The sequence below is a fragment of the Pinus tabuliformis genome, chromosome X, assembly GCF_031772625.1.
Source record: "Pinus tabuliformis cultivar Carrire ecotype Pingquan chromosome X, CPIR1, whole genome shotgun sequence".
In the NCBI taxonomy this organism is placed as follows: domain Eukaryota; kingdom Viridiplantae; phylum Streptophyta; class Pinopsida; order Pinales; family Pinaceae; genus Pinus; species Pinus tabuliformis.
This window is the reverse complement of record NC_142308.1, coordinates 262,792,646-262,864,734: the sequence shown is the minus strand read 5'-3', so window position 1 is coordinate 262,864,734 and position 72,089 is coordinate 262,792,646.

The window sequence follows — 72,089 nt, the reverse complement described above, 5'->3', positions numbered from 1 at the left end:
ATGTCATCTCTACCACCATTCTGTGTGGTGGGATCCATACCTCCTTGTACACCTCTCACATATTCTTGGGGAATTCCATCAGTTATGTTTGTGATCCAATACCATTTTCCACCTTTTTCTACATTTATGTCTTCTTATAGCTTTGTGTTTGGAGTGGGGAAAAACCCTGGTCAATCTACAAGGGATGGGACATTCATTCGTAGCTCATCTCAACCTACTATTCCTACACTTAACATGACCATTTTTACTTTTGGGAACATGATGGGAAGATCATATGTTGCTTCTAGCCAGGATGCAGGAAACTTTATTTTCTGTAGTAATTAATGACCTTGGTTTAGTTCTATGTTTGGAGGGATGCCTTATTCTAGAGGTTCATTTTCCTTTGGGGGGATAATATACCTAGGGACAATTTCCCCATTAGTACATATATGCCTATGATCTCTCATTCTTACAATGGTGCTTCTACACATGGAAGCTTTTCCTCTAGTGTTGGGTATAATATTGTTGGAAATCAAGCCTTTAGAATTCCTTTGTTCTCCAGGGGCACTTACCCTTTGGGGCATAATCCTTACACCTCGTATGTTGGACCGAGATATCATTATGTAGGGATGAATTATAAACTTGGTTCACATTATTCTACCTTTAAATATGGTATGGGGGGACCATACAGTTCGTCAAGGGGTTATGTCCCTTAGGATTCATCTAGTCGACAAAAAATTCATTTTCTAACACCTCTCGATCTACCAGATTTGAAAAAGCTAACAAATGCCCCCATTTTTCATGATTCTACATGGCCACCTATACTAGTCAGGTTACCTTTTGATATTCCTAATTTTGAAGGGAAACCAGGGGAGATTCCTTCCATGTGCATTAAAACCTATCATTTTTGGTATTCATCTAATTATTTGGTGTATGATTCTATGAAGTTGAGACTCTTTTAGCGAACCCTAATGGGGGGTTGTTTCAAAATGGTATACTGAACTCGATCAAGCATCCTATAGTGACATTTATTCCTTGGTTCATAGTTTCTTGAACCACTTTCAATTACCCACTAGGTAGAAACTTGGGACTGACCTTTTGTTGAACTTCAAAGAAGATAATGCTACTCATATCTTTGACCATATTCATGAGTGGCACACTCATAAGAATTTAGTATGAACTAGGCTCCTTGATGATGTTCTTAGAGACTGGTTCACCTGATCCCTTTTGCCACAAATAGGAAATGATGTCACTATGATTGGGGTGGCTATTAAAGAGCATACCATCTTACATTCCCAACACCTTAATCTAATTTACTCTAAGCCAGTAAATTTATAGGAGATCATTCTGAATGCTCCTTGACCTTCCACAAATCCACAACAACCCATGTTGATACCACACTCTAATCATGTTATTGGTTCCATGTCTGCTGATACTATGAGCCAACTAGCTGCTTAGCTAGGGAAAACAATTCTCACTTCTCAATCCCCAAAAAGTTCATCTAGTTCTCAACAAGGACCCTCTTCTTCTGAGTATTCCTCTAAGGTTCTTATGGTGAATTCCACATCACCTACGAATTCCTTCGCAACCTAGTGGTAAAAATAATAGACCTAATCAGGAGAATAACCACAACCATCCTAATTAGGGTGGGGGTACAAGTGAGCATCATCAAAAGATTAATTTTACTTGTGATATTTGTGAAGGAGAACACTTAACTCATGAATTCCCTCATACAGTGAATTCCATCACATCCTTGCACCATTGGCAACCAACCAACAACCAATTGTTTTAACTCATCCATTCCCCACCTAACAACAACAAGAAATGGTCTCACAAGATCCTCAAACTCCTCCTAGAGGTAATAGGGGGAAACAATATTATGCGACTAGTAACAGTGTGCTTGTTCACATGTTACATTCACATGTTTATTTGACTATAGGAGAAAAATCCTATGAACCGCCTGAGTTGAGTTTTTCTTCTAATGACTCAACCACCCTTATTGCTTCCACTAGACCTTCCATGCTACATAAGCCTATGGAACTTGTATATCACCACCTAAGGGTGTTGTCTGAAATTCAACATGCAATCCCAATGCACATGCTGCCCAATATTATAGTATTGTTGAGGACTTAACCCAAGCACCATGTGCTATGTCTACCTTGGAGTTTTTACTCATTTGGACCATGCAACAGAAAGCCTTGTTGACTGTTATTGGAGGGGTCCAACCCTCAAAGTCTATTTTGAGAATGTTTGACATTGATTCCCCTCATTTTAGAGTCTCTTGTCAGGTCACTTTCAGATCTCTCTATTTATTTTTAATCATTACATATATTGCACTTTAGTGGATGAAGGGTATTCTACGTATTTTTTTTCAATTTCATGCTAGAAAACTATTAGTTCTCTAGCACTCACTAAGTCAAGTAATACCGTATAAGCCTGTGATTGAAATCATTTCTTTCCTCAAGGCATTCTTTCAAAATTTTCCATCAAGTTAGCGGGTAAGATTTCCTACGTTGATGTTGAAGTTGTAGATTCTCCCTTAGACTATAATATGCTCCTTAGTTGTAATTGGTTCTATGCCATGTATTCTATCATGTGTTTGGTGTTTCATGTTCTTCACTTCCCCATGAAGGTAATATTACCATGATATATTAGTTAGATTATTGCTTATCGTTGACTCAAACTACCAATACAAGCACTTCTGTGCCACTCATTGGAAATAACACAAACACTTATGAGAGTATTGGTACATGATTTTTAAAAATATCCTCTCTTATTGGTGTCTTTCCTTTACCCCTTCTTGGCATTCCTTCTTCTTTTATGGCCCCTATGAACATGGTCTCTTCTCGAACCTATGGACCCCATTTGTCTCCTAACCCTTTGGAGGTGCCTTCTTCTTTGGATATAGATAAGTATGCTGAGCATGTGTTTCCTTTAGCATAAGATATTTACTATTTGGTAGTCCCATTAGTACCTCTTGGCATTGGTTAGAAACTACATCCTAATATAGAATATGGTCAGACTCATTTTTTTCCCAGGGGTAGTCAATCCACCTCTTTTGTGTGACTCCCTCAATGACAAGTCTTCTTCTCAGAAGGTGATATTAGAGGTCATGGATTCACCTATTGATAATCCTAGGTAGATTATGCCTATTGATGCCTCTATTCTCCCTGACTTGGAAAAGGCAAGTATTGGAAAAGAAAATCTTGAATCAACCTAGGGGAATCTCCTCGACTATCCTTGGAAGCACACAATTGGACCATGTCAAGTCTTGGGTTTCGAATGTTGAACTTGCCAAATGAATTTTCCAACTCATATACACCTATCAACAAGTGTCTTGTATTCCCTTTATATCTTGATAGTCCTTATAAAGGATTTGCGCTAGCTCACGAGACCACTCACTATGCATGTCCTCAGGTCACTCATGATAACTCTATGGTTCTAGGTTTTCCTTGGTATAATCAACCTTTAGGAATCAGGCAATTCAAATTTATATGGCATGGCCCCATCATGGTGTTCCATATGGTACATACACTCCTACATGAGTTCATGTATGGGAATCATTAACATATTCTTGGTACTAGGCACACCATGATGTGACCTATTAGATTGAGTTGCGATTGGACATATTGTACATAAGAGAGTGTGTGATATTTTTTTATCTTTTTTTGGTTTGATATGTGATGCGAGAACTTTTCTTGTACCTCATATAGGCCAAAAAATCCAATTTTTTTTATAAAACCCCAATATGGGCTTGTTTGTTCCTAATCCATGTTTTATTTCTTTCATTGTGTTATTTAACCATGGGTCTATTATTTCTAGATGGTTTTTACATGATAAGGTGGTGGTTTTTTTGTGATATTTATTGGACTTAGGTGGAGTTCCCTTAAACCTAACATATAGGGGTAGGTAACATATTTCCATTCCTATTGCATTATTAACCATCATTTCCCTCTTCAATATACCTTAGGTTCAACCCTCTCAGGTTGCGACATTAGACTGTCTCTTTTCTAAACGTCATAACCTAGAGGTAGAGTTTACCTCTACATGGATGCCCTAGTTTAGAACCTCTATTCATTGTTGGTGTCCATGCAACATTTATTTATCTCCTTTTTGGAATCCCTCCTTTTGAACTTCCATGAATTAGAATTTGAGCCTCATTTTCTCTTCTTCATCATATTCTGGCCTTGCCTTGGGAGGATCCCACACTTTATACCTTGTAATTGCTGCAAATTTTACCTAACTTATGTATGCTAATAAGCCTTGGTTTCTTTGTACCATCGTTATCACCCACTGCTTGGCCTATTGCTTTCTTTCTCTTGGTGGTTTTACACTTTCCTAAAGGGGCCACTGCGATGAGTGGTCTTATTTTCTAATCGCTTTGCATATTTATGGTTATTATAGTTCTGTTAACTTGGAACTAGTTGCTACCCTTTTTACCACTCAACCCTCTAGGATGATCTTCCCTTTTGTCCTTATTATGCTCATTAAACCCTGAAAGGAATTGAGTACCCTTTATCTATTTTTTAGGCTTATTAAATATGGATGAAAAAGGATATATTGAACTTACTTGCCTTCTCTTTGTGCTCATTAAACTATGAAAATGACTAAAAAGAGGAAATGAAAGGGGAATCATTCAATTTTATTATTAGACAAAATGGAAGTGTCAATCCCATTGCCATTAAAAATGGAATCTATTTGAGTCATTATCTCACAGTTGGGTTTTAGCTTGCCTAAGAAATATACCATACATATGAGTCTATTTATTCCTCCCACTGGTTAATATTCCAATTACTATGGAGCATGCTTCAATCCCTCTGCTATTGTTTCATGATACCATGTGGTGCTCATTAGTCAATGTTTCCAAGTCACTTTTGTGTCATGCTTTTCTATTTTCAAGGGAAGTACTTGTTGAAATATGGCAACAAGAATATTCCAATTTAATTTTTCCTTGAATTAAATTGTGAATTAAAATCGAATTTAGTCTTAACAGCTACTTCGAAATAATTAATTAATTAATTTTAAATTAATTAGTTGGAGAAATTCAAGTGAGAAGTCTTTCTGAAGTCATGCAAGAGTTATCCCTTAAATTAAGGAGATAAGATTGAGTTATATTTAATTTGTAATTAGTTAACTCAGTTTAATGAGTTAAGTCCAGTTAAATTAGTTCCAAATTGTTTGAGGAACTAATAGTGAGTTAACAGTCAATTGATGCATTAATGCACTCAACTAGTGCTACTCCAGTTAACTGAATATTCCCTCATTAGAAACTTATGCATGTCTATTCTGAGAAAGACCCAATTGAGATTAAAGTTCAAGGACAATGTACTATCAGTTGCATGTGTTTTCTCATGGAGAAAACTCATGCATGCAGTCAAGGATTTAATCCTTGACGATTGCGCAGTTTTGGAGGAAGTTTTCCACTTGGTAATAGGTGAATCATCCACAAGGAACAGTACAAGGAAATAGGAGCTTGGAGGGAAAAAAGGAAGGCTGGAGAGAAGCCAAGATTGCCTGTGAGCATCTGTGAAGATTGTAATGAGAGCTGGCTAGCTGTGAGAGCTAAGGCTTTGTATAATTCCTATGTATTTCCACCATGTATGCTAATACAATAGTGTGAGGTTTTTAGCTGAGGCTTTCCCCAAAGTATTTTCATGTGTATTATGTCATTGATTCTTCTTCTTCTGGTTATATTATTCAGCTTGATCTTTAAGCTTCCATAAATTGATAGTAGAAGTAGGTTATAGTATTCTGCTTTGATTTATATTGCATTATCGAGTTAACCTACCATCAAATTTTCTACATGGTATCGAAGTTGTGAACAATATACTAAGAAGAGAATTCGAAGTTTGAAGTTCAGGGTTGCAGGTGCAAATCAAATTCATATCATACTTCAAGGTTGGCCAATGACATTCTATGGCTTGAGACTCGATTATGCCTTGGAAGGTAGCATGAATTACATAGCATGGAAAGATAGAATGGAGGCTGTATTAAAAGACAAAGGCTTGAAGGAATTCATTGATCAAGGAATCCCAAAGCCAGCTTCAACTAATGCGCAAGAGCTAGCTGAGTGGAAGAAGTGTGTGGCGAAGGCAAGATGGATCATCCTTGAGGGAGTTCAAGACCATATTGTCTCAAGTCTCCATGGGAAGGCTACTCCAGTTTCAATGTGGAAGACATTGAAGGACCTCTACCAGAACAGTAGCGACCAGAGGAAATTGGCGCTCAAGGATAAGCTTCGAAGAATCAAGATGGAGAAGGGCGATACTATTTCCATGTATCTGAACAAGCTAACGACCTGCATAGATGAGCTTGGAAATGTGGGAATAACTACTACTGATGATGATATGGTGAGCTTCACTCTCCTTGGCCTTCCAAAGAGTTGGAATAGCTACCAGGACTCTATGAATGGAACGGAGAAACTACCTAATTGGGAATGATTGTGATTGGATCTTATGCAGGAGGAGATCAAGAGGAGCACATGAGATGGTTCTTCATCCAAGAATGATGATGAAGAAAATTTGGCCTTAGCAAGTAAGGCAAGGAAAGGGAAGGGGAAGGCTTCCCATTTCAAATCGAATTCTTCTCATGGAGGGAAGAAGGGTGACATGGCTAAAGTAAGATACTTTAATTGTCACAATATGGGACATTATGCGACTAATTGCCCATCGAAGAAGTCCAAGAAGGGATCCTCAGAAGGATCAGAACGTGAGGCACTAGCCTCTCAGTTCGAAATGGACTTTACCCTCATCGCATGCATGGTATCATCGATGATGGGTTGTGTCTGGTATCTTGACAGTAGAGCCTCATTCCACATGACCGATGATAAAAATTTATTCAGTGCCTTGGAGGAGAAAGACCTCAAGATGCACATAGAGATGGGTGATGACGGAAGGTATAGTGTTTCAGGAGTGGGCACGATTTCTTTTCACAGGGAGCATGGAGCTCCTCTCACCTTGACAAATGTGATGTATGTGCCTGGACTGAAGAAGAACTTGGTATCAGTTGCGATGTTAGAGGAAAAAGGCTACAATGTTGTCTTCAGTAAAGGAAAGGGATTCCTAAGACACATAGCCATTGGTCAGACCAAAAGGATAGGGATTTAGGTGAAGAATATCTATAAACTAGAGGTAGATGATTGTGCAGCATTGAGTTCAAAAGCAGAATTGGTGCAAAGCCAAGACATTGGCAAGTTGTGGCATAGGCGGTTGGGCCATTTGCATCATGGGGCTTTGAAGATAATGTAGCAGATATCTACAAGAATTTCCAAAGGTAAACTTGAGAAAGTTGACACATGCAAAGGTTGTACCTTGGGAAAGTACACCAAGTCTTCCTTTCATGATCGAGACAGTCGAGCAGAAGCTATCTTAGAGTGAGTTCATACTAATTTGTGTGGACCATTCTTGATGGCATCCACTGTGAAGCAAAGGTATTATGTGATTTTCATTGATGACTATTCTCGTAAATGTTGGATTTGTTTCATGCAGAAGAAGGACCAAACTTTCACAAAGTTTTGTGATTTCAAAGATTTGGTCAAGAAAGAGTCAAGGAAGAAGATCAAGGCCTTGAGAAGTGACAACGGTGGAGAATATGTCTCTCAAGAGTTCAAGGACTTTTGTGCAGTGGAAGGAATTAAATGAGAGTTGATGGCACCTCATAACCCACAACAGAATGGGGTGGTCGAGAGGAAGAACAAAACTATTGTAGGGTCATCACGGGAAATACTGCATGACCAAGGCCTACCACTTCACTTGTGGGCTGAGGCATGCAACACAACGGTTTATTTGTAGAATAGAAGTCCACATCACATACTTGGGATGAAGACATCAGAGGAAGCTTTCTCCGGTAAGAGACCAGATGTGGGTCACTTCAGGATATTTGGCTCATCGGTATATTGCCATGTGACAAAGGATGCATGGAAGAAGCTTGAGATGACAACAAAGTTGGGGATATTTGTGGGGTACACTGATACACCTCAAAACTATCGGGTGTACTTTCCTACTAGTCGGAGGATAGTGGTTCACAGAGATCTCAAGTTTGATGAGCAGAATGACATGCAAGTTTCCCTTGAGAGGGAGCTCCAACTACAGGCTGTGGAGGAAATATTGGTTCCTAAGGAGGAGGAGCCTGAGATTGATTAGAGAAGCCGCATGTAGAGGTTCCAAGAGTGGAGACGTCCACTCAAGTAGAGTCTTCCAAATATGGATGGAATCACACAAGAGAAGCTAATAGATTGTTGGAGGATGCGAGAGAGAATGTGGGAGCACCATTTTCTCAGCGCAAGCATAGGAGATCACCTGAGAGGTACATTGGATACATGGCCCTTGCTGGGGAATGTGTTGACACAGAGCCATATTCCTTTGAGGAAGAAGTACAACAGTCGATTTGGGTTGATGCTACGGTGGAGGAGTATGACTCCATAGTTCATAACAGTGTTTGGAACGTGGTTCTAAGACCGAAGAACAAGTCAGTGGTGAGTTCCCATAGGCTTTACAAGGTAAAGCAAGCTGCTGATGGTAGTGTGGAGAAGCATAAGGCAAGATTTGTTTCCCGTGGCTTTTCACAGGTCGAGAGGATCATGTTGTTGTAGTATATTTCGACAGAGGAGAAAGATACTGACATTTTGACATAGGCATTGTCAAAGTGTAAATTCAAGTTCCATAGAGACAGGATCGAGGTGGCAGATAATCCCTTTCTTGTTGAGAGGGAGTGTTGAACTATGGCAACAAGAATATTCCAATTTAATTTGTCCTTGAATTAAATTTTGAATTAAAATCGAATTTAGTATTAACAACCACTTGGAAATAATTTATTTATTTATTTTAAATTAATTAATTGGAGAAATTCAAGTTAGAAGTCTTTCTAAAATCATGCAAGACTTATCCCTTAAATTAAGGAGACAAGATTGAGTTATATTTGAGTTGTTATTAGTTAACTCAGTTTACTAAGCTAAGTCTAGTTAAATTAGTTGCGGAGGGTTTTCTTCCTTGATTCTTCCCTCTCAAATAAGTCACTAAGGTCGGAATGAGTGAGCGACCGATGGCGGCCTTAACAGTCGAGCACCTAAAGGTCCTTATGGTCAAGTACCTAAAGGTCCTCTCCCTATGGTCGAGCCTGCTTACGCATCCTTAACAGTCGAGCCGATGGTGGCCTTAACAGTCGAGTGTTCTTACCTCACCTATTCGATCGAGAGAGCGTGAATGCATATATTATATATGTCATTATTCCATGAATGATAGATCGATTTCTTCCCCTCAATTCAAAAGGCTGGTCGATGAACCAAGGGCCTGTTCTCGCTTCCAAACTATTTGAGGAACTAATAGTGAGTTAACAGTCAGTTGATGCATTAATGCACTCAACTAGTGCTACTCCAGTTAACTGAAGATTCCCTCATCAGAAACTCATGCATGTCTATTCTGAGAAATACCCAGTTGGGATTAAAGTTCAAGGGAAGTCTACTATCAGTTGCATGTGTTTTCTCATGGAGAAAATTCATGCATGTAGTCAAGGATTTAATCCTTGAAGATTGCACAGTTTTGGAGGAGGTTTTCCACTTGGTAATAGGTGAATCATCCACAAGGAAGAGCGCAAGGAAATAGGAGCTTTGAGGGTAGAGAGGAAGGCTGGAGAGAAGCCAAGATTTCCTATGAGCATCTGTGAGGATTTTACTGAGATATGGCTAGCTGTGAGAGCTAAGGCTTTGTATAATTCCTATGTATTTCCACCATGTATGATAATACAATAGTGTGGGGTTTTAGCTGAGGCTTTCCCCAAAGTATTTTCACGTGTATTGTGCCATTGATTCTTATTCTTCTGGTTATATTGTTCATATCGATCTTTAAGCTTCCTTAAATTGATAGTAGAAGTAGGTTATAGTATTCTACTTTGATTTATAGTGCATTATCAGGTTAACCTACCATCAGATTTTCTATAGTACTAATCTATGTTATCCATGTGTAGTCCTTGTTGAACATTTTGTGTCAGCTATCCCTGTGTTAGTTGTAATTCATCATTTCATGACTTCATCCATTCATATAACCTCTCAGTCTATTTCGTGTCGATTCATGGGGGATACATGAAGGCCTTCAGTTAACGAATCTTCTCCTATCAACTTTAGCTCATTATCCAAGAGCTTGATCTAGGAAACAATAGTACCTTGGAGCTTGTAGACCATAGGGGAAGACTTCCTCATAATTGACAGTGGCTCTACATCATTGACTCCTGATTGGTCGAGTACACAAGTGTTCAAATTCAACTCATTTATTCACGCTTAGCTCACTGTGCTAGGTACCTTGGGGTCCATTTTCATCATTGGTGTTTCCCCTCATGTCTATTAATAGTACACCTCATTGACTAGTAATCATGAAGTTTCTACTATGCTCAACATCAACACATGCATTCACATGTTGTAGATTCATACCATTGGGGTTATGTGGAAGACCTTACGTTAGGGGAATTTCATTCTTACATGGAACCCTTCCAAAAGTATGTTGGAGTTATGTATCGCTTATATACTTTGAGGAATACTCTGAGGCACCTCTCTGTTATGTTTCCATAGTCCTATTGATGTATATTGTGACATAAATCCACACTATATTTGCTTGTGGCTATGATATTTTCATTTATCACATGGATACAATATGTATTATCCATGGCCATGTCCAAGCATTTCATGTCATGGATCACAGTGTATAGTTGGACTTCATGGTCAGTTTCTCTTTATGATCGAGCAAGGGTATACCCAACATGGGGATGATATTAACAAGGTTGAGACTTTAACATGTGACTTCCTCTTATTCAACTTTGTATTCTTGGTTCCTTCCTCCCATTTTGAGCTCTAAGTTTTATTGTAATGCATTTCAACCATCAGTTTCTCTTCTAACCTCATGCATTAGGGGGAATTTTTTATAACCCGATTTGTCATTCCAACATAATGAGAGAAACCCAAGTTCAACTTACCTCAGTCCTTGGCCAAAATGAATCCTCTTTTACCTTTACTTTTACCTATGTGGGACTTATTCCATGTTAAAAGGGTGAAATTACATAATTGAGTAAATTTTAATAATTATTTTGTCAAAAATTCATAATTATAAAATAATAATTATTATATAATTGAGAAAAAGCTCATAATTGAAAAAAAGGGTTCTAGAGTTCATCATCTCCAAGGAGATCAACTTGACCCACTTATGTATGAGCTGGCTAGGGGTCCATTATTGTAGAAGTTCCCTAACTTCTCAAGCCCCTAGGTGTCTAGATACATTCTCTTGGAGGATAGAATGAATCTATATAGTATCACCCTATCAAAATGAAATGGGATAGATCTAGTGTCCATAATATAATGTAGAAGCTATGATCTTGTGGGAAGTTATCCTTTTTAGGAGAAGGAGACTAGACTGCAAGGAGAAGAGGAGGTTAATATCTTGTTTGAGGTATACTTTCTATGTATATTCCATGTTTCTATAATGAAAGTGATTCCCTTCCATATTTCCATTCTGTAATTCTATAATATATTTCATGTTGGATCATTGTTGTCCTCTTTCTTGTGTGTAGGTTATAGGAAAAGCGTAGGAGATAAGATCTCTGTTAGATCTCCTTTCAAACTTGATACAACAACATAGACAAGGATATAGTGATAAATAAGGTAACTCCCATCACTCTTCTTTGGAAATTTTGTCTGCATAATTAAGAAATTGTTTGAATTACATCCTAACACACACTTTCTTGTCTAGTAATTCCTAGGAAAAAATCACAGAACAACATCTCATGTTTGTGAAATTTCAATCACAACATCCATACATCTTACCAGAAATGTGATTACTACAAGTCATGAATCTATATATCTTATGAATAATTTATTGTGAAATACATCTAGTTTGATACATACTAAAGATCCATAAGAGGTGTGCATCACTTTTCTCCATATCATGGTATGCTTTAATTAATGCACAATGAGTATATTTTATTATTTAAAATTTTGTGCCGTAAATTATTTTTTAACATTTCCAAAAAGACATTTAGGTATCCACTATCTAGATGTTAATGATCACAAACTCTTTATCAATTTACATGGATCCATATATAACATTAATGAGCTAGGGTAAAAGGCATACAAGATAGTTGCATTATGTGCACATAACTTTATTTTGTATATGGATATGTTTTGCACAATGCTCGATAAGAAATGACATAATAATGTTTATTTTCTTTATTTATTAAGAAGGATAACCCATATCTAGATGTTAACAATCTAAATCGTTTATCGAGAGGTCTAGATCCAAATGTGATATAAAATAGTGACGAAAATATATACAAGATCTAGGCATCTAGAAGATTCATATGAGGTGAACATCTTGAATCAAGACTTGAACTATTTTTCTCTTTATGTGAAAAGAACATCTAGGTATCCGGTAAAACAAAAATGAAGGAGATATGAATGTTCCAAATACCAAATGTAATAATGAAATTTAAATTCAAATGAAGTGGAGATCGAAATATCCAATATCTACATATTTTTGAGCTAGATAATTTATATAAACTCATTTGGGAAATTTCCAGATATATATGTAAACCAAAAATGTTTAAAGATTAAATCTATCTTAGCTAGATTCCAATATTAAATAATAATTTTTTGATGTAATTGCCTCTAATATTTATTTATTTTTAATATTTGAGGCATTTTCTTTATTTTCTATGAATTGATTTGACATCAATGATAAATTCTAGTCAAGAAAAAGTTTATTTTAATTTTATAATAATTATAAATCAACACATAAAACAAAGCCAAAAAAAAATAAGAAAGATAAGAAATTATTTAGTAGAGGACTTTTTATTTTACAAAAATTTCAAAAAGTAATGGGATTGTTGTTTAGCTAGAACAAGTTAGAGGAAGGATTGTTGCATGGTTGAATTTATTTTTTCTATCGTGACATGGAAAGCCCAAACCAATGAATGGAATAGACACAGGAAGGAAAACTTTTATGTTGTAATAGAAAATTTCCTTCCATGTGACATGTGACATGGTTTAGGTTTGGTCACATGGTTTAGGTTTTACCAATCGTGAGATAGGGTTCATGATTAAATATTGTTAACCAAGTGGCATGTTACAAGGTCAAATATTTTCAACTTTGAAACATTTCACATGATTGAAGATCTTCAACATTGTGATATAGATATGACATCACCTAAAATTTTGTAGGACACAATACCAAAGGCTAGAGAGAAGAACAAAGGTGGGAGAAAGGAATATGGGAGAAAGGAATATGGTATGTATCACATAGAAGGTGCAATGAGCCAAAAAGGGGGAATTTTTTCCTCAATAAGCATGAAATCGAAGAGAAGTATATACAAGTATGACATAGAATCCATACAACTATCATGTGGTAAAATTTGGCAGATTACTTGTGCAAATGATAGCATGGCTAAAAAAAGAAAGATCATAAGAAAACTTTACAAGGACATATCTTTTTGTTTCGAATTCAAAATTTAGGAAGAGTATAGTCATTGGAAAGTTGTTAATGGGAAGAATATGATAGTGAGCTCACAAGTAATATTGTAATTGTGCATTAGATCATAAATTTTACCTCCTTAAGGTTACCTATGGGGTTGGATATGCTCCACCTTGGGCCTCAAGATCCCCTCTCGTTCCTTTCTCATGGAATCATAGCCTCCCATGTTCTTGTCCTTCTCCATTTACAATAGTTGATTTCTTTTAATTACTAATATCAATATTTACATTTTAGATTGTTTGAATCCTATCCATTCATTGTATCCATGATTATACAATACATATTCAAGGACGAAAATTGGGGTGTTATACTAATATATTTAATGAAGGACTTAGCCCCAAGGGTTAGCTCAAGTGGTTTAGAGTTAGATATGAAGTTGTTTGACATTGTTTCTAGTTTTCATTGATCATAGGTTTGACACTCTTCAATTCCCTAGGGGCAAGGCCCCGTAATTAGGGCCAATGGTTTACCCAGTTTACCATCCACGAAATGTGGGGAAGTACTCTAAGGTTTCCCATGCTTTATATATATATATATATATATATATATATATATATATATATATATATATATATATATATCTATATATATATATATATATATATATATATATATATATATATATATATATATATATATATATAATGAAGGACCAAAATGCCAAAATGGCTAGATATTTGATGTAAAAATATACATGTAGTCTAACTAATAAATGAGAAGTTCCCTTTTTAGCACTTTTCTTTTCAATTTTGCTCAAAAATCAATAGATATTTTTAAAAATCATAAGTTTAAGTTGTTTTTTTCACTATAAAGGGTTACTTTTTTGTTATTCATTTTGAATAAAAAAGGTACACAATTTCAATGTTACAAAATTTTCCAAGCAACTACTAGACATGGCTCTATAAAATGTAGAGATGTGAGAAAGACTCAAACCCATTAGAGAGTCATATCTCTGGACTCCCTATGTGGCTATATTGACTATAATAAAAAGACAATATGACATTAACAATTATATTCCTAAAAACAGCTAGAGAATACATCAAGTTAAAAATTGGAGAATATAGCCATTTAATAGAGGTACTTGAAAAAAAATTGATTTCTGATGTCCAAGTTTGTCCTATATACTTTAGATCATATTTGCTTAAATTTTTTGGCCTCATGAGTGTTGTGCTTTATGGAAAGTGTTCAATTGAAATAGAATAAGAGCTCTAAATATTGTTGTCAATGAGCTCTTCAAAGATAATTAATCCTAGCTCCAATTCCAGTGCTCTCTTTGAGAGAATATATGTTGTGGAATTGAACTCTCTATATATGTGCTAAAAACTAATAGCTCGAAAATTCAATATAATATCTCTTATTCTGAGTTTCCATGCTTCTAAATGAAACACCTCCAAGCGAGCCTCTCCTTTCATCTAATAGACAACACACTTTGGGTCACCAAGTATATGAAAATGATTAATGTTTGTATGCTTTGCAAGCATAAAAAGAGTCGATGAAACAATCAATTCAACGTTGGTATTTGATCCGAAGAAAATTCCAATTTTATAATGAATGGATCTATGTTATATCAACTTAATCATCCCTCCTGCATAACACACATTTTCTTCAGCTACCCCATCAAAAAATTGTTGGGATTAACATACAAGTGTTGTCCTTGATGGCAACTCACATATATGATACCCAGAAATGATTCAGTGATGTATGATGGCAGTTCATAGTGCAACAGGTCAATTTAGAGGCAATAACAAAGGATTATAAGTCAAACTCTAAAAATTGAAGAAAGAGAATGGTTTAATTTGTATACGTTGGTTCACCTTGTCCAAGTAGTGTATACATGCAGGTTCACAGAACAAAAGGAGTGTATACATATGCACACACTTTCACAGAAGGAAAAGCGCGTATGGGATGGAAAATTAAGGATAATATATAACAGGGGTTCCTACCATGGTATTGACCCATGGTAATGAGCACGACAAAGAATATTGATAGCATCCAAGAATAGCAGCAACATAAATATGGTTTTTGTCCGAGGTATTGACAAAAAATCTAAGTATATAAGGAGGAGAAGATCAAAGGGTTATGTGTGCAAGTGAAAGGATTTTTCATGAATACTTCTATCTTAAGTATACTTTATGTTGTAAGGGATATGGTTATGATATGATATAAAATATCTTGTGCACCTTTGGATACAATGTTAGATCAGGATCATGAAACCTGAAATGACTTATCATTGTATGATCTAATAATGGATGGGCTAGATCTGAATGCTAACACATGTTTTATTCTTTAAATGGTATGATCTGGGTATGTCTGAAGTATGGATTAGCCATGAAGTTATAAATTATTAATTGCAGATCTATACGCTAGTTCAGCACTTCGAAGTAGCATATACACTATGAAATATGATGTTTGAAGTTGCAGTTGGTTCTAGTTGTTGATGCAGAGTTCTGGGTTCAGCTCTGTGTTCTCATGACAGTGATATGATTGTTCAGATTGATTGATTATGATTTGCTTCAGTGTTTATGGGTTTCAATGATTGGTTGTATTGAAGTGGTGATTGATTTTGAGCTTCAATGCTACTGATGGGTCCAGTATGAAAATTGGATGAAACGTGGCCTTTATATCGTGTTGTTGTGTACCAGGAGTATCCGGTCTAAAAATGTATGAAATGTGGCCCCTGGAGAACGAGTGAAGGTTGGAGCCTTCTGTAGGCCAGCACTTACGTATTGGTAAACATATCGGCTAGTACAAGAGCCAGGGGGGTTGGAGCTCCCTTTCAGTAGTAGTTGGAGAACGAGTGAAGGTTGAAGCCTTTTGTAGGTTGGCACCTACATATTGGTAAACATATTGTCTAGTACAAGAGCTAGGGGGTTGTAGCTCCCTTCTAGTAGAAGCTAGAAAATGAGGGAATGTTGTAGCCTTCTTCAGGCGGGTGCCTGCGTACTAGTATGAGTCTACACCAGTACAAGATTGTAAACAGGTTTTTCTCATATTAAAAGAAGACAGAGATGACAACAATAGGTGGTTTTTCTCCCGCATTGGTTTCCACCTTAAATCTTGGTGTTCATGTGTATTTCTTATGTGTGATGGTTAATTTTGTTATTACTACAAATGGTTACTATTTAATGGTTAATACAGTGATGCACTCATTAAAAATCAACATATGATGTTAACTGAATCATAAGTTCACTAGATATACACTGGTTACCTTAAGAACAGTGGCGTGCGCACACGATTTCCCTTCTCTGAAGTAGTGTATATAGATCTTATTATGAAATGAAAAAGTTATTGATTTGTTAATATTGATTCACCCCCCCTCTCAGTATTATTCCCAACAATTGGTACTAGAGGAGGTCCTTCAGAAGAAGCTTGATCGCTTGAAGGAAGATCTCTCAAGATGAGCAATCACAAAGGAATGGGATCTATCAGACCACCAATCTTCAACACAGATTACTTAGTATATTGGAAGACAAGAACCAGAGCCTATCTTTAGTCACTTCGAGCTGATGTTTGGGAAATTGCAGAAAGAGTATACCAATATCCAGCAGCAGTCCCCACGGATCCAGTAGAAAAGAAATCATATGAAATTAATGTCAAAGCCATCAATGCTTTATTTGGAAGTCTATCAGAATCAGAATTCGCCAAAGTTATGTAGTTCAACACAGCCAAGGAAATATGGGACATAATCATTCAGAGCTACGAAGGAGACTCCCAGGTAAAACATTCTAAACTCCAAACTCTCAGAATCCAGTATGAAACTCTCAATATGCATAGTCATGAAAGTATTGCTAGTTATTTCTTACGAGTAGATGAGATTGTAAATCACATGAGAAATCTAGGTGAAGAAATAAAGGAGGTTACTATAGTTGAGAAAATTTTGAGATCTCTATCTTCTAAATTTGAGTCAAAAGTATCTTCCATTGAAGAAAAGAAAGATCTACAGTCTGTTACTATTATTCAACTTCATGGAATTCTAACTGCCTTTGAAATGAGTAAAGGAGGTCCATCAAAAACCAGAGAAGCCACTTTCAAAGCTTCTACAAAAGGAAAAGAAAAGGAAGATCCCAAAGAATCAAGATATATATCATAAGAAGATGAGGTAAACTTTGTGAAGAAAATTCGGTGGGGTTCCGGAAGATTCAGAGGTAAGCCTCCCTTTAAATGTTTTGTTTATGGAAGAGTTGGTCATTATGCTGTTAAATGTCCTCATGATAAAGGAAAGATTTCTGCAGAAGGTAATAGAAGAAGTTATTATACTCATGAAGATAGTGATGGCCTATCTAACAGTGATGAAGATGATCAAGATTTTAAACTACTCATGGCATATGAAAATGATACCTTAGAAGAAGAAAATTTCCTTAAAGAAATCACTCAACTCAAAATTTGTTTGGTCGAAAAGGATACGGTAATAGACACGCTGACACATCAACTCACTGAAAAGGGAAAGCACAATGAAAAATTAGAGTGTCAAGTATTAAGTCTAAGAAAATAACTTGAGAAGACAAAAACTCTGAATCTTAGATTTGCTAAAGGATCAGAAACATTAGATGAAATCATCAAAGTTCAGCGTTCTCCTCTTATAAATACTGGTCTTGGTTTTCATGAAACTATTGAAGGTGAATCTAGCTCACAAGATGAGGCAAGGAACTCTAATGCAAAATCTGAAATGCTCAACAAGGAGATAAGAGGTCAACCCCATCAACAACCAAGGAAAGAAAGACTTCAAAGAAAATAATTTACTCCTAACTATGTAAGTGATAATCAGTTATTTCCTCTGATGAATAATGTTGAATGTTTTATATGTCATAATTTTGGACATGTTGTAGCCAAATGCAAAAGTAGAATGGTTCAAGCTAATAACCGTCACACAGAAAGATCATCAGTTTCTAGGTACTTTAAGGGATATTGTTTTTCTTGAAATATGTTTGGCCACAAAACTATTGATTTCTATAGAAGGAATATGAAACATATAATATGTTATGATTGTAACAAGTTTGGGCATATAGCAAAAGAATGCAAGAGTAAATTTCGGCCAACATACCAAAAGGAGCAAACATCATCACACTCCAAGGTATGGAAGAAGAAGGAATTGTTGTAAGAAATATGTGGAATATCTAAGTATACAGACATAACAGACTCATGGGGAGTTGAAAGTGTGAAACTTCAGTATTCCAATTCTCATACACAGTTATTATGAAGACAAGTAACGTATATATGTGAGTTAGAAGCTGCACAATCACGTATATGTTGGTTTGATGCAGAAGCAGTGGGACAGACTTAGGAAAAGGGGTATGATATGGTTCAGACAATTATCTATTATCTTTTATGTTCTGATTGATGATGATTACAATCCGTTGATGATATGTAGAAGTTATTTTGGCCCTCATAAGTTGTTAATGACTTGATGAATAACTGGTTGATGATGATGCCTTGATGATTCTTACTAACAAATGCAATGATCAGATTTGAGAGTGAATAGTTGGCATAGGTTTAGGGGGAGAATATGCTTCTAATAATGCATTGTTGGCATTATATTAGAAGACCTTGGTACATGATGATACTTATATTGCTTGATCCACATAGTTGTTTTGATTCATATGACTCTTTTGATGATGGACATATACAGGCTGTTGATCTTGATGTTGCTCACAGATGCTTATGGTGCAAATCATATATGGTGTATGATAATTGCTGATGACTATCATGGTTTTCTTTAGATTGTTGGTTCTTGTTATAAATGTCATGTATACCGTTTGATGTAAAGGTCATGTAATGACCTATGATGGAATTTGTAACCCCACTATGCATGGGAAGGATGATGTAATAATTGTAATTTTTCAGTCATGTATGAACATTTGGTATATCCCCACTTGGTTGGGTGATTGATGTATGTATGAGTCATTGGTGATAGGAAGGTCATACTCACATAGTTGAGTTATAGAGTCATGTTATTATTTTGAAAAATATCTCTGCTAACTTTGCATGTGCTCAGGGGGAGCATGGGCAACATAGTGCATCTCTAAGGGAGAGAATATCTTGGTCTGCCCTTTTCCCTTGATGTCAAAGGGGAGAGTATCTTGGTGTTGTTTGATATATCTAATAGGTTCTATAGGTTGGAGTGATAAACACCAATATGGTTGCCATCAAGTCCAAAGGGGGATATTGTTGGCATTATGATACAGGTGTTTTCCTTGATGACAACTCACATATATGATACCTAGAAATGATTTAGTGATGTATGATGGCAGTTCGCAGTGCAACAGGTCAATTCAAAGGAAACAACAAAGGATTACAGATCAGACTCTAGAAATTGAAGAAAGAGAATGGTTTAAGTTGTATACACTGGTTCAGATTGTCCAAGTAGCGTATACACGCGAGTTCATAGAACAAAAGGACCGTATACGTATGCACGCACTTTCATGGAAGGAAAAGCGCGTATGGGATGGAAAATTAAGGATAATGAATACTAGGGGTTCCTACCATGGTATTAACCCATGGTAATTAGTGCGACAAAGAATATTGATACCATCAAAGAATACCAACGGCATAACTATGGTTTTGGTTTGAGGTATTGACAAAGGATCTAAGTATATAAGGAGGAGAAGATCACAGGGTTATGTGTGCAAGTGAAAGGGTTTTTCATGAATACTTCTATCTGAAGTATACTTTATTTTGTAAGGGCTATGGTTATGATATGATCTAAAATATCTTGTGCACCTTTGGATACAATGTTGGATAAGGATAATGAGACCTTAAATGACTTATCATTGTCTGATATGATAATGGATGGGCTAGATATGAATGCTAACACATGTTTTATTCTTTAAATGGTATGATTTGGGTATGTCTAAAGTTTGGCTTAGTTGCGAAGTTATAAGTTATTAATTGTAGATCTATATGTTGGTTCACCTTGGTGAAGGCACTTATACACGTTGGTTTGACACTTTGAAGTAGCGTATAAATTATGAAATATGATGTTTGAAGTTGCAGTTGATTATGGTTATTGATGCAGAGTTATGGGTTCAGCACTGTGTTCTGGTGATAGTGATTTGATTGTTCAAATTGATTGATTGTGATTTGCTTTAGTGTTGATGGGTTTCAGTGAATGGTTGTATTGCAGTGGTGATTTATTTTGAGATTCAATGTTACTAATCGGTCCAATATGAAAATTGGATGAAACGTGGCCTTCATATTGTGTTGTTGTGTACTAGGAGTATCTAACCTGAAAATTTATGAAACATGGTCCCTGGAGAATGAGTGAAGGTTGGAGCCTTCTGTAGGCTAGCGCCTATGTACCGGTAAACATATCGGCCAGTACAAAAGCTAGGGGTTTGGAGCTCCCTTTCAGTAGTAACTGGAGAACGAGTGAAGGTTGGGGCCTTCTTTAGGTCGGAGCCTACGTATTAGTAAACATATCGGCTAGTACAAGAGATAAGGGGTTGTAGCTCCCTTCCAGTAGAAGCTAGAGAATGAGAGAAGGTTGTAGCCTTCTGTAGGTGGGTGCCTGCATACTGGTATGATTATGCACCAATACAATATTGTAAACAAGTTTTTCTTATATTAAAAGAAGACAGAGATGACAACAGTAGGTGGTTTTTCTCCCGCATTGGGTTTCCACCTTAAATCTTGGTGTTCATGTGTGTTGCTTATGTGTGATGGTTTATTATGTTATTACTACACATGGTTACTATTTAATGGTTAATAAAGTATTGATGCACTGATTAAAGATCAACATATGATGAATTAATTGAATCATAATTTCACTGGATATACGTTGGTTGCCTTAAGAACAGTGACGTGCACACGCGAGTTCCCTTCTCTGAAGTAGCATATATAAATTTGATTATGAAATGAAAAAGTTATTGATTTGTTAATATTGATTCACCCCCTCTTAGTATCATTCCCAACAAAAATCCCATTGGGAGATATTGTGGTATAAGTGGAAATTTTACTCTTCTATGAGATAATGTTTTCTAAAAGGGAAGAAATTCCCTAAATTGTGAAACAATTTTAGAGCTTAGAACCGGAATATATATCTTAGCATCTCTGAAATTTATCTTATTTCTTGAAAGCCAAATGTTCCAAGAAACAAATATAGGCAAAGTACTAAGATGACTATATTTCTTCACCCAAGTAAAAAGAGTTAGTTCAAAGGATGACTTCTTCATATCTTCATTAATGCCCAAAAACTGCAGTATAGAGGACCAAATATCCTAACTGAAATTACACTTGTTCAAAAGATGTTCAGTGGTTTCTTAATGTTGATTGCATAAAACACATCCACTGGTTCCCTAAAAGCCTCATTTTTGAAGGTTTTCCCAGGTAAAAATTATGTTGTGAAGCATCAACCAAATGAAACATCTTAGCTTGGTAGCAATATTCCATTTCCAGATATATCTATACCACCATCTATTAGATGTTTCCATCTTTGAGTGCACAATCTCATCGTATGTTGAGCTGGATTTGATAATTCCAATAGAGAACTCCCAGATCCAAACCAAAGATTCCCTGAAGTTATTTAATCTTACTCTATTAAGATTTAACTCTTTTATGAAATAGTTCTATTCCTCTGCTAAAGCATCCCCTAATCCCAAATCTTTTGTTGTCATCCAATAATTTTGATGTGGTTGAGAGTAGAAAGGATTTTTTTATACAATGTATATAGGTAAAATCCTTGGTTGCCAAAGCTTGTCTTAAATCTGAAGACAACTTGTATGCTTTGGCCCCACCAATGAAGGGATCCTTTCCAAGGATTACCTTCATTCCATCCCCCACTTTCCAAACTATCCAATTGAAGAGATTGGGATAGGAAGTCATAAGAGCTTTACAAACCATGGAACCTTTTTTGGGAAATTATATGGTTGTTTCTTGATCTCGTCTACAACCTTTTGTTTGTATATATATTTTTCTCAAATGACATGAATCCATAGACCAATCCAAAACATATGTCTCCACAAATTTTTCAGAGCTAATGCTTTGGCAAACCATGAAATATTTTTAAAACCCCATCCACCTAGAATTTTTGGAGTATAAAGGATGGACCAATTTGCAAGATGAATATTCCTTTTGTTACTTTTCCCAGCCAAAAAAAATTAAAAAATAATCTATCTGATCGCAACAAGAATAGAAGAAGGTATTTTTTCCAAGGACAGGCAAAATACTGGGATATTCTCCAATACATATTTTACCAAAATCATTCTACCATCTAAAAATAGTAAATTACAACACCAAAGATTTATTCTCTATTCCACTTTTCTAATCATCCACATCCAATCCTCTTTGTGATAATTATTAGGTTTAAGATATAATCTAAGGTATTTAAATCCCATCTCCAAATATGAGGACTACAATGGGAGAAATGATTGAATTTCAGCCAGAATATTAGGCCTGACATCCTATTGATGGAAAGAGGATTTATTGAGATTAATCTCCATACTAGTGGCAGTACAAAAGAGTAATATACATCTGCAGAAATCCCTCCATTAAGCTACAAAGCCTATCCCCATAATCATAACATCATCCACAAACAATAATTGGGAAATATGAAGACTTTTGGAAATTTGTATGCCTCTAATGTTACCAGCTTACTTTTCCTCCAACAAAAGATGACTCAGGTCTTCCATCAAAAGTATAAACAGGAGCGAAGATAATAGGAAACCATGTCTAAGTCCTCGGGAGGTGAAGAAATTTTTGGAGGGTGCCCATTGATTAAGACAAAATAATTAGCTGAAGTAACGCATCCCATAATCTAGTTTGTCACTTTCAGGCCTAACCCAATTTGAAGAAGAATAAGTCTAAGAAAAGTCCAATTAACTTTATCAAAATTTTTGTTCAGATTCATTTTGATCACCATCGCCTTCTATTTATTTTATTTGATAGAGTGAATGTCTTCCTGTGCAATGCCAATAGCATCATGAATTTGCCTATCTAGAAGAAAGACAAATTGGTTGGGGGACATCTTCTTGGCAAGAAAACATTTGATTTTGTTGGAGATAATCTTAGAGATAAGCTTGTAGACGAAGTTAAATAAAGAAATAGTTCTGAAGTCCAAAAAGGACTTAGGGTTGCAACATTTAGGGATTAAAGTAATGAAGGTAACATTGATATCATTGGAAACTTTCCCAGTCCTTCTTACTTATTCCACCATTTGACATAAGTCAGCGCCCATGAGATCGAATAAGTAGAGGAATAGATCCATTATCCAACCATTGGCACCTGGGTTTCTATCCTTTGAAAATTATTTGAGAAATCCTTTTATTTCCTCTAGAGATACCGGCTTCCAGTTTGAGTTGTTTCCTCTTGACTGAAAAAGAAAGGATATAATTTAATATGCTAGAGTTGGGAGCGAATATCAGAATTCCTAAGATCTGAAAAGAGGATATAGAAAGAGGAAGTAACAGCTTCTTTTAATTCTATGGAGGATGAGATTGACCTACCCTCTTCCACCTCCAACTCCCAAATGGAGTTAATGTTCCTTCTATGGCTTGCATAGTTATGCAAAAATTTAGTGTTTCCATCTCCCTTTTTTAATCCAAGTAGCCTTGTTTTTTAATCACCAAGCCTCTTCCTCCCTTTTTAGGATCTATATTTTCTTAGCTTCTAGATAGCTTGCTTTCTGAACTACATCAACAAAGAAAGAAGAAGAGAAATTTTGGGAAATGTGATCATATTGAGCTTCAATATGTAGGTTATCTTTCTGTAGATCTTCTTTCCAAATTCTTCCCCAGCTGATACTAACCTTCTTTAGAATCCTAAGCTTACTGACCAAGGAGGTCATGGCAGAGGTGTAAGAGTTGACCGAGTAATTTTTCCAGACCTCTACCACCATCCTTCTAAAAGAATCTTCTTCCAACCAAGTGTGGTTGAATTTAAAGGGATATTTTTTATGATGGAGGTCAAATTCGATATCCAAAAGGATGGTCATATGATCATAAGTCTTGTCTTGTGCTATCCATGATCGGTTCCTCCCCATTTTTTTAGTCAAACAATTTTCCAACATAAAGCTATCTCGCTCCTTAGTTATGTCATCCATGCCTAATCTGTCATTTCTCTGGGTAGGAGAGAGAGGAAAGGGAGTAATTTCACAAATATTATGGTTTTGAAGCATAGTCGATAAGTAAGAACACATAGGGTTTAGACAAGCTCGATGGACCCATGAATCACCAACATAAGTAATGAAGTTTAGATCCCTAGTAAGAATAAGTGTTTAGTCTAATAGAATTCCACTAAGTTGTATCTCATCCTAGAAGGAGTGTCTATCATAATAAGGACCATAACAATTAATTAACTTAATGGGAAAATGACAGACTTTAAGACAGACTTCTAGAAAATTACCCATGGATGAGGAATAAGCCTGCAGTGATGCAACAATTGGATCCAATATAGAAATCAGGCCTCCTGACAATCCATTTGAGTCCATAGAACATGATACCCAACCTAGACAAAATTTTTGAAAACTCTCTCTAGCTTTGTCACCTAAGACCATAGTTTCTTGAAGAAAGATGATAAAAGGACGATGTGTGCTTATCAGTCGCTTGAGGGAAGAAAATTTTGAGGGCCCCCCAATCCCACAGATGTTGAGAGATAAAACAATAATTATTTGGGTAGGATTATGGGCATCAAATGTCTAAGTGCCCTTGAATCATCTTCAATATCAAGAGGTGATGTAAGACCTAATCCTCCTTGTATAGCCTCTGATAGATATGTCTCTCTAGCTAGAGATTTTTTGTTTGCCTTTTTCTTTCTAATAGTAACATTCTAGAAGGAGAAATAAGGCTTAGATGAAGGATTACCCATACGGGTCACCCCTGTTAATGTAGTGATAGGGGAAAGCTTCAAAGAATCTTTATAGGAAAGTACAGGAGTAGGAGAGGCAGGTGGATTAATGACAAATGGGAGAGATCCTAATGCTAGAGACTCCTCTTCAGAAGCAAGTATATCATAATGGAATAAAGTAGATACATGCTTACCACAAGATCTCAACACCAGATTGGAATGATGTTCAGAGAAGGAGGTTTTATTAAGATTTTGAACAGGAAGGAATAAAGAAGCCTGAGTTTGATCCTCCGTAAAGAGGTTTAGAGTATCATTAGGGTCAGAAGTCTGAAGATCATAACAACTTAAATCATTAGGATTATGTGACTCAAAATTATGGGATAGAGGTCATTTTTGTCCTAACTACTAAGCTACTAGACCAGTAATATTGTTTATAGCAATCTGTTCAATTTAGTCAAGTAGTAAAGTATCCTTGATGGACAAATCATGAGCAAAGTTTGAGTGCCTCATGAGTTTTTTAGAGTGTTGAATCTATTTATACATTCAAAAGTGCATTTTAAATAACAAAAAATCACAATCTTGCTCAAAATTATATTTTCAAATTTTACACAAAAAAACATTTCGTCAATGAAACTAAATAACTGATAAAAAATCAACTCTTAATTGATAACATATTGATACATATTCCCAAATTTGTAAATACACATTATACGTACAATAATAATAATATAGACCAAATAGAAATGTTAAACAACTTTAATAAAATAAATAGAGTTAAGTGACTATAGTTATAATCTATTAATGATGACTTATAAGAAATTTTATAACCCAAATGCTATAAGAAGTAGAGAAATTTGTGATGGTGATTCATTGGGTAATAAGTGTAAGCCAACGAATAAGCCAACCGGTCTCTATTCAGCGTTAACGTTGCACCAACCATAGTCTATTTCAAGGGCCTACATTGAGGCTTGCGTAACACCTTGAAATAGTGGACCATGATTGACACATTCAACACCATTATTATCTTGATTGAAATTTGGCCATTGGTTGACAAATTCAATACCATTATTTGTTAATACAATACCAATAATCATGATAACAAAATTACTCTTCGAAATTATTATTCTTTGAATTCACTTGTATCCATTCTATGAAACATGAACAGTAAGTTCTATAGTTAGCCAGGCTGATTGGTTGATTATGTGGGGGCATGCTATTCTTTATTAAGATTTATAATTATAATATATGTTTACCATTTTTATTAAGTGAGATTGTTATGGCCAAAAGTGATTATGGTAAAAGGTTAATTAAGTAATATTAATATAAAGTTAAAATAAAATTATATAGGTGTATAAGAGTGATGTTTATTGTTAAGATTAAAATAAATATAATTTTTTTATATATAAAAGGAAGATAAATACAAATTATATATAAAAGTTGGGTGTATATATTTAAAGGGGATAATTTATATAGGACTTTGCTTAATAAATGAAATGATTTTTTTTCAATTTATTGTTTCTTGTTCATTTTGACTAAATTTCTGAAGATATTTTAAAAACTTGAGATTAAATTATTTAATTGGTAGACTTTGAGTGTTTCTTGGGTTTTTGAGGGTGTTGAATTCATTTATCTATTCAAAATTGTATTTAAAATAACAAAATTCACAATTTTCCTTGAAATTATATCGTCCAATTCTAGTCAAAATGACTATTTATTCTATAACTTAGACTAGGCCTGTAGACCTATATAAATTTTAGTAGTCAAATTATAGACTTTTATAAATTTTAGTAGTCAAATCATTTTACGTAGTTAATCTCTTATTTTACACACAAAGAAATCATATATATTAATTTGATGTCCAACTTAATGGTAATCTTAAAATTAAATTACTATTATTATTATAAAATAATTAATTAATAATTTATTTATATTAATAATTACTTACTATTGAATACAAATATAAATATGAAAAAACTATTTAAATTTTGATGAGAAAAATGACTATTTTTTTATATCTTAGACTAGGCCTATAAACCTATATAATTTTTAGTAGTCAAATCACTGTATATAATCAATCTCTTATTTTACACACAAAAGAAATCATATATATTAATTTGATGTCTAACTTAATGGTAATCTTAAAATTAAATTACTATTATTATTATAAAATAATTAATTTATATTAATAATTACTTACTATTTAATACAAATATAAATATGGAAAAACTATTTAAATTTTGTTGAATATATATATATATATATATATATCGAGTACTTCGTCACATTTTGGGATGGTAAATCAGGTAAAATATGGACTCTAATTATAGGGCCTCACCCCATGGGAATGGAAGAGAGTCCAACCGTGATCAACAACAACTAGAAATAATATCAAAGAATTTCATGTTTACTTCTAGACCACTTGAGCTAACCCTTGGGGTTATATATATAATGCTTAATATAAATAAAAGAGGAAGCCCTGAGGGTTATTTTAATTGGTCAAGGTCTCATTACTAAATCGCCTCACCATTATGAGGTCACGGGGTTAATTCTACTTGACGGCTTTGGGGTTAAACTCAGATCCCTTCAGGTGAATCTACTTCGATTTTTCTTGGAAAAAAAAATAATAGATAAAAAAGTTGTTATTTTTTTAAATTTTTATTTAATTGCTATTTACAATATGTTTCAATTCCTTAACCTAAATTAATAATAAATTTTATAATATAATTTATTTATTGATAGATCAATTAATAAAATAGTTAATATCTAGTAAAAAAAAATGATATACTCTAAAGTGATTTTTTTTGGTTAAATAAATACACTTTTAAAAAATATTATACTTTTTTATTATTTAAAATACACTTTGAATACATAAATAAATTCAACTTTATTAAAAAAATTAAAACATTAAAACTTTACCAATTAAACAACCAAAATTTATAATTCTTAAAAATTTCTATTAAATTTTGAAAAAAATAAACTTAAAAATAAACCTAAATATAATATTCTTTTCTCTGCTTCAAATTAGGGACGAAATAAAGACATTATCTTATAAACTTAACTTACTTTCAATGTTGCTTTAAAAACATGTAACACTATAGAAGGCATAGAACCACATGCATCTGACATCCACGAAAAAGAAAATGGCATAGCCATCTTTTTGTACTGAGTAGTGATTAATAATGTTTCTATGTCATATATAGTTTGTCAATTAGCTATCGTTTTTTCAAGAAAGTGTTTAACTTCAGGAGACATCCCTTTTTAAGCTGTTTTCACAACTTTTTATTATTCTATTGTGAATTTTACACAATCATTGTGTTTGAGACTTTTTAGTTAAGCAAGAGACAGTTCTTTTTTAAGAAATTTTGTAATTTTTTATTTTTATTTTGTGAGTGTTATATAATTTTTTTGTGTTTGTTATTTTTTTTTATTATGGTAGAAAACTTATCATAATTTAGTTGTTAAAGTAGTAGTGAGGACAATTATCTGTAGCTATTATTTGTGAATGCAAGTTGACTCATTACCCTTATTCAAAGAAAACCACGCCACCTAGAATAACTTGTTAGTAATCCATAAGGGGGCAGACTTTCACTCCTGGCAAATACCTCTAGATCTTGAATTATTAACCTATTTCTTTATGTGAGAAAAACAAACTCTTAACATTTATAATTTTCATTTAAAATTCGCATTCCTTTTTATTTTATTTTATTTTATGATTTATTATTATTTAAATTAAATTTTCCTCTTTCGTTCTAGAGTTGCGTTTTCTTAAAAATTAAATTTTTAGACTAGGTGTGTGATTTTGATATACGATTAAACTTAGTATGTGTAATTTAGGCGTTGTTATTCATTTTCTAATTTTACTTCCCAAAACAACTATCTTATATTATTAAATGAAATTTTTTTGTTTTCAAAATCATTAAATAAAAATTTATAAGCTTATATTCAATTCCTCATTTTTAATGTGATTTAGTTTTATACCTATCACGTATGGATCATTTTCACATGGAAAGAGCTATTATTGGTATGAAATTATTATTTATATAATAATCTTGATGATTATTTAGTGGCGAGTATGTGGACACATGTATGCCTATAATGTTGAAGCATGCAAATGCATGATGTTGAGGTGGGAATGAATACGTTAAAATTTGGTAGACATAGTTTTCTCTCTATAAAATTTTGTTTAGATTTATGGTACCTCAAAGTCAATGAGGAAATTTGTCTCAAGCTTTTCCATTAGCATTGATGGGAGGTGTGTTTCCCTAAAAATGTTCCATTAGCACTGATGAGAGGTGTGTTTCCCTACAAATGTTCCATTACAAACCCTACTCCTTCGATCTCATGATAGACATTAAATGCCTTAATATTTGGGCATATGGGTTTTTAAATGGGTCATTCTACGTAGAGGATAGATATTATTTAACATACTCCTGAGATGTAGATTATTTAATTTGTTTAGGGTTTAATCTTCATCAAAGTTTTGGTTGACATATTGTGGAGAGGGTTCAGGGTGAGAGCTAATTATTGAAGGGGTTAAAAATTATTTTATAAAGTGTTAATGTTCAATTAAGTTTCACAGAATCTTGATGACAACATCTTGTAGGTGGCTAAATCATTCTTCCATCCAATATGAAAACTAGCTAAAGCAAAAAAAAATTATTTAACTGCATAAACATATTTGTTGAATACCCATAACTATATTTAAATAAGAAAGAATTTAAAAATATTTATTATTATATAAAGTTGATACAAAATTTATACTTTGCATAATAGAGAATTATAAACCTACAAATAATTATATTTTCACATTAAAAACAATATTGAATATATAAAAATAATTATATAATATATAAATGATTATGTTTTATTAGAATGATAGAAATGGATAGCTAATTGAGATATTCATACTTTGTCCAAGCTTAAATATATGTTTTAACTCCTACAATGATGTATGATCATAATTGAAACCAAAAATATGTAGGAATTTAGGGTAAGTTTCTTAGATAGAACACTAAAGGACACCACTCACAAACAGATCACAGATCAGTACACCAATATTCTTGATGTGGTTAAAACCTTCAAAGAGGGAAACAGTCCACGACCCGAGCCAACGCGGCCACTTCAGGCAATTTATTAATGTAAAAGAAAGAAAATTTACATAAGCTTCTATAATGAACAGTCACCAGACAAATGACCCTCCATTCTCTTTAAATAGAGATCATGGACCAATCAGGTGTTAAGCCACAAATCAAGTGTCGGTAATACCGAGCAGAGAATAAACCATCGGATCACTTCATGTTTAGAATATATCGTGACCATCGGATTGTAAATTACAAAAAATACTTACTAAAGAAACACACTTTACTTAACTATACATTAGGCCAAATTATACTTAATTATTTCCTATATGTTTGAATATCCTAACAAAATAAGTCTTTAAAAACTTTCGTAAAATAATTACTTTAATTTATTTAATAAAAAATTAATTTAAAAAATAAATTTACCAAAAAATTCCAAAATGCTATACAAAGCATAAACATTTATGATGAATGGTACATTGCATAATATACGTTATCCAAACACTAAGAAAATGTATACATATATTATTATGCCATATCAATAGGGGATCAAAGTTAAAGTTATCATTGTTTGCCAAAGGCTTTTTTAGCTTAGCAGAGAAGTGTAGAAAATTGATGTAGCCCCAGCTTTATTAAGAAAAATAAATATGTATATTTCTTACCAAAGTCACATTCATAATTAAACCCTCAAAAGGGACATCCCACCAATTTCCAAAATTTATAAAAACAAATTCCACCTATTCAAGGACCCAAAGAGAACAGTTAAAAATCCACTTTATTAAAAACTCGACAAATTGATCGATTTATTCTATAGTTTTAGTACATTGGGTTGGGGATCTCCTCCACTTTTATGTTAATTATTCGACAGAATCACTGTCTTGTTATACGAATTGATGAGGTGAGAGGTTGGAATTTCAAAGCAATTTGTTATGGAGTTGTTTTTAAAGAGATTTTTTGGAAGCTTTTTCGGTGGGTTTTTCCGATCAAAATCGGCAGAAATTTATTGAAATCGCAAGTTTGATAGCTAATTTCTGCACAATCAAAGCGTCCTAGGGTGTTTCAGGGTGCTGAATCTAAATATGCAATTAAAAAGCCATATTAAATAATACAAATCAAAATTTAATCTCAATTTTTTCCACCAGATTCCGTCACCAAAAAATCACACTAAAAACAACTCCATTTGTTATAATTCCCAACTTAGACCGGGGTGGAATTATTGTATACCAGTTGAAGGTTGTTGGCAGTTAGACATCATTGAACAAAACCTAAAAAATAGAAAAGGTCCAACTATGGGCCGGAGCCGACCTCTCGTGAAATTACCAAAAAAAATTCTCACTTTAATGTGGGTCGGGGCTTCAAAACAATTTCATTAGTTGTGGTGAAATTCTATCTAGATGGCCCAACTATTAATCATTATCGACTTTTGTGCCACCGTTTGAAAAAATAAAGGAGAGCACCTATTATAAAGTTTTACTCGATTTCATAACTTCGTAGAATAAAATAATACTATGATGAATATATAACAAAGGAGTTTACCCTGGGAATTTTACCAATGCCACAAAGGATTCGATCTAATGAAAGAAAATTGACACCGAATGGTTAGTTGCAAAGGAATTAGCACAATGGTTTCCATGAACCCTGACAGAAAAGCTTAAAACAAATATTTTATAGTACATATATAACACATAATTTGGAAACAACTTGAATCATAACAAAGCACCATAAATCCAACAAAAAGAGGACAAACCATCTTCAATTCATTCAATCCCTTTCTTCAAAAAAATACTAATCCACACTTCACACTCACACTCCCATAACCCCTTTCTTGAGTTATAGGTTACGTTTAAGTACAAAATAATAAATCTGCTAAGATTCATTAATTATGGGTCTGATTCCTAAATCTAAAAGATAAATAATCTATAAAAATGATTTTAATATCTCTAAGAAATCAACTGCAACAAATTCTCATTTTTTTACAAATTCATAACCACTCTAACTAAATACTAATTTTCCTAAGTATATTCAATAATTAAGTAAATTCAAGAAACCCACTAACTGTAGTAAATGAAAATTTTGATCATCATGGTTAAATGAATTTACTGATGGTGATGCTCCTGCATCAGACTTTCAAGGAATAATTTATTCATGATCTCTTGATCATGAGACTTTTGTTGTTTAAGTCCCTTAGGATCCCAAATTTTATGTTGTTATTTGCCATTTGATTTATGGTTCTCTTGTTTTTTTTAGCTACCCGCAACCATCCAAGATCACAAACTTGATTTTTGTTTTGTGTAGTCTCTCTGCTCCATCTTTGATTATTAATCATCTTCCTACAACTGTAGTGATTGTTTTTTCTCATCCACTTGAGAGTGTTTATCATCGACCCTGCGCCCTTCACTTTTGTTCCCTTCACCAGGAACAAAACAATGCTCTAGATATTTCTTTGCCAACTCACTTAGAGAAGTATGTCGCAAGTGGACAACCATTGGAGTTCAGGTTCCTGCTAGTTGATACATTGCCTACTGAGGACCTTCAACATTGGTCTTCTAAATAGTTGCTTTAGTTTATCATATCTTCATCTGCACAGTTGGAAGATCATTTCACTCTAACATATAGACAACAAAATAACTTGACTCAGGCATATGAGCAACAATAACAAAAACTTCTTTAGGTCACATAGGAGTGAGACTAATTGTGTATGAAAAACGAAAAGCTCAAACAACAAATAGCAGATATAAATTCCAAGTTTCAAAGGATGTGACCAGCTCTCACAAAATCAAACTCTAACTTTCTGTAAGATATTATGCATGTGCACCAATGGAGTGTATACAATTTCTTAAAGGAGCCTGGAAAAGTTTAGTCTCTACAAATAAATATCTCTAGTACACCATTTATGACTTGCGTAAGCAACTCCTCAATTCCACTGAGAAATTTACTCAACAGTTGAATCATATTGTGGAGCAAGGGTCTATTATAAGTCCATTCTCCAGCATTAAACAAAGGACTCCAAGGAGATTCTACGACAAGTAGAGGATTGGCCTGGCTTGCTACCTAAGCATAATCAACCATTATATGGGCTGCGGGAACAAAGCAAAATGTTGATGGAAGAAAAACTAGCTACCACTGACCTTGTGGCACAACAACAACTTCTTGATCAGGCTAAAGAAATAGATAGTCAAACAATTCCTTTAGAAGAGGATTCGAGGCCAAGACAACTATCTGGGATCTTAAATTGACTATGCAACGTCATTATGTTCAACCACATCAACTAGATCTCTGAGAAGGCTCAGAATGGTGTAATATGAGTTCAACCTAGCCTAAGGTACTAGACGTTATTGCTACTTAGAATTTAAGTGACCAAGCTACTACTCTCCTGCAGAAATGGCAAGACCAATTGGACTCTTATGATGCCTTCGACAAAACAATTTTTTCTACTATTCCAGAGTAGGCTACTTCATTTAAAGGAGAGTAATTAGTGTAGAAGGAAGGTTGACTCGATGGCAGGTCAATAGTCTATGGTCGAGGCCTGTTGGATCCTTCATTTTTGAATTCCAGAAATCAATGTCAAATAAAGAAGGAAGTGGAAGCAAAAAATAATCCACTATGAATGGATAAACTTGGTTGGAATCTGAAAGAGAGAAGAGAAAGGTGCTCTCCAACAAAGTTAGTTGGAGTCTCGAAAATCATCAAGTGAGCATGAATCAAGCGAGCATGAAATGGCTTTGGTTTCATTAAGATGACCAAAGTTGAATCTATCAAGTGATTGAGAGAGCTAAGAAGAAATATATCAACATGCTAAATCTATAAGGAAACATGGGATAAATGAGAGAGATATATAAATACAAAAGGGTTGAAATGTTGTTGAAATTTAGTCTCACTCCGTGATTCCTATTTTGTTATGTTTGATTGGATTGATCTGCTAAGATCCAATGTAATGACCTCTTCTTGATAAGCATAATCTAGAGATTTTAAATATGAGCTCCCAGTCCCAGATAATATAATAAAGAGATCTGTTACAAAGAATTACCTGTGTTGTGCATGTGAATGTCTCCATTTAAAATTTTTGTTTTAATTTTTTGAATGTTGCACAATGTGTGAGACATAAGTTTATGTCGTGGATGAATGATGGAATATGTAGATGTTAATTCTATTCACTTTTGCCTAAAAAATCCCCAACACCTTCTAAAGTCTTGGGACACCTCAGGTGAGTTTGTCTTCCTTTGCAGAGGATAAAAAATGCCGAAGTTACACTAGACTATGAAAGACCCTTTTGTTAGCACCTTGTTGTAGAACCCTGGCTCTCTATAATAAATTTTCACCAACACTATTAAATAATAAAAACTACTACAAATATTATAAAATAGAAAATGACGAGTTCTTAAATAGACCCATACTGCCATTCAAATATCTTGAATGGGTTTCGTCAACAAATGGCATGATAGTTCTTGTAGTGGTTGTCCTAATGGTTGTCCAATATCCAAGATTATCAATTATAACTATCTTTCCTTCATAGGGGAAGAAAATAACACAAAATATTGATGACACAACATAAGTTATAGCATAAAACTAGCTAATAAAATTATATTCAAGTCGGGAATTGACTACCTCTACCTCAATGGTGATAGTTTTTCCCCCAAGATCAATGGAAAAATAGGAGGAATCCATTAGATAAAAGAAATGTGGCCATCAAAGGCTTGGGGTGTAGTGGTTGACTAAATTAATGTTGGAGAATTGATAACATTCCAACATGATGAGGCCATGATACAAGTGGAGGATCCTTTACCCATGAGAGTTGGTAAATATCCTTATTGAGGACGTGAACTAAGATCTAAAATGTGATATGATGGATAGCTTAGACTTGCATCAACATCAAAGATGATCAAATTTTATTCCAATGGATCAATATCTTTGATCACAATCAACAAGGCTTTGTGCAATATGGGAAAATTTTGCAAAACCTCTAAAGCATACATGACACATGGTGCTTGGGATAGATCTTTGACAATACTATAGTTTTGGGAAGTGCTAACATTAGGATTGTGTGTTTATTTATGGAGAACACCCTTAGGTGAGAGAATCATTGTCTCCAAGGGTTTATCTATCCATAGAGGTCCATTGGAAGAAGTGGGGATGATTGAGTCCTTAGTAGATGAACTACTCTTAGGAGTCTCATAATGATTTTCTCTTTTTGTCAAATTAACTACCTCATTTCACATAAGAATGTGTGATGGGCCTCATTGGGTATTTTTTCCCACCATGCACCCAAGTGGATTTGTTAGGCAAGGAATGGATTTCTCAAAATAGGAGGCTTCAGAATAGTGGGATGCTTTACAAAAGAAACAATGAATCTCATCTTGTAATGACATTGGAAACTGCCAACATATAAGGGGTCTCCCCAATATGAAGTCCCAATTAGACCTCACATCATTTGGTGTAGGAGCCCCATCTGGAATATGGCCTGATTGCCACAATCTTAAAGATTTTTCATGGATGCAATGGTTAGCATAAGAGAGAAACACACATATACTTTCAAACAAGTAAGTAAGCCTTGTGAAATGTACATTTATAATATGTATCAAGGTTCTTTCACTGGGAGGGAAGAGAAAGTAAGTCTTTGGAAGAAAAGTAGTAGTACTATCCTAATAAAGACATACACACATACATATGAAATAATCATTAACCATCTAGTGAAATAGTTCACATAGACATAATGATCATTAAAGAAAATACAATACACATTCAAAAAGATAAGCACCAAACCCAATGAAGTAGCTCAGTTTATTTAGTACATAAGAAAATAAAAACATATCTCAAACATCTAAAGAATAGTCTTACAATATTCACGATATATCCATAAAAGTTTGTTGTCTCAACAAGCCTCTACTATTAAATGATGGTTCTACGATACACCATTAAAATGAGACACCACTAGACCCAATAATTGAGCATTAAGCCTATACTTTCTCCTCAAACGAATGATATTCTCTCTAATGCCTAGTTGGAGAAGCCAAGGTGAAAAGTTATTTTCCTGAGTAATGAGGCTTCTTTTATAACAAGAGAAATTACCTTTCATATCCCCATGACTCTTAGCCTATCCCCATGACTCTTGGACTTCTAATATGACCTTTCGACTTCTACAAGCCTTTTGGAATTTTCCTAGTGACTCTTTTGTCCATATGTGACTCTTTGAGTTTCAAAATATTTGCATTTATAATACCTTTCAAAATACATAATCATCTTCGACATCATAATGTAGTGAAAAGAAGACAAGCCATTGAAATTGATGACTTAGATTTTGGTGACTTGTAATGTGAAGTTCTTTGAGAAGAAACAACACTACCACTATGTCTTCAATACTTTGTACATATCTTGCATTGTGGTTTCTTTACACCCTCCAAAGGGTTTAAAAATGTTATGGAGTCTTCATGGGTCACTTTGATCATTACAATCGAACATTCCTTCAACTGTCACAACATGGTGCCTTTATTCCTTTGCCTTCAATAGTTCATAACTAGACAACTGCTTCTAGTAGACCTCCTCAAACATCTTCTTCCATGTTTTCCGTGTTACCTGTAGGTGAATATCATTCATGAAAAGCAAACATCAGTCTGAAAATATCCCAATCTACTGTGATTCATGCAATGAGACATCTGAGGATCAAAAATTCACAAGGGGAGTAAGGAGTACCTTTTGAGCGTAGTGCACACTTGCAAGAGGTAGGAATGTAGGGACTAGTGACTAGAAATGTGCAGTATCCAATTATGGAGAAGAGGGCAACAGGGTGAGTGCATGGCATAGTGGAAAGAGGCAAGGGTGTAGGATTTGTTAACTGAAACTACACAATTTGCAAGGGAGGGAGGATAAGGTCTCAAGGAGGATGCATGGTGTAGTTTCAAGACACGATGAGGGGAACCACGATCCATTGAAAGTGCGCAATGCGCTACACTAGGTAGGAAATGTCAAGGTGGATCTAGGATGAAAAGTAAGCAACAAGGAGAGGGTACTGCTGACTAGGATTGTGTAGTGCACAGGATAGAGAGGGAAGCGTTATGGTGGCACATAATGCATATCCAAATAATAAGGAGAGTCACCACTAGGCCTTATAAGTGCGAAGTGTGCTCTTCCTAGCCCAGAAGGAAAGTTGCAAGGTCGGAAAAATGACTAAGAATGGAAGAGTGAAACATGGAAAAATACAATGAGTTAGGGGTATGATCAAAATTTACACATCTCAACTCATCAAAAAAATTCAAACAGGTCCCAAGCCTAATAAATATACATTAAAATGCTAGTTCACAAACAATATCCAAGTGCAACAAGAAAAATATGAGTGATTGTAACACATAAGTATCGTTTTGTGACTTGAAAGTGTGTTATAGTACCAAAGTGCACTATAAGTTATATCGACAATCTAATGAAACTCAATAAGGGATATGGACACTTTAAATATGTGTGAAAACATAAAACAACACTTGACAACCAAAAAAAAAATGTCACATGATAGAGGGTAGGCTCCAAAATTTGAATATAGCAAAATTTTGTAGGGTGTTGTAGCAACAACAACACTTGGCGACACACTGGATGAACTTCAGCTTCTTTGTCTAGGTCTAGCTTTGAAACACATAGATTAGCCTTTAAAAAGTATGGAACCATCATAATGATTACCCTAGCTTCATCACTTATCCTAGTTTAAAACATGGGTTCTCCTATTCCTTGCTTGGCTTGAACACAATCAAAGACTTGACAAAACTTGACTTTTTCAATTGGGAAAGGATAATAAATGTACTGAGCTTCTGATAATTAGATGTTAAGCACATTCCCCTGTGTTTCTCCACTTCCAACGAGCCTGTTCAGTACCCCAACAGAGTCACCTCAAGGAATCACAAGCATTGCTTCATTGCCAAAAGGCCTATTTAGTACCTCGATGAATTTGCTTGCTACACCTCTCTCCGCGGGAAGGTTTTCTCTTCTTCACTTGTTTATTTAGTCACTAATAGAATGTGCAAATGGACTTATTTATTTCAAACGTGGAAGAGGGATCTCGTCTTATTTTACGTGCAATAGAGGTTGTTACTTGTTTAAGGATTCATATAATGTCTGAGGTTCATATGCTCGTGAGGCTTTCTCCTTCCCTTTCTCTACTTGGTCAAGTTGAAACATGAACACATCATTAAGTAAAATGCCAAGTTCAAAATTAAGATACAAGGATACAAGTATCATATGTCCAATGAGAGTTTTCCAGCCTCCATGACTCACATTTTCCATATGGACATTACTTTATTCAAAACACTTAGACCCAAACAAAGAAGAAGACTTAAATAACCAAGCATTGTGGATGTCACAATCCCCTTTCATTTTCACCACATTATTCTTTCATGCCATATGTACAGTCTCACATAAGGTATTATTTATATACACTCACCTAAATAGGGGAAAGAAAACAAGACATAACAAGGATAGATAACAAAAAAACAAAGAAAGGAATTTGTACGTAGGTAGGAAAACAACCTAGGGCTACTATTGGAAATAATGCTCGAGATCTTTGCCATTGATAGGAAGAGGATCAATCCTCCCATCTAAATATTTCAGTCTCTAAGAATGGTGGCCAAACTTTTCAAGGATGGTGTAAGGTTTGATCCACAAGGTTTGAAATTTGGTGTACTTTTCTTTCTCTTCGTGAGCCTTGTTCCACTTCAATACTATGTCTCCCACACCAAAATCATTGTTCCTTACAGGCTTCTTATCAAACCAATGCTTGATTCAATTATGGTGCATGGAATACTATTCTTTTTCTTTGAGCCTTTCTTCCTCCAAGGAAGTAGGGATAACTATTTAGAGTGCTAATTTTCCATATTTTTCTATGTTGCTTCAATTACTTCAACCAAAATCAATTATTCATTTAGCATTACATCCAATTATTAACAATGTTTCCAATCATAAATAGTAATTGAAGATAGAACAATATATGCAGTGACAAAGGGGACAATAGCACAACCACAAGAGACACCATATTTTCAAAGACCTAGTGAAAAACCTCACTAGGGGGAAAACCTTTTCAAGTCTTCTTCTTATTAGATTCTCATAAAATGTTTCAGTAGAGAGTACAATCAACCCAATACATAATCATTCAACAAATATTTACCTAATAAAAATTAGAAGTAGACTTCCAGAATCACTTTACAACAAAGAGAAACCTTCCAGCCTTCAGACATCTATGGTCAACTGTGGTCAACTGTCAAACCCTAGCTCAGAACCCCAGTCACACTCATCAAGTTATTTTGCGAGTGACTGTGACTTCTTGGTTGCTTTCTTAGACACTATGAGTAAGAAACTATGACTTTCTGGTCACTCTCTGAAGCACTCTAAGCTAGTGACTATGGTTGAATCTGCCCAAAATTGTCTCAAATCCTCGATCACACCCTTCTTGATGTTATGCTAGCGATTTTGGCTTCCAAGTCACTCTTTGAGGTACTACAAGTTTGCGACTACATCCATATATGAACTGCAACAAGTGTGCGATCAGAAAACAGAAACCCTAAACATCTGTGAGCCTCAAACCTACAATTTCAGACCTTGCGTGAGCTTCCTCCGTGAGACCTATGTGAACCAAACAATAGAAGAAGAGAAGAAGATGCTTGATGGTAATGATCAAATGAGCTTCAGGTCTCTTGTATTTATAAGTTTCCATGGGGGTCCATTTGATGTTGAGGCTGACCTATCCAATTGTACATGGGTGTGAGGGCGAACTGTACCAATGTGCATGAGTGGGTAAATAAATTCAAAAACCAACTTCTTCTTGTCCAAATGAGGTGATATTTAGGTTGATTTTGGTCCTCTCAAAAGGAGGAATTCAATGAGATCCCCATATTTTTCATATGAGTTTTCAAACATGGAAGTTTACCCTAATTTCATAAATTAACATTCTGTGTCAACTAGGAAGAATTCCACCTGCCAATATATGTATGTTAATCATCATATTATCATGTCACATTGTTTTCATGTCATTTCCATATCTGATCCACTCTGTCTACTGAAAAAATCTCGAATCTAAAAGAATAAGAATTGGAGAGAATTAGCTTCTACCCTCTATCTCATGGGGGGGTCCCATATCTCAACCTTATATTGAGCAATAAGATATCCAAACAACTAGGGGAGCACATCTCAACTTTGGAATCACATTGGGGAGCTCATTCTCAACCCGGAACCATAAAGGGGAGAAAATATCAACCAAATCCTATTGCCTATCCATATTCCCATCAATGACCCTAAAGAGTCATGAGGTAGAACACCTACATCATAATCAACTTGGGTTGTACACCCCAAGTACACTCTCTTAACCCATTGGCTAAATGGGGAGTTTTATTCACAACAAGATTGGCTTGTGGGTATGATGCCAACTCGGGTATACTTTGCATAGACTAGATAGAGCATAAGAATCTCCAACCCTATGGGTAACAAATAGGGGTAACACCCTATTATGCAGAGATCCCTCAACCCTAGAAGACCTCTATCTCAATTCCTCACTATAGGAGCTCAACAGGGGGGAAGAGCTAGCTCAATATTCTTGATCAATATTTCCCCTTATCACAAGGGATCAAATCCATTAGTCCAACCTACTCTGTGTATACCAATAATTTCCCATTTGACAAATCCTTGGTGAAAATATATGCAATCTGCTCATCTGTCAATATGTGATGTAGTGTAATGGCTCCTCTCTGCACCATGTCACGAATGAAGTGATATCATATCTCTATGTGCTTAGACTTGTCATGAAATTCAGGATTCTTTGCCAGATGGATTTGTTGACAAGGTTAATCCTCTCCGCAGAGATGATCCCTTTAGTCCAATGAGTGGGTCTAGCAACTGAAGGGACAATCAACTAGACATCTTCCTTGATTATGATTGAAAAATAGAACAAGAGAGAAGGCCTACCTTGCTCTGATGCTAATCCGATTTCCTTTGTTGAGATCCTCAAACTTCTTGTGTCAAGGCCTTTGTTGGGCTAATTTATAGAGTAAATTAGCACAAGTATTTCATTATCAATCCAGGTTTGTAGAACTTAGAAGCATGCCAAAATGAATGGATATCAACTATAATCAACTTTTAGAAGATAAGTTATGGAAACTGAAGGAATGAAATTATAAACTAATTAGAAGTGCATATTACAAATATAAAATTCAACTAATTTATTTCTAATTCATTATGTAATAAATAGGAGAAGTGGCTCCTAACTTAGGAGAACCAAATTTGTCCTTCTTCTAGAATACTACTTTATGAACAAAAATAAAAAACCACTAATGGCCAATAGCTTAAGATGAATAAATAAATAATGGATGAGGATCCTAACTAAGGAGGTCCTTGCTGTTCTTCATCACAAATTCATTCATCATTAATGTCATTGTTAGAAAATTACAAATTCAGAAAACTACTTGAAAGCAAGAAATATGAATTTAGTTTCTATTCATTAATCTAATCGAAGGAGGGTTCAACTTGAAAATTGGGTTGTCCCTTCATATAAATATGATAAATAAACCAATATTCATAAGAAAACATAATAAATCATCATACATCAAATCAAGTAAACAAATTTGAAGTAAAACTAGTTTATGAAAATCAAACTAGATTAACTATGAAGTGTACTTAGCTTGGATTGCAGGCCCTCCACCCTTGCCTTCCACACTTGAAGAGACTATCAGCTACTACAAACTCAGTCAATCATCCACACCATTTAATAGAAAGATGAATATAGAACAAGTTCCTCAAATTAACTCCAAGTATTCAGAAGTCTCAATATGAAATTATACAAATTCTACACACCGTAAGCCTTTAATATTTTGGCTTAAATAGAAAAATATAAAACAAACTGATCTAAAATGTCTCTAAAATCTATATCTATCCATATCCCATCTATACAAGTCGAAATCATCCATCCTATCACTAAAAATATAGAAAATCCCATGAAATCATAAAACTTCCCTATTCCCTAGGGATTTCCTGAATGACTGGTCTTGTTTAATCTTGTTTTGATCGAACCAATAGGAGTTAGTTCAATCCTAGTTCCAAAGATTTCTATAAATGTGCTTAGCTCGTGCCCAAGTGTCTTGCAAATATAACATCCATGAAGCCATTACGAGAATTTCTGATTCTGTCCAAAAATTGCACTTAAAATTCAATTTTCATAAAAACATCTAAAAATTGCAAAACTAAATTTATATACCTGAATATGCATAAATACATCAAAATGGGGTGTATATGATGGAAAATGGATGGATAATATAGAAGTTAAGTGTGTTTTCTTAAGCAAAATTGGATAAAAAATGAGGGCCAACATCTCCCCCTTGCTGATTCACAAGCATGTCCTCATGCTTGCTTCCTCCTCTTGGATCTTCTGACTTCTGTTGTAAACCTTGTGCCTGATCCTAATGCTTCCTATTGTGCTGCTTCTATTAGACAATCTATCCCCTTGTACTGTTCTTCCTTGTAAATTGTAGCCTTGACCTTCTGTTTCTCATACTTGTTTTTCCACATGTTTTTGTATTTGAGCCACTTGAAACCCTGTTTGCAAAGAATATCATTCTTTCTTTTCAGTTTTCCTACCTCCTCATTTATTTTTTCATTCTCCCTGACCAACTTTACATTATTTTTCTTATATGATTTATTCTCTTCCTTCAAGTGCTTCTCTAAGATCCTGTTTATCTCTAATTGATCTGTCAGTTCTTTTATCTTGCTCAGTTGTAGCTCTTTTTCAATTTCTTGTGTATCCTTTTCAAATGATGTGGCCTTAACATTGTCATAGTTTGAGTCTTTTTCCATTGCTTATTTTTCCAATCTTTCAATTATGTCATCTACTTGTTTCTCTGTAGAAGGTGTCTCTACAATATGTATTTCAAGGTCTTTTCTACTTGTCTCGGTTGGGCTCATTCTCCTATCCCTCCTAGGAGTGGATATGAAGGATGCCTCCTTCTCAATCATGACTATATTGTACTGATTTTTGGATCTAGTCCTTGGATAGAGTGGTGAATTCATTATGCTTCTGGTTTCCTGAATTGTTTTATATTGCTCTTCTATGGCCTGTTCTTCATGCTGATTTTGGACCAAAAAATCTTTTCAGACTATACCCTTAGCTCTCACTTGATATTCTACAAGAATGTTTACGAGTCCTTGGTGATAAATTTGAGCTTCTATTGGTTTAGTTTTGTTTTTCACTATCTCTATCATCTTAATCAGATTCCTGGAGAAGAAATATGGCAAGTTAATTTTTACTTCTCCTTTGATGTCTTGGAGCAATATGACATGGTAAAGATGTGCCACACTATGGCCTCTATCACATGTGAAAAACTTTTGAATGACTAAAACTAATTCTCCCCAAGGCTCATTGAACCATTCCCTAGGTATGCCTTTGGTTCTATCAAAGTTTCCCTTCTTGTTCTTCTCTAAGAAGAAAGTCCATGCTTTTTCTTTGAAGTGTAGACCTTTATGATAATGTTCTCCTGTTAATGGTAGATCTAATGCTTGAGAGATGAATTCTGGAGTCAATGGAATGGCTAAGTTTCCTACCATAGTTTGGTCTTGGGCATAGTTGTTTATGAACTCCCTGGTTATGCTTTCACTGTGCCCATTAAACTTCTGAAGAAAACCTATAAGTCCAGCTTGATAAATTTTTTCTATTGTTTCTTTCTCCCACTGCTCAATCTGGAATTTTGGTTCTATTCTTGTCGCCATGTGTTTTGAAAACCAATTGATATAACCCTCTACTGTCATCATATTCATTTTGAAATTGAAAATAAAAACTATGCATTCATATAGATCTTTCTTGATTCATTCATGTAGGGATTACCTCCTCTCTAATACTCTTTTAAAAACAATGATTTTGGCCTTTTTCAATCTCTATTTTGTTGCAAAAAAGAGTTATTGTTATTTAAAACATTACTATTTGTAAATGAAAATCATAAAAAAGGCATCCTGCCCATGTTTTTTCTTGTTCTATGATTCACAAACCAATCTTTGTTCTGTTCTAATTCATCAAAATCCCTGCTCTATGCATGTGAATGAAATGATCTTCTCATACATATCATTCATTGAATTATATTCACTATTTATAGGAAAATAAATCTTGTTTCTAAAACAAAAATCGAAACTTTGTTTTGATATTGATTTTTTTTTTTTTTAAGAAATTCATGCCATAGTTCCTCCTTCCTTTCGATTTCCATTTATGACTCTTTCCCTATTTTTAACAAATGCATTGTATGAAAAACTGAAGTGGTTTTTAAGATCACTATTTGTGTAATAAAACAACAAATAGTTCACTTTTTTTTTTATACAACACTATGTTTCATCAACCAAAACTTGGCGATTTTGTGGATGAACTTAGAAGATCTTATTTGATTTACCTGCTTGTGGTGATATGTCGTGATTTCCTATGAGTCGTGGCCTTATCTCCCTACGTTTCATAATGTTTCTACTGTTAAAATTTACTAAAAAATATCTTATGTGTTTATTGATGGCAGAGTATAGATGAACGATGATAGTGACAAATCTCAAATGGTGGCAAAAGAACTAATTTATATCTTGGAGTTAAACTGGTGTTCTCATCAAAATCGCGGGATTTACTCATCGAAATATTTGTTGCATTTATGAAAACGAATCGAGTTTTGCTCTTACCTTCTTGCTTCACGAGATCTCTTGCACTTAACTCTCAATCAACTCTGCTTGCTCTTATACGACTGCCAGATCTCGTGGCTTAACTCTAAGTCAACTCTGCTTGCTCTTCTTATCGCTCTGATCCTCCACTACTATATTTCATGCTTCCCTTTTCTTGGTTTGATTTCCTCCGTTCCTATGTTTTTCTCTGTCAATTCATTCTTCACTAGATATTTCGAATGCGTGCCAATCGCTTGCACGTCATTCAAATTCCTGCCCGAGCCTGTAAATGGCTATGATGGTGAAAGAAATGCGATTTTACAGAGGTCTGTAGGTCTGAAAATGGCGGAGGCGCACAGAGTTTGTTAACCTTCAAACATCTAAGTAATTAAATGAAAATAAAATCTATAATGAAATAAATCTATAATGAAATAATATGTTTCTTTGATCCTTTTAGAGTGAGCTCAATTCTCTTAAGAACAAAGTGACAAACTATTCCATAAATTCATATACTACATTAAGACAATTTATATCTAAAATTGTAGAAATAAAACTTTATTCTATTCCATCATAAGTTAGGATACATGCTCCAAGAGTCCTCCTTTTTCACAATAGTTTGTTTAATTGCAATTTTTTCCTGCCAAGCTGTTAGAGAATTATATATTACAGAGCAATGGAACACATAAAATATTTCAGAAATATAAACACATAAAACAAGAGAGACACAGATATACGTGGTTCACCTTTTTTGGGCTACATCCACAAAGAAACAACCAGTCCTTCTTTTTATATTATCCAGCAAATTGAAGAGATACAACCTACAACAGATCCGTTGTAATTCCCTCTTCGCTCTCAATCTCCTCTCTCTTCCTCACTCAGAATACAGATATACATAGACGCAATACAATTCCCTCATATATAGTGAGGGGTTGCCTTCTAGGGCAAAAAACCCTAAATTAAACATAACTTCTACTGTCAGATCTCCGCCTAATGAACGACCCAGATTGACTACGAAATTACAACATTTTACAAGGCAATTTTACATCTATTCTTAGCTTCGGGGGCACTACCCCCAATCCCCCCGCCAAGGGGGGGCTCCTAAAGATCACAACCGTCGCCTTCTAGGACCCCCTTCCAGTGTATATTTTATGAGTGGCATTGACGCCACATTACGAACTAAGGTCCAATGTGGTGATACCTCTAAATAAAGAAGATAATCAGGCTCCACACCCAACAATCTCCCACTTGGAGACTGATTATAACAACTCTACCATTGCTTCATTTGCTGGAAAATGACTCCAATTTGGACCTGGTTGTTTCTCAGCCTTTTCATCATACTTGAAGACCAATTGAAACTGAGTAGATTCTCCATTTCTCCCTGATTACAACTTTTGTTAACATATCTGCAGGATTTTGGCTAGTGTGTATCTTTTCCAACTTCAACTGTCCATATTCCAATGCTGACCGTATGAAATGGTACTTGAGCTGTATATGTTTAGTCTTGGAATGAAATGCAGAGTTCTTTGCAATATGTATGGCACTCTGGCTGTCACTGTATAACTTGCCCAACTCCTGCTTGTTACCCAATTCATCCAGAAACCTTTGTAACCAAATCATTTCTTTACTAGCCTCTGTAGCAGCAACATACTCTGCTTCTGTTGTTGAAAGTGCAACGACACTTTGCAGTTTTGAGACCCAACTGACAACTATTCCACCTACAATAAACACATACCTTGTTGTGATCCTCCTATTATCTCTATCACCCGCCATATTTGCATCAACATATCCCTGTAGAGAAATGTTTGAACCACCAAAGCATAATTCTTGATTTGTGGTACCTCTCAAATACCTGAGAATCCACTTCACCACCATCCAATGTTCTTTTCCTGGATTATTCATGTACCTACTTACAACTCCCATTGCATGTGCAATATCAGGCCTTGTGCAGACCATTGCATACATTAAGCTTCCAACTGCTGATGCATATGGAAATTTAGACATATGAGCCATTTCTTCCTGAGTCTTGGGACACTCCACCTTACTTAATTTGAAATGGCTAGCCAAAGGTATACTAACTGGTTTTGCATTCTACATATTAAACCTTTTCAACACCTTTTCTATGTACTCACTTTGAGACAATGCTAATTTGCGATTCTTCCTATCTCTAGTTATTCTCATACCAATGATTTGTTTTGCAGCACCCAAATCCTTCATTGCAAATGAGTTTGCCAATTTTCTTTTGAGCACATTTATTTCCTACATGTTAGAACCTACAACAAGCATGTCATCTACATACAATAACAATATAATATAGCTGCCATCATTTTTCCTTTTGAGATAAACAGAATGATCAGAGTGACATCTAGTATAACCTTGTTCAAACATAAACCTGTCAAATTTTAGATACCACTGCCTTGGAGCCTGTTTTAAGCCATACAAGCTCTTCTTCAACCTACACACTAGTTTCTCCTTCCCTTTTACCTCATATCCTTGTGGCTGCTGCATATATATCTCTTCTTCCAAATCGCCAAGGAGAAAGGTTGTCTTTACATCTAACTGCTCAAGATGCAAATCTTCAGCTGCTACTAGAATTAAAATAGTTCTGACTGAAGTCATTTTAACAACAGGAGAAAATATCTCATCAAAGTCTATACCCTTTTTCTGTGCAAACCCTTTCACCACAAGTCTAGCTTTATACTTTTTTCTACCTCCATCTTCTTCCTTCAACTTGTAAACCCATTTATTCTGCAATGTTGTTTTACTTGCATGGAACCTGACTAAGTCCCAAGTCTAGTTATGTGCTAAGGAGTCCATCTCTTCTTTCACGGCTTTCTCCCACTTCTTCCTGGTTTCTACCTGTTAGCCTCCTGTTGCAACAGGGTTTCATCTTTCATGATTGACATTTTTACATGCCAAATATGTCATACTTTGCAAGCTGCAGTGTTCCATATTTCCACGAGAGACCAAGGAAAAAAGCCATAAAGTGTTCTAGTCCAAATGCCACTGCTGATTCCAATTTTGATGAGTTGTTCCAGTTTTGAAGAGTTTTCATTTAAGGGAGGTCCAAACAGTTTAATCTTGGTCTCCCTAGGTTTCAATTTCCTGTTTTAGAATGTAGAGAATGATATCTGTCCAAACAGTTTAATCTTGGCAGATTTGTAGATAGGTAGAGAATCAAAGGGACCCAACTGCTTAATCTGGGCCCTGGCAGAAATATGTATAGATTTAGATAGGAAATCATTCAAAAAGAAAAAATTCTAAAGCTGGGTTTGCAAGTTTAAGTGCACCCAAATCAAAAGAAGAAAAAATGTTAGGTGAGTAGGCTGGGTAGGTAGCTGTGTGGTTGCAGAATGATGATTTATGATCAATTTTGTGTTACAAAGTGTCTTATCTCTTCAGATCACAGTTGCAGACAGTTTTTCATCTGCAGGAGCTCGAGCTAGACATAACTAACTTCCCCTTCTTCTCATTTCCCAAGTCACTTACTAATTTCCCAAAGAGGTCAAGATCTGCTTGGTTCCTCTTAGTTCATCATTTTCCATGTCATTTGCCTTAGTGGAGATCTGCTTCGCTCAAGGATTTCAGTTCTTTACAAGTTCTTCTCCCCAAAATTAGCCTAAGGTCCCTTACCTTAGTGCTTGCTTATCATTTCCATATTAACTACTAACTCTAGTATATAACTCCCTATCAGTTTTCCCCCTTCCCCTAGAAAACTATGTATATAAAACTCCCCTATGTAAATATCCCTTCCCTGGAAATATAGCCATTTCTCTTCTAAGTCTGGGGAAAAATAGTCCATCTAGGGCTATTTTTAGCCCATTCGAGTCATAGCAGGGATTAATCTGACACCTAGCTACATTAATAACCTCTTCCCTAGCCCTAAAACCTTAAAAAACCCATGTTTTACCCCTTGTACTAAAGTCCCGAGCGCAAAAACATTAACCCGCGCTCATTAAACCCTATAACCCACTTTTCCTAAGTCTAAAACCCCCACCGCGCTATATTTAAATCAGAATATTCCCGCGGATATCCCCGCCCACTAACCCGTTGTCGCCCCGTCCTTCCCATCAGCCGTCCGATCGTCCTGCGCCTAGATCAACGACTGGCGGGCCTTCCCGTCTCCCAACACGCCTGAAGGTTAGCGTCCGGGAGATGGGCGGTATTGCCGCTGTACTCCCGCCACGCGTCGCCTTCTGGGCTGTAGCGGAGCCCCTCCCCCCAAAACCGCCCAGGTGCTAAGGCGGTGCACCCAAAACCATTTACCACTCCTGCACAATGACGTCACCTGCCTGCGTCACCCCCCTGCCCAGTCACCATGACACGTCATCCGCCTGCGTGGCCCTCCTGCCACGGTACCGCAGAGTCACCTGCCACATGTCCTGCCACATCATCAGACCTGCCGTACTGCCACGTCACCTTCGTACGTGATGACGTCATCATGCTGACGTCACTCACCGTACGAGGTCCCACCTGCTGACGTCATCATCAGTTTTTGGCGTGAAGCGCGAAAATCGCACTCCGAAGCCCCGGAATTAGTTTCTGAGGCAGTTTTTGATGAAGGCGCAAATCGCTCATCACTGGATAAAATAGGCCTGAATGGGGAATCTTTAGGGAATCTTTTCATTACGCAGCCCCCAGCAAGCCCGAAAGGCGCCGAATGACCCATTTTTCTCCGCGAAGCATTCAGGAAGAAGCCGAAGACAATTTTAAGGAAGACAGAGCCGAACAGCGGCCATTAAATGCTGATTTAACGCACAGCACATCAGAACAGCATCCCAATTTATTGTCAAAGAGTATCAGAGGAAGAAGAAGAGCCAAAGAGTATCAGCCGAAGATTTTTTAGGGGCTCGAAGCACCTGTGCATTAATGAGTCCCTCAGAGAAGTCAAGTCAGGAGGCATAAGCCCATCCTTGCCCTCAAATCACAATTAAGGCATTCAAAGCCACCGGACAGCGAATAAGCAGAAACCCATGCACATTTATTTCAGAAAACACTGCACCAAGCCACCGAGGACAAACACAATTTATTCAGTTTTGATACGGCCGCCCTCAAGGCAGCCCGAGATATTTTTTGTATTTATTGCAGATAGGATTAGGTAAAATTAATCATTCTTTATGACTTGTTTAGGTCAAGATGTAATAAAAACAGTTGTAGAGAGTTTTTCCCTATTTATACCGCCCTCAACATTGTTACAAGGGTTGGTAAATTGAGAATTTTCACGAGAGACCCGCATTGTATACCTGAGTTTTTCTATAACCAAAGATTGCTGAAAGCTTGGAGAGGAAACTGTCTATTGTAAATGAATGTTTTGATGATATGAAGATGGAATTCTTGTGCTGCAGCCTGAAACAATAAGTGCATCTTACCTCTGTTTTATTGTTTACCACTATCTAGATAGTAGAAAGAAAGAATAGCTTAGAATTTGTTTAAATACACTCTATGCTCAGTTTTTTCTGTTTTTTTATGTTTTCCTCTGAATGAATTGGTTATGAATATGAATTCCTCCTGGCTCATATTTACCCCGATTCACCTGTGTTTGCCAATTATCTAGGGATTCTTCACTGCCCCTAGGTAGAGCTCTGTTACCTCCATCTGTTAAGCTAATTGAGAGATTCTTAATTGCCTCTCGTTACTTAGCATTCTTTCCATCATTTAAACCTGAAACATTGTTTCATGCACAGCTATCTTGCTCCACCTCCCCTTATTGTGACCAAGGAAATGCACCAGCAGTCCTCCTCCTCGACTCCACGCCCAATGGTTTGAAGCACTCAGACTGTGCTCTGCCTCTCTACCTGAAACATCAATTTTCCCACCAAAACAAAACAAAAACCCTCTGAACTCAATACCTAGCCTAAAATCCTTTTAAACATAGCTAAATCTGAAAGAGAGAGCCCTCTCTGATTGCAGGTGGGCTAGAACCTGCAATCCAAAGTTGGTTTGTGGTTACCTCGGCCATATCCCTTACTCCAACCTGGGGACAACCTGAGTGATAACATAATGGCGACTCCACTGGGGACCATCCTCAGTTAATTTCACAAAGAAGGTTGGAAAGATCCCCTGTAAAAAGGTCGATTTTCTAATTACTGTATATTTCTTAAAACTACAGATGAACCCTGAATGTCAGCCAGGAAGCCTTTGAAACTGTTTCTATTTTACATTTACAGGAGTAGATAAAAGCTGCTTCAGTCAATCTTCATGCTAGTTTTAAGCTATACACAGCCATTCCAAAATCTGATCTGTCCCTTGTCAATTACAAAAATATTCCCATATAAATACCCAAAAAACAATTTGGAAGTTGGCTCCCAAGAAGAATCCACGACATACAAGGTCAAATCCCGATCCAAACCCTCCAGCTGTTTTTGAAAACCCTAACATAATCTCGAAAATCCTTAGGAAGCAAGAAAGACAGGAAAATTTCGCTGATAAAACTCCTGAAATAGCTTACCCTAACTGTATTCTGACTCCTGTCAAGGTTTTGTTTCGTTCGGCCCCTGTTTCCCCTAGTTCATCATCCACACCTCGAACTCCTCCTTCCACACCTTCATTCACAGCACATACTACCACTACTGTTGTTTCCAACGTTCCAGTTGCTCCTATTATCCCAGTTATCCCTGTTGTTCCATTAATCCCCGTTGTTCCACTTATCCCTACCAATATGGCTAATAGATATGCACCCCTGCAATTACCTGCTAATGCTGGGGCTTTACCTCAAGAGTACCAATCTAAAATCACATACTTTGATAGTACTGGCCCTTTTACTGCCATTCAGCATACCAAAAAGATGCAAGACTATTTTGAAAACTACGAAATAGATGATGATAGCGTGAGAATGAGAATTTTTGTTCAGAGCTTAACAGGTGATGTAAGAACCTGGTTCAGATCACTTGCTGCAAATTCCATAACCACCCCAGATGAGCTTTACCAATCCTTTACCAACAGATGGGAGAAAAAGAAAGACCCCTTGCACATACTAGCTGAATATGATACGATTAAACGAGGTCCTCAAGAGAGTGTTTTGGAGTACTGTGCAAGATTCAATAATGTATATAACGCAATACCTCAGAACCTAAGGCCTCCCCTTGATCTGGCCTTGTACAAATTTCCGGACGGTTTTGACCCTGATATGGCATACCAGTTAAAAGAAAGAGCTCCTCAGACCCTTGCAGACATGCAAAACGTTGCTGTCAGTGTTGAGGCTAATTTAATTGCCAAGAGAAATAGAGCTAGAATGGAAAGAAGAACCACCTTTAAGGAAGAACCCTCAGCCTTTGATCAAAAGCTTGATGCTATTATCAATGGCCTACAAAGGCTAGGAGAAAGAGTAGAAAATGTTGAGAGAAAAGCATCATGGGAAGGACAACAGTCCAATACCATAAGGAATCCAAATTTTAGGAAAAAGCAGAATACAAATGCTGGTAGGTCTAACCAAGATCATGACATAAGATCCCCTTTTCAGGATAACTATGTTGAAGGATCCACTTCTAGTGAACCCATAGAGGACACTCACATGAACCTGATGGATCTAAAGGGTGAGCACCAAACTGTCCTGTCCCAAGAAGACCAAAATGAACTCGATCGCAATCAGTTTCAAACTAAATATGGTGAGTCTTTTGATTTTAAACAAGGATATGATACTGCTGTGTATGAAGTACACAAACAATATAAGCTGAAAACTAGGACCATTGACATTTCGGAACCTAGTAAAACAAAGGATGGCAAACAGCCCAACAAGACCAAAGGCAAGGCTGTTGTTATAGACATTTTTGTGCCTTACAGCTATAAGCATGAAATGTCCATAAACCAAGGGATCCTAAGTCCCTAAAAGTGTTGTTCCAGCTCCTAAAGAAACAAGGTCAACAAATTACAGCTTCTCCCAGAAGTTCTCCACCAGAAACTGCTCAGAACTAGTCAAATTAGGATCATTTCAGCTGCTCCACTAGCTAGCTGCGTTGTAAAGCACCCAAATACACTGGCTAGGTGCATTGCAACGCACTTGAATGCACTACCAGGGTGCGTTGAGCAGGAAATGACAAGTGGCAGAGTCATTCCACGAGGTGGAGAGACAATGGAAGCTTCCAGAATCTTCTCCAATGACACTTGCCTCACTGAATTCGACCAGTGATGAGTAAGAGGCTCTCAGTCTCCAAGTGGAAGCAAGAACTGACAGAGAGAAGCCACTAATCAATTCATGAGTTGACTCATCCTCTTTGCATACATCTATATATGGATCCCTCACCAAGAGATCCAGAGGCTAGAATTTTGTACATTGCAGAGAATTGCTGTTGGTTTTGAGATAGATATCAGAGTATTGGGTGATTTATGCTTTGTTGGAGGTGAAGAGGGGATTCTATGCTGGGAGGTTGATGCTGGATCAGGAATCATCGGTTGTAACTCCTCCTGGATCTTCTTGTTTTATCAATAAAACTATTTGAGTTTCTCCTACATGCTTGTATATCATTGATGTTTGTTATATTTGTATGTTTAGCTTAAATCTGATCCTAAGCTTTTTATGAACATAAATCCATGTCTTTGTGTAGTTTCCTTCTTCTGTGATCTTGCAGGAACTTGGTGACGCTGGGCAAGTAAGGGAGCAGGTAGTTGGAAGCTGTCAAAGAGGAGAGAGATTGGATTAAAGGACTAGCGCAAGACACAGGTTAGTTCATCCTATTCCTCTTCGTTTATAGTTCATAAAGGAGAATACAAGAGTAGTTTTCCTTGTTTGTTTCTGAGGTCACTGTCACAACTCAGTGGGACAGGATCGTTCTGAATAGACACTTTTCCCAATAACAGCTGTCATAACAGAAACAGCTGACACAAATGTTCCAAACCCGCATCAAGTGACTGTAGAAGACATAACAGAAATACAACCTTCCAAAGATCAGCCTTTGCCACCTTCTCCCTCGAAAGAAAGCTCAAACAGTGTTCCAAAAAACTTTCCTGAAACTAAAAAACTGCAAGCTATCAGTCCTCATAACGCTGATAAACAAGAGCAAATCGCAGATAATTTAAATGAAAAGGAAAAAATTGCCTTTATCAACAACAAGACTCCATTAGAAAAACCATTTAATTTAGAGGCAGAAATAGCTAAGTTGAAAATATCCATCCCCCTCTTAGAACTTGCCAAACACGATGTATATAGGCAACAAATTCAAAGGTCACTTCAAGTTCCAGAAAACAAGGACGATGTAAATGTTTTGGATGATTCCCCTGAACTGTTGTTTGGCCCAGAAGTCAATGGAAAGCCAACACATGGACCTGTCCCACCCTTTTATGTCAGTTTGCATATACATGACAAAGTTTTGCACAATGCTATGTTTGACTCAGGGGCATCACACAATCTAATGCCCAAAGCAGTTATGGAAAAACTGAACCTTGACGTTTCAAGACCTTACAAAGATTTGTACTCATTTGACTCAAGTCAAGTGAAATGTCTAGGCCTCATCAAAGACTTGTGTGTCTCCCTAGTTCAATATCCAAACAAGACCATCCTCATGGATGTAGTGGTTGCTGACATTCCACCAAAGTACGGTATGCTTCTGTCAAGATCATGGGGAGCAAAGCTTCAAGGATCCCTTCAATTAGACCTTTCCTATGCCACCATTTCAGTCTTTGGGCAACCAAAGAGACTGTATAGAGAAACGCTGATGAAATATGTGGTGAGTAGCGAGAGCAAGCCTGAAAATTTTCCCATTTATTCAATCCATTCTGATATGGATTCCTTTATTTTGTTCAATGATGATACAAATTCTCCAATTGATAATGAGCCCTTGGCTCTAGAACAACAAGCACACATCAATGAAGTATCAGTTGCACACACTAGTGAAACTGTCACAACAGTTAACACAACCAGCATGTTAGAAGAACATCCCCAAATAGAAATTGTAAATCCGCCCAATCCTAAATTAGCTGAAACTCTTAGTACAAACCACAAGCAAGAAATCACTTGGTATTTAGAGTTTGATGGCTCTGTTAACAAGTTAGGAGCAGGGGCAGGTGTCTGGATTCACAACACATATAACAACCATGCAGAAGGTCATGCCTACAGGCTGAATTTTAAATGCACAAACAACATGGCAAAGTATGAGGCTCTGCTTTTAGGCCTTAAACTGCTCAAAGCTCTAGGAGCTGCAAAGGTGTCTATTTTAGGAGACTCTGATTTAATCATACAACAGATGAAAGGTAATTTTGTTACCAACGACAATAGAATGAGAGCCTATAGGACTGCTGCAACTAATATACTCAAGGCATTCACTGAATTCAAGCTTGACAAGATTTCCAGAAATCACAATATTCATGCACACAGCCTAGCCACCTTTGCTAGCACATGCAAGCTTCCTTTTGACCCAAACCATCACTTCACAACTGAAATAAAACATAGGCCCGCTGTCCTAAATAACATCAAAGATTGGCAAGTATTCGAAAATGATGCCCAGATTAATAATTTCCTTGCTCTTGAGCATGAGTTTTCAAATATTAACATCGACATGGATGCCATGACAGATTCGGAGCAACAAACAAATGAAGATCAGCAAGATGTAACAGCTGCAACAGCCAAACAGATCCTGAAAATAAATATTTTTGACGAAGAAAATATAGAATAGCTGAAACAAATGCATTTGGAAGACATTGCCAAAGCAGAGGCAGAGATCATTGACTTAAAAGATAACTTTTTGCTTGCTGGCCTAACCCCATTAGAAGACATGTTTGATGCCAATGACATTCCTAAAAAGCCAAAATTGCAACCCATTAACACTGATATAGAAGAACACAATATTGGGACGGCAGAAAACCCAAAAATGATCCAACTATCCAAAAACTTGCCACCCGATCAAAAGCCCAAATACATTGACTTGTTCAAAGAGTTCCAAGATGTATTTGCTTGGAGCTATGAGGATTTGAAATCCTATGACACCTCGGTGATCCAACACACAATCCCCTTAAAGCTGAACCAGAAACCCTTCAAGCAGAAACTTAGAAGAATTAACCCTATGCTTCTTCCCCCAATTGAGAAGGAAGTAAAGATGATGTTTGAAGCAGGCATCATAGCACCCATCAGATTTTCTGAATGGGTATCCAATCTTGTTCCTACAAGAAAAAAGACAGGTGAAATCAGAATTTGTGTAGATCTCAGAAATTTAAACCAAGTCTCCCTAAAAGACCATTACCCTTTGCCTAAAATGGACCACATCTTGCAGAGAGTAGTGGGGTCATCTAGAATCTCTTTGCTAGATGGTTTTTTAGGTTTCAACCAAATACTTGTTCACCCGGATGACCAGGACAAAACTTCTTTTACCACACCCCGGGGAACATTTAAGTATGTAAAGATGCCATTCGGACTTAAAAACGCTGGTGCAACTTTTCAACAAGCAATGGATATTGCATTTGCCAAAGAAATACATGATTTCCTAGTTGTCTATCTTGATGACTTGACCCCATTTTCCAAATCTGATGAAGAGCACCTCAAGCATCTTAGGCAAATTTTCATGATACAGGAAATATGGCATTTCCTTGAATCCTAAGAAGTCCCTATTTGGCCTAGAAGAAGGCAAGTTACTTGGCCACATCATATCAAAAGATGGGATCAGAATTGACCCTGAAAGAATCCAAGCCATCCTCCAAATTCCATATCCAAGAAACATAAAAGAGCTGCAAGCATTCCTTGGAAAGATCAACTTCCTAAGAAGATTTATTCCAAATCTAGCTGAACTAATACGATTGTTAAGCAACATGTTAAAGAAGGATGCCAAGGTAAGATGGTCCTTGGAAACCAAGCAAGCATTTGAAAGTATCAAAGCTGCATTAACCCAAACCCCTGTACTCACCAGCCCGCAGTTTGACAAAGATTTTATCATATTTTCGTTTGCGTCTGATCACACAATAGCCGCTGTCCTTTTGCAAAAGGATGAACAAGGAGCTGAAAAGCCAATCGCTTTCTTCAGCCGAGCCTTAAGAGATGCCCCTTTGAAGTACCCAATCATGGAAAAGTAGGCCTACGCACTTGTTAAAGCCATCAAGGATTTCAGAGTGTACATTTTATGTTCACATGTGATTGCCTATGTCCCACACGCTGCTGTAAAAGACATATTGACCCAAGAGGGATTAGAAGGCAAAAGAGGCAAGTGGATTGCAAGCATCCTTGAGTATGACATAGAAATAAAACCAACCAAGCTGATAAAGGGACAAGGTTTAGCCAAACTGATGTCCGAAACAAATTTTCAAGCCTTAGACATTAACCAACTAGACAAAGAATTGGAGCTGGCGACTCCATAGATCAGTGAAATATTTCTGCAATGCCCTTGGTACACTGATATTTTCTTTGTATTGTTAAACCTGTGTGCTCCCCCAAGATTGTCCAGGACCAAGAAAAGATTTTTGAAAATGAAGGCTTTAAAGTTTTGTGTTATAGATGGTGCATTATTTTGGAGAAATCATGAAGGTATGTTGCTTAATTGTTTAACTATGAATGAAACTAACAGTGTCATGAAAGAATTCCATGCAGGTGACTGTGGAGGACATCTATATTGGAAGTCCACCGCTGATAAAATTCTAAGGGCTGGTTTCTATTGGCCCTCTCTTTTTGCAGATGTAAAGAAGTTTGCCATGTCATGTCACAAATGCCAAATCTTTGAGGGCAAGAGAAAGCTGTTACCCCTGCCCCTGAAACCCATCTCAACCGAACAACCTTTTCAACAATGGGGTCTTGACTTCATTGGAGAAATCCATCCCTCTTCCTCAGGCCAGCACAAATGGATCCTAACAGCCACTGACTATTTCACCAAGTGGGTTGAAGCCATTCCCTGCAGACAAGCCAATGACACCATTATTATCCAATTCCTTGAGTGCAATATCCTGTCTAGATTTGGCTGCCCTGAGAAAATCATCACTGACAATGCCGTTGCCTTTAAGTCTAAAAAGATGATCAATTTCTGCCACAGATTTCATATTACCTTGGGCCACTCTACAGCCTATTACCCTCAAGGTAATGGCTTGGCCGAATCATCTAACAAAAGCCTCATCAACATCATAAAAAAAGTGCTGGAAGAAAACAAGAAGAACTGGCACAAAAAGCTGGTGAACACCCTATGGGCAGATAAACTCTCGAGCAAGAGATCAATTGGGATGAGCCCTTATGATCTAGTATATGGCATGGAGGCCAGATTTCCTTAATCCCTGGGCATTCCTACTATCAAGCTGTTACAAGAGATTCAGGCTGAACCAAATGACATTCAAAGAAGAATCAATCAGAAAATTCACCTTCAGCAAACCAGAGAACAAGTTTATGACAGAGCTCTAATTTTGCAAGAAAAGCTCAAAAATATGTTTGATAAAAGAGCTAAAGCTGAGGATTTCAATGTTGGTGACAAAGTTCTGAGGTGGGACTCAAGAAGAGAAGACAAGGGAAAACATGCAAAGTTTGATTTTTTATGGAGAGGTCCATTCGTTGTTTCTGCTGTTCAGGGAAATAACACATATTTTCTCAAATCTGTAGAGGATAGTTCTGCTGAAGAAGGCCCTGTCAATGGCCGTATGCTGACACATTACCATGACCCCTTTTAAGGGACACAATGCAGTTTTGTATATATCTTTGTACAGTCTTATTTGTATATATCAGCACTCTGTTTTTCATTTTTATAAGCAGGCCGATTGTTTAAGGAACAGCAGGAAGTTTTGTAAAGATACAGCCGATGCAAGTAGCCCAGTTCTTAAAGCTCTGTCTCTACACTAGTTTCAAACACAATAACAAGAGGAAAAACTGTCACATTACAAGCAATTCATGGTAGAAAAAGAACTGTTTACAGTCAAAGCATTGTACATAATTATCAAGCACGTAGAAGAAAGCAGGCGATGCTGCACAGTTCACAGTAATTCAGTTGAGGAGGAGGTTGTTCATAGTTCAAAGTTTTACATTTTTAGCAGCCAGAACGAAGAAGTGTTTCCAGTCAACAGCAACAAAGAGAAGATCAAGGCAGTCAGACCTGCTGTTCTTGGCTTTTCACAAGGAAAAGCCATCCCCAAGTGGAGCCACTGTTAACCTCCTGTTGCAACAGGGTTTCATCTTTCATGATTAACATTTTTACATGCCAAATATGTCATACTTTGCAAGCTGCAGTGTTCCATATTTCCACGAGAGACCAAGGAAAAAAGCCATAAAGTGTTCTAGTCCAAATGCCACTACTGATTCCAATTTTGATGAGTTGTTCCAGTTTTGAAGAGTTTTCATTTAAGGGAGGTCCAAACAGTTTAATCTTGGTCTCCCTAGGTTTCAATTTCCTGTTTTAGAATGTAGAGAATGATATCTGTCCAAACAGTTTAATCTTGGCAGATTTGTAGATAGGTAGAGAATCAAAGGGACCCAACTGCTTAATCTGGGCCCTGGAAGAAATAAGTATAGATTTAGATAGGAAATCATTCAAAAAGAAAAAATTCTAAAGCTGGGTCTGCAAGTTTAAGTGCACCCAAATCAAAAGAAGAAAAAATGTTAGGTGAGTAGGCTGGGTAGGTAGCTGTGTGGTTGCAGAATGATGATTTATGATCAATTTTGTGTTACAAAGTGTTTTATCTCTTCAGATCACAGTTGCAGATAGTTTTTCATCTGCAGGAGCTTGAGCTAGACATAACTAACTTCCCCTTCTTCTCATTTCCCAAGTCACTTACTAATTTCCCAAAGAGGTCAAGATCTGCTTGGTTCCTCTTAGTTCATCATTTTCCATGTCATTTGCCTTAGTGGAGATCTGCTTCGCTCAAGGATTTCAGTTCTTTACAAGTTCTTCTCCCCAAAATTAGCCTAAGGTCCCTTACCTTAGCGCTTGTTTATCATTTCCATATTAACTACTAACTCTAGTATATAACTCCCTATCAGTTTTCCCCCTTCCCCTAGTAAACTATGTATATAAAACTCCCCTATGTAAATATCCCTTCCCTGGCAATATAGCCATTTCTCTTCTAAGTCCGGGGAAAAATAGTCCATCTGGGGCTATTTTTAGCCCATCCAAGTCATAGCAGGGATTAATCTGACACCTGGCCAGATTAATAACCTCTTCCCTAGCCCTAAAACCTTAAAAAACCCATGTTTTACCCCTTGTACTAAAGTCCTGAGCGCAAAAACATTAACCCGCGCTCATTAAACCCTATAACCCACTTTTCCTAAGTCTAAAAGCCCCACCACGCTATATTTAAATCGGAATATTCCCGCGGATATCCCCGCCCACTAACTCGCCGTCGCCCCATCCTTCCCGCCAGCCATCCGATCGTCCTGTGCCCAGATCAACGACTGGCGGGCCTTCCCGTCTCCCAACGCGCCCGAAGGTTAGCATCCGGGAGATGGGCGGTATTGCCATCGTACTCCCGCCACGCGTCGCCTTCTGGGCTGTGGCGGAGCCCCTCCCCCCAAAACCGCCCAGGCGCTAAGGCGGTGCGCCCAAAACCATTTACCACTCCTGCGCAATGACATCACCTGCCTGCATCACCCCCCTGCCCAGTCACCATGACACGTCATCCGCTTGCATGGCCCTCCTGCCATGGTACCGCTGAGTCACCTGCCACGTGTCCTGCCACATCATTAGACCTACCGTACTGCCACGTCACCTCCGTACGTGATGACATCATCATGCTGACGTCATCCTGCCACGTCATCATGCTGACGTCACTCGCCGTACGAGGTCCCACCTGCTGACGTCATGCTGACGTCATCATCAGTTTTTGGCGCGAAGGGCGAAAATCGCACTCCGGAGCCCCGGAATCAGTTTCTGAGGCAGTTTTTGATGAGCGATTTGCGCCTAGCACAAATCGCTCATCGCTGGATAAAATAGGCCTGAATGGGGAATCTTTAGGGAATCTTTTCATTACGCAGCCCCCAGCAAGCCCGAAAGGCGCCGAATGACCCATTTTTCTCCGCGAAGCATTCAGGAAGAAGCCGAAGACAGTTTTAAGGAAGACAGAGCCGAACAACGGCCATTAAATGCTGATTTAACGCACATCACATCAAAACAGCATCCCAATTTATGTCAAAGAGTATCAGAGGAAGAAGAAGAGCCAAAGAGTATCAGCTGAAGATTTTTTAGGGGCTCGAAGCACCTGTGCATTAATGAGTCCCTCAGAGAAGTCAAGTCAGGAGGCGTAAGCCCATCCTTGCCCTCAAATCACAATTAAGGCATTCAAAGCCACCAGACAGCGAAGAAGAAGAAACCCATGCACATTTATTTCAGAAAACACTGCACCAAGCCACTGAGGACAAACACAATTTATTCAGTTTTGATACGGCCGCCCTCAGCACAGCCCGAGATATTTTTTGTATTTATTACAGATAGGATTAGGTAAAATTAATCATTCTTTATGACCTGTTTAGGTCAAGATGTAATAAAAATAGTTGTAGAGATTTTTTCCCTATTTATACCGCCCTCAGCATTGTTACAAGGGTTGGTAAATTGAGAATTTTCACGAGAGACTCGCATTGTATACCTGAGTTTTTATATAACCAAAGATTGCTAAAAGCTTGGAGAGGAAACTGTCTGTTGTAAATGAATGTTTTGATGATATGAAGATGGAATTCTTGTGCTGCAGCCCGAAACAATAAGTGCATCTTACCTCTGTTTTATTGTTTACCACTATCTAGATAGCAGAAAGAAAGAATAGCTTAGAATCTGTTTAAATACACTCCATGCTCAGTTTCTGCTGTTTTTTTATGTTTTCCTCTGAATGAATTGGTTATGAATATGAATTCCTCCTGGCTCATATTTACCCCGATTCACCTGTGTTTGCCAATTATCTAGGGATTCTTCACTGCCCCTAGGTAGAGCTCTGTTACCTCCATCTGTTAAGCTGATTGAGAGATTCTTAATTGCCTCTCGTTACTTAGCATTCTTTCCATCATTTAAACCTGAAACATTGTTTCATGCACAGTTATCTTGCTCCACCTCCCCTTATTGTGACCAAGGAAATGCACCAGCAGTCCTCCTCCTCGACTCCACGCCCAATGGTTTGAAGCACTCAGACTGTGCTCTGCCTCTCTACCTGAAACATCAATTTTCCCACCAAAACAAAACAAAAACCCTCTGAACTCAATACCTAGCCTAAAATCCTTTTAAACATAGCTAAATCTGAAAGAGAGAGCCCTCTCTGATTGCAAGTGGGCTAGAACTTGCAATCCAAAGTTGGTTTGTGGTTACCTCGGCCGTATCCCTTACTCCAACCTGGGGACAACCTGAGTGATAACACTACCTGTATTGCTTCTTCATAAGATTCTGGTTCACCAGAACCAGTCAACAATACATAATATAATGAAGGACAATATCATTCAGGGGGTCTACTTATCCTGGTAGATCTTCTAATACCACTTTCAGGTGTTTGAGGTGCTTGTTGCTGTTGTGGTTGTTGATAATTATGATTTTCAGGCAACATCACTTTTCCTGTGATCTCATCAAGCACTGTGTATTCTCTATTTTCTTTTTCCTGTTTCTTTTCCTGCAGCTAATCCTTATACAAAACATTTTCATTGAATATGACATCTCTTCTCCTAATGATTTTGTGTTTTTCATAATCATAAAAGCGATAACCAAAATCATTAACACTATATCTAATAAAGGTACATTTCTTTGATTTTTCCTCAAGCTTTGTTCTATTTTCTTTATTAATGTGGACAAAGGCTTCACAACCAAAAGTCTTTAAAAAAGAGTACTTTACCTTTTTACCTATCCATGCCTCCTCTGGAATACCACCATCCAAGGAACTTGAAGGCCCTTTGTTTATTAGATAAACAACAGTATCTATAACATCTGTCCAAAATTGTAAAGGCAATCCTGCATGCAATCTCATGCACCTTGCATGCTCCATGATTGTCTTGTTCATCGTTTCTGACACACCATTTTCTTGTGGTATTCCTCAAACTGCCTTCTCTCTACGAATTCCATTCTCTGAACAATATCTATCAAACTCTTTGCTGCAATATTCACCTCCATTGTCTAATCTGAGACACTTCAACCTTTTCCCTGTCTCATTTTCAATCAAAGCTTTCCATTTCTTGAAAATATCAAACACATCATATTTATTTCGAATATAATAAGTACAAGTTTTTGTAGTTGCATCATCAATAAAAGTAACATAATAATGGGAGCCACCAAGAGATGATACTAGAGCAGGTCCCCATACATCTGTATGCACAAGCTCTAATTTTTCACTCTTATTTTCTTTCCCAACTCTAAGGAATCTGACTCTCTTCTGTTTTCCATAAACACAATTCTCACAGAATTTTAAATCAACTTGCTTCAAACCTGGCAACAAATTTCTTGATAGAAGAATCTGCATCCCCTTCTCACTCATGTGCCCGAGCCTATGATGCCACAATGTTGTACCTTCTCCTGTAAAGGTTAAAGCATTAATAGAATTAGAAATACCATTTCATAGATACAATGTACCAACCTTTCCTCCTTTCGATATTAGCAGGGATCCTTTAGTGACCTTCCAGGTTTTATCTGTGAAACTAGTTACGCAACCTTCACCTCCCAACTGCCCTATTGAAATCAGATTTTTCTTTAGATCTGGAACATGCCTTACCTCTTTCAATAGCCACTGATTTCCATTTTTCTGTTTTATGAAAACTGTACCCATTCCAATGATTTTACAGGGTTTATCATCACCCAATCGAATCTGTCCAAAATCTCCTTGAACATAATCATAAAAATGTTTCCTATCAGGTGTGGCATGGAATGAGGCCCTTGAATCTACCACCCAAGCATCAATAATATTTTCTAATGAAAGAATCAAAGCATCTTGCAACACATCACCTATTACATTCACTTCATGATTATTTTCTTGCTGTGTGTCTCCTTCTTTTCCCTTTCGAGACTTGCAATATTTCTTCAGGTTTCCTTTCTTCCCACATTTCCAGTACACTATCCTTGATCTGGACATGGATCTGCCTTTTCTTGACTTACTGCGATATCCAGGGCTCTTTCCTCTTTCCATTTTTCTTCCCTAGTCTCTGCAGTCAAAGCATTACCTGATGTCTCATCGGAGCTTTTCCGTCGCATTTCCTCACTAAGGATTGCACTGACAACATCATAAAACTTTAAAGTACTAGATCCAGAGATATAGTTACTAATGGCCATAACTAAACCATTCCAACTTTCTGGCAATGAGCACAGAAATAACAGAGCCCTAACTTCATCATCAAAAGTTACCCCTACAGAACTTAACTGACTGGTAACTGTATTAAACTCATTTAAATGATCAGCAACAGATCCACCTTCTGACATCTTCATATTAAATAAACGCTTCATAAGAAATACCTTATTTGAGGCCGAGGGTTTTTCATATAGTTTGGCCAATGTCAACATTAAACCCTCTGTTGTCATTTCCTTTGAAATATTAAATGCTACCGATGCTGCTAGGCACAACTGTATTGTTCCAAGTGCCTTTCTATCGAGAATATCCCATTCTGTGTCTGTCATACTCGTCGGCTTCTTTGTCTTTTCGCTCAATGGTTGGTACAGATCTCTCTGATACAAATAATCTTCCATCTGCATCTTCCACAGCTGGTAGTTTTGGCCGTTGAATTTTTCGACCCTAAACCTACCATCTTCCGCCATTGCTCCCACTCGAACCAAGAACCCTTATCTCCTACGAGTTTATCAGCCAAATAGACCTTTGGCTCTGATACCAGTTGTTAGAGAATTATATATTACAGAGCAATGGAACACATAAAATATTACAGAAATATAAACATAGAAAACGCATAAAACAAGAGAGACACAGATATACGTGGTTCACCCAGTTTGGCCTATGTCCATGGAGAAACAGCCAGTCCTTCTTTTTATATTATCCAAAAAACTGAAGAGATACAACCTACAGCAGATCCGCTGTAATTCCCTCTTCGCTATCTTCTCCTCTCTCTTCCTCACTCAGAATATAGATATGCATAGACGCAATACGATTCGCTCATATATAGCGAGGGGTTGCCTTCTAGGGCAAAAAACATTAAATTAAACATAACTTCTACTATCAGATCTCCACCTAATGAATGACCCAGATTGACTATGAAATTAAAACATTTTACAAGGCAATTTTACATCTATTCTTAACTTCGGGGGCACTGCCCCTGACCCCCCCGCTAGGGGGGGCTCCCAAAGGTCATAGCCACCCCCCTAGACCCCCCTGTAGCGAATATTTTACAGGCGGCGTTGTCGCCCCATTACGAACTAGGGTCCAATGTGGTGATACCTTTGAATACAGAAGATAATCAGGCTACACACCCCACATAAGGGTTAGTAAATGGGTGGTTCTTACTGTACCACAAAATTGCAAATTTATCCTAAAAATCGCAAAAAATTATTTTTTAGTTGCTATTCCTATTATATTGAAAAAGAAATCAAACATTCTCTTAAGTATAAGAGAATTTCCAATGCATCCATTTGCGCAACAAGATCATGAGTAGACTCATATCCAAGTTTGAAAAGTAAACCCTATTGAGTTCTTGGACATGATCATGAAGACTGACTAGTTGAAACCAAATTTGAATGTGATATTTAGTTTTTTTATTTTCTTCAATTGTCATAGCACAAATCTCTTCAGATCTTGTTTTTGTAATTAGATTTTGTTTGTTTGTTTGTTTGTTTTTTTTTGTTTTTATGAATGAGGGTTCTTGATGTTAATGTTCTATGTTTTCTATATGAAAATACAAATAGAGTTAAATGAAAAATGCCTAAATGCATCTAACCCCAAATGAAAATGACCTTAAAAGAAAATGTTTCCTAAACAATCCTCCTAAAAAAGTCTCATCTGAGGTCCCATATATTTTGGCTTGCTTCCAAGTTTACGAAACCCCCAGGTTGACAATTAAATAATAGGGATTTAACAGAAAATTAAATCACCCAACATTTTGACGATTTCCAAAATTGAAGAAGGAACTTGAATTGTATGTTAGAAGGGACCTGAATCATCAAGTACAAATTGCAGAAGGGACTTGAACAACATCAACAATCAAAGATCCTGAATCAATGATGGATGCGAAAACATGAAGCAAGAATAATTATACATTGAAATATATCCTAGAAGATCCATCAAAGACATTATCACCTATCATTTGACCAAAAGACATCATCAAATACTTTATGGGAGTAAAGGACAGTGAGTAAAAATTTTTTGCTCTTGAAATTTCAATTTTTAAAATTTTTCTAGAGATTGTTAAGATTAATTTAATACTTGATATGCATATCTTACCTACATTTCACTACCTTCATTATTTTACTCATTATATTCCTATTCCTATTCATTTCCATATCCATTATCCTACCCATTTAATTATCATTCCATATACCATATTTCTCCATATACCACATATTCATTTCATATTCCATATACCACATCATATTAACCCTAGGCATTTTGTTGAAGCAAATGGATCAGAAATAGAGGTTCCAATAGTCAAGCCCTAGACCTACAAAACCATACCAAAAGTTAGTATCATAAATTTAATTTTAAATATGACCATGTTAGGGTCATTTTAAAATTAAATTACAGACATTGAAAACTGCATATTATGAAATGATATAAGTCAATTCATTATTCCTGATCAATATTTCCCCTTATCATGAGGGATCACATTCATTAGTCCAAGCTGGAATACCAAGAACTTCCCTTTTGAAAAATCCTTGGTGAGAATATCTGCAATATTCTCATCTGTCAATATGCGATGGAGTCTAATGGCTCCTCTCTGCACCATGTCTCAAATGAATTGATATCATATCTCTATGTGATTAGACTTGTCATTAAATTCATGATTCTTCGCCAAATGGATATGTTGACAAGGTTAATCCTCTTCGCGGATAGAGACGATCCCTCTAGCCCAATGAGTGGGTCTAGCAACTGAAGGGACAATCAACTAGACATCTTCCTAGATTATGATTGAAAAATAGAATAAGAGAGAAGGCCTACTTTGCTCTGATGCTAATTTGATTTCCTTTGTTGAGATCCTCGATATGCTTGTGTCAAGGCCTTGTTCCTGCTTCTTTCAGCGCTTACTTACTTGCAAAAGCAACCAAGAGACAACAAATCATGCCAAAACCAATAGAAAGTCCAATAATAATCTATTTAGCTGATCAAGGAATGCCAAACCAATACATACATGAACATATATATATTGGGAAGATGAACCAGGAGTTGTATTATTATTTAAAGAATAAAGGGGAAGCTTACAAACATAGCCTTGAAGTTGAAAGGCTCTTCTTGAGTAGTAATCCAAGTCCAAGCCAAGAAACTCTCCAACACTCCTTCTCCAAGTCTAATGAATAACATCTAAGCACAAGTTCAACATACGGGTGCAATGGACATAGATCAACCCAACCTCTAACCTGACCAACCATTTGGGAATGGGAGAGGATGAATTTATAGACTGGGAAAGGGACTTAGGACTTCTCAAATGATAGGATTAGGTCCACATCTCAAGGAGGTAGCTCATAGGGATGATACCAAGAGGTAAAATTAGGAGGATTCGCCCTCATCTATGCGAAACCACCTCCAGCTTGCCCCTCTGGAAGCTTCTAGATCACAAAGCTTCTCATCCTCTTTGGGAAAAATTCCTTTTTGAGACCATCAGGAGTATGAGAGAGAACAGAGCAATGCAATCACTGGCTTAACAAGGTGCAACAGACGATCATCGTAGTTTTGATCTTCATAAAGGCGATGATCTTAATTTTAGGGCTTCATGAGCCATTTCTTCAGGGAAAGCTCCAGATATTTTCCAAGCAAAGTTAAAGGAGGGATCTGAGCTATATACATTGATGAGTATACTGTATAATGATCATGTTTCAGGCACTTCAGGGTATTTCACAGGGAAGTGCAGGAGGCGTGACAAAATACTGTGTAATAGATGCTCCCTAAAGCATGAAGGAAGAATGAGGAGTGATCGCTAAAATGCTTTACGCAATTTTGGCAAGGACGAGGACACGCACTGTCAGGAGACCTGCAAATCAAGGACGCATATACATATACATATCTTAGATCAAGACATGAATCCATGACATGGACGCAACCATCTGAATGAAGAAGACTACATAAAAGATTCATGTTATGGGCATAACCATCCAAATAACAAGGATCATCATGAATATAATGTCTCATGGTATGGTGACAGCCATCCGTATAGTAGAAACATGTGTACAATCATGAATAACATAAAACTCCCTGCATCCTGAGCCATAACAGACAAGATTCAGGGTCTTGCGCTCCATCTCGACCCCATCAATGTACGAATCCCAACATGCAAATAAATGTGTTGAAGTCAAACATGATAGAAAACCACATGATTACTAGTCAATGATGTGAACCGTTAATCGGTACGATAGAAACCACAAATAATGACAATGTTCCTCAAGGTACAATAGTACAATCCATGAATGTGATAATGAAGTTGAGGTCAAACACTTGTGGAATCACCAGATCGAAAGCCAATAATAAAGAATTGTTGTCAGATGCGAAGAACTGACCATTAAGGCATGCCAACTCTAAGGTACTGAAAGGGAGTTCCTAAGTCATCTTCCTAGATAGTGAGCTGAAGTTGAAAGGAAGTGACCTGTTGAAGGAGGGCAATGATGAGTCCCCCATCATCGACATGAAACAAGGAATAAAGTGGAATGATATTTAGGACTATAGCAATGACTCAAACAATGTATAGGTAAATAACTGCAAATTCGACTTCTCTTAAACATATTAGCGACACGACTCCAGAGTGTGGTAGCATCTAACTCAACACAGGACTAAAGGTCATGATGACAGTGTGGAATAGTCAAATGAGAGGCAAAATGGATCACCCAAACCCCTAGAGGACAAGTGACTGAGTGAGGATATCCCAAACCCAACACGAGAGCAGAAGAGTGTCATGTTCAAGAGAGACATGCTGCCTATACAAAGGATGTCTCATCTTCATTTTCCCTTGCTATTTGTAGCGAGTACCTCTTTATTTTTACATAAGCTTGAAGAGGATACCATATGCTTTTCATAAAAGTCCATCCTTTGGATGAATCCATCCTAGTAATTTTTACAAGTCCTCGGAAGAAGAAACTCGGTCTCGTCATGGTGACAAGCCTTTCATCGCAAAATTTTAACCAGTTCGATGTAAGAATAACTCGGTATCTTTTTCATGTTTAGAGAGTTTGAAAAAGAAACGAAAAAGAAAACTCAATCATGTCACTTTTTGTAATTTGTCCCTCGAATCCGAAAACAATATTTGAGGGAACCTCCTAGCCATGTTCGACTAAGGTGTTCCTTTTTCATACAATAGTCTATCTCAGTCTGGAAAAGGGTTAAACTTATACTAAGTATACGTCAATTCATTTACTTTAACGAGTTCGAAATGAAAAGTACTCGGTAATATTTTCATATTTTTTGAGTCTAAAAAGAGCTGAAAGAAGACTCCTCCTGGAGGAACGAGTGGTAAAAAAGGATAGAAACTAGTTCTGGTCATGATGGAGCGGCTCAAAACATGTAATGGTTAAGGGGTTGGATAATAAAACTACTCATCGAAGATGTTCCTCAGGTAAGGGTAAAACAACCAAGTGAAAGCATATGATCAGCCAAAGAGATGGTGACGATGGAATGAAAAAACCAAGGCTCATCTGGCAAAACATCGGCTGATAAAAATGGAAATCACAAGATGTAAAGTGGGAATGGTTTCATTTTTACACAAGCTTGAAATGGAGACAAACTATGCTTGGATTTGGTTTCATTTTTACACAAGCTTGAAACGGAAACAAACTATGCTTGGATTTGGTTTCATTTTTACACAAGCTTGAAACAAAGATAAACTATGCTTGAGATAAGTTTTCATGCCCCCAGCATAATGACTCGATTCGAGGCACATGCCCCCTAAGATTCATTTTGTTAACCTAAGTAGACTATTGGTTACTAACAGGTAGATGGAATGAAGTTTTACTTACGAGATCAAGTGAAAGACTCGACTGGGATTTTATGAGATCTAATCAAAGACTCAAACTAGAAGGGGGTTTGTTTCATTTTTTAATGAGCTTGACATAGGAAAAGAACCATGCTCATGGAGACCTATTTCATTTTTTTAGCGAGGTTGACATATTAAAAGAACTATCCTCATATCCCTTGTTTAATTTTTAAAGGAGCTTGGCACAAGACAAGGACCTCTCCTCCAGGGTCCTTGTTTCATTTTTAAACGATCTTGACACAAGACGAGGAACTTTTCTCCATCTCCCTTTGATCACAAACCAAAATAGGCCATGGCTTCCAAGAGTTTCTCATCAGAAGGGAGAACAACACTCTGGAAGGGATACATGTCCAGGGATCCAAATGAAAAATCGGGCTCCAATGTCCCCAGTACATGGTGTACTACATCACCTACTAGATCGTTAGTAGATGTGGGCATGGAACAGGGGGCCATGTAATTAACCTGTGGCAGGGATGATACTGCTTTCATATGAGAACCATTTAGGGATGATGGTTGAGTGGGATTTGATTAAGGACCAATGAATGTAAGATGATCAATGATCACAATGTTTCCTTCATGCGGGAAACACATCACTTGAAAGAGAGAAGAAACAAGAGCTCCCATGACATAAACATAGGAACGACGAAGGAGTAGATTAAAATCTAAAGGGCCTTAGACAACAATCACGTCTATGTAGATAGCATTCCCTCCCAAAGTAATAGGTAACTTAGGAAGGATCCATAACCGCTGATTGGTTCCTCTGTTAAAAGCTAAAAGATTTTGGGTGATGGGGACAAGCTAAGGAGAACCTACAACTTGCCAAGTAGTTGAGGACAGGATGCTAATAAATGTGCCCTCATCTATGACTATGCTAGGTACAACCATATGATAAGCCTATACTGTAATCTAGAAAGGCACATAAGATGGAAGGCAATATCCTGCCAGTCGGCTCCAATCAAAAGAAGTGACTAAACTACTCAGAGGGGGTGCCATAAGAACATGAGATTTGACTTCTTGCTCGATGGGAAGAGGAGAAATTCTCTCATGCACCTAGGGAACAGGAGGATTTACCTCCAGTTCATTCAAAATTGAAGAGACCAGAAGAACCTGAGAAGAATGAGGTTTACCCTTTACCGAAAAGGTACGATTAACTGAAGGTGGAGTCAAGTCTACTATTTTCTCAACCAATTGTTGGTTAAGAATGAACTCATGAGACTCACTTTCATAGAGGATCCGGGGTTGACCAAAGATGAATTTTGATCAATCATTGGATCAACTAGTGAATGATCAAGGGAATTTTTTTGATACGCAGTCAGAAGACAAGGTTGAGAAGTTGTAAGGTTTTACAACTCTTTGGAAGCTTCATCCATAAGAGGACAAAGGTGAATGGGATGATTACCTTCACACAACTTACAAGGAAATTTGACTTGTCCCTTTTTTCCATGAGATTTACTGGTTGAAGTTTTATCACCAGCATGATCACCAGAGGCTAATGACAAAGGTCGATGTGAACCTATAGAGCACACTTCTAAGACCTTGGGAATACCAGGACAATTCCGAAGAAGGTGGTCACCCTTACATAACATGCAAGGGAATTTTACTTCCCGCGGCTGATTGGAATATTTTTCTACATCAGTTTCACTTGTAGCAAATGGATGCTTGGTTGCCCCCTTGCTTATTTTTCTTCTTCTTCTTCATCCTCTTCTTCTTCTTCTTATCTTCCTGATTACTAGAATCTATACTTTGACTAGGCGAAGAGGAAGAATGAGGTGAAGAAGGGAAGGGGTCAACTTTAGGATCAACATGAGGTTGATCTTGTTCAGGTGGAGGAGAACTTAGTTAAAAAGAAGTTTGGACACTTGGAACCACCGAGGTCAAAAATAACCAAACTCGAAGACTAATGGTCAATCCAGGAAGGGACAAAATCTCCATATATGGAGCACCAGTATTACCGAAAGAAGGAAAAGCACTAGGATTCCCGTCAGAGGGGTTTCCTTGACTAGTAAAGTTGGGAAATGTTTCCATTGGTATCAACCTAAGATCTACTAAGGAGTATTTCCATAGGAAGGATGTTGTTCTGCGGTCAATTAATTTATTTTAGAATTTGAGACAAAAACTTGGCCTTTTCATATTTTAAGAGTCAATAAAAGGATGAAAACGTGACTCTAGTCA